Genomic DNA, 72,089 nt, shown 5'->3' on the forward strand with positions numbered 1-72,089 from the left:
CTAAATGTGATGATATGGTCCTAAATGTGAGTGAGTGATGTGAAATGTGTCATGGTTTAAAACCATCCTCAAAAAATAAAAAATAAAAAATTGAAAATCAAAACCGTGCGTGCTTTAAACGTCAAAATTTTTCTAGTGTAACTATCTATCTTTATTAGCTTGTTTATCTTCGTTTTCATGTGATATGTGAGTGGTTTGAATAGGTCTCCAAACAAGTGTACTCATGATTGCACCGATGCAGTTAAGGCCACTCCTAATGAAGGGATATTGCTTATATGCAGCTATTGCTTGATTTATACTTGATCCGCAAGACCTCATTTTCCTCTTTTATGTGCATGTAGCTCCAAGGGAGCATAATAACTTATAATAATAAAGATACAAATTCTCATTGACCACTTTCTTGGTTCAATTTATTTGTTTGTGTGCTCATATACTAACTGGCATTTTTTTAATAATCTAAAAAAAATATGTAAACGACTTAGGGTTAGGTATCAGTTAAATCGGTTTCGATAGAATATTTTTGCTTACCAAATCGGCTAAGTCCATTAAACTGCTTAAATTGGCTCTAGGCATTGCGATGGGATGGGCGTTCAGCCTGCAGTGGCGACAAATCACCCCCATAGGGCTTGCCGTGGTGTAGGTGCTTTGCTCGAGATGCGGTGATAAGATAGGAGCCTACTTGGGCATTATTGCAGGTGAGGGGCTTGAGGCACGGTGATGAGACAAGAAATTATTGATGGGGGTCAAGGTGTTAGGATTAGACGGGACTGATGGTCCGTGTTTTCCTTCATTATTAGCCCTGTCAGTAGCTAATGATCGTTGCTGTAGGGATGCAATGAGCTTAAGAGGTGCTAAGAGTGGTGACCTTCGCCTGATCAAGAGGCGATTCAAGGGGCCTTGATGGCGAGAGAGAGCTGGATACGATGGGCTGCCAAGGGGTCACGAGACGAGACTCGACCCTTGTTTTGTGCAAATAAAGGCCTTTTGTTGGCGAGTCTAGGTGGGCCGTAGCTTGAGAATGAGCATGTATTGGGATTATTATGTCCCAACAAAATGAATTGTTCTACCTAGCCTGCGATGTTGGGTCTCTCACTATCCCAATATCGTTTGTATCTCACTTTTATCAATCGCTATAATGAATTGTTCTACCCAACCTGCGATGTTGGATCCCTTACTATCTCAATATCATTTGTATCTCACTTTTATCCATCGCTATGCCCCCACTCCACCCAATCGCTTATGAGACTTCCATGTAGAGAAGGTCTGTCCAGAATCCAGATAGGTTAGGTGAGCTCTGTGTAACGCATCTTTGTTGAAAGATGCTAAATGCTCCTGCAACTGCAACACATCAAGTAACCATATGCTTAACAAAAATGTCTGAACAGGCATGTTGTTTTAACAAAATGTCCTTCTTGTGAAAGGAATGAGAAAACAAAAATGTCCTCTTTATTTATTGTTTATCCATACGACATCTACATTATTACTTTTTGATTCTCTGTGATGCAGTGATTGAACATGCATGATATTGATGGGAGAGGTGCAGACTGCCGACGATAAATACGACTAGAAGACGAAATGAAAGTAATCTGAAAATAGAATTATTTTATTATTTTACATTAAATTCATTCACCACCAAACCAACTTCTGACCAGCATTCATTTTTTTTTTTTTTGGTTTTCTATTAAATTAAATTTGTTTCCTTTAATCATCTGATTCCCTTCTTTAAATCTCAACCATCCAACATCCGATAATAATTAGCCCATAGGTAATAGTTAGAGTGAAATACTTAATTCTCTCATAAAATTTCATCATTTTATTTTTTGCTCTTTAGGATTTCATTTAGAACATAATAAGAACCTTTGATTTTGATAAAGATAAAAATGGTACTTCCATTAAAATTTCGTTCAAAACTTAACAGAACTTCACGTCAGTACCAATTAAATATCACCACGTGTCATGTAATTAATTTTTAATTTTTTTTTTAAAAAAAATTAAAAAATAAAAAATAAAATTGGGGGTGGCTCCTTGGCCATTTGGGGGTTGGCTGGGTGGCCACCCCCATCTGGCCGAGCCACCCCCATTTTGCCAAGGGGGTGGCTACGGCCAACCACAATTTTTTTTTAAAAAATATATTTTTTTTAAATCTTTTTAATTTTTTTTAAAAATAAAAAATTAATTACATGACACGTGATGACATTTGATTGGTACTGACCCGACGTTCCGTTAAGTTTTGAACGAAATTTTAATGGAGATACTATCTTTGTTTTTATCAAAATTACAGGTACCTCTTATAATTCAAATGAAATCTTAAGGGGCAAAAAATAAAGTTTTAATTAAAACAGATAAAGTTTTCCTCCAAAGAATTTCCTTCAACTTAGTATATAAAAATGACATATGTCCCTTAACATGTGAGATGTACATTTTTTTTTAATAGAAAGGACAAAGTTAGAATAAATTTTATTAAAAACTTATGTACATCTCACATGTTATTAAAAATAAGGATACATGTTATTTTTATAGACTAGGTTGAAAGAAATTTATCCAACCCAATTTAAAAGAAAACTTTGTCCAATTAAAACTCTATGGGAGAATTAGGTATTTAACCTTAATAGTTAACATTAGTTTTTCTCTTCAATAATACAGCTTACTGCTTACTGCCAATTATTTAGCTACAAATTGAAGCATTTATTTAGAGAATCTTTCAGGGTTAAAAAACCAAAAGAAATGATCTGGAAATTAATTGGCTTGGAGGGCTGGGTGGTGAGGTGGGCCAGACTCATTTAAAGACAATGAATACCATCCACTCAATAAAATACATAGTTGCTGATCTGGACAGCCCCTTCTCAATTTCGTTTTTGGACATTATTTGTGAATGAGACATGTTTGGTAACACACGCCGTTCTCTTTCTTTATACAATATTGTCTCTCCAATATTATGCTACCAATTCCAATGAACATGAAACTCTACCTTCGGGCCCCACCAGTTTTTTCATGCATGTCCATCAATCATGTACAATGTCTACTTAACAAAAACTATATAAAAAGTCGCCAACACTTTAGGCATTTCTACTGCATAAAAACTGTATGCACCCATAAACAGTTTTAATTTTTATGTCGTATCATAATACATTTTTTTTTAGTGTAAAAAAAAAAATTAAAAAAAAATAACAAATTAAGCCTTAATTCCTATATATATATATATATATATATATTAATCTATGTTATTGTCACAAAAATATGTGCCGTTGAAAAGTTTTTCATTTCTAACATTGTCAAGTATTCGTTTAGTGTAGCAATTTTAAAACGTGCGGTTTGAAAAAATAGTAATTTCAAAACATAATTAATGAAAACGCGATTTTTAAAAATATGATTAAATCAACCATTGAATTTAAGATGAATGTTAAATAGAATTATTGATAAAGTCAGGAATTACTATGCTTATTCACATTCCTGACAACTCCACGGTTAATAATTTCAACCTTCAGTTGTATGACTGAAAAATAATCCAATATCATCTAACTCTAAAGGAGTCACTAGCAATGGCTCTCAGCAACTATGTATTTTTCTTCCTTAATACTCCTGATAGACCCAGTTTGTTGGACAATTGATAGAAATACATTTAGATGATTGTACCTAAAAGATTTAATAAAAATAGTTCACCAGTTTAGTGCAATCGAATATGTTAAACCCGTGAACCTAACGTAAATATAAGTAGACCTTAGGTGGGTAAATTGCAATTTCTAAAATCACAAGTTAGCAAATAAAACTTGATACAATCCATGGGTGGATAAAGTGTAATTTTTCCTTTTTTTTCATATAGAAATATAGTTATTAGACTCTAAACAATGTGAATAGATATATATGCTGTTAGAAGAATATGAAAAGTTCATATCATGATATACATGGAAGACAAGTTTAAATAACACTTGGTGTAATTCTTTGTTACTATTATATTACTCAATAAACCCTTGGATTACATGTTATCCATAATGATTATGGAGGGACAATATATTCCAACAGGGGAATTAGTAGATTTTGCATCTCTTGGTCAGAAAACTATCGTTATGTAACCGACATTGTAGCGGTCACTGACACATGATTGGATAAGATCTGCTAAAAACTAAATCACAGAATTCAAGTCATTGCAGCAAAGTCCATAAAGGGAGCTAGTATTGAAAAGTTCCCAAGCAAATTTTTGGTTCAAAATTAGCCTTTTAAAGTACAGAATGAGGCAAATAGATTCAATAAGTCGGAAGAATGTTTAGAAAACTTTTTCAACACTCATGCAAATCTGTACTAACCATCCAAGCTAAGCCCTACATTGGTTCTTTACTAGGTGACATTGATCGAGCTTATAAGTGATTCTAGGAAGCTTTATTTTCATCTTGACTAGTCTTTTTGCAGTGACAATACAAATGTGAGTAGTGCTTTTCCTAAGCCATTACAAATAGTATCAAAGCAACCTAATAACACTATGTGGCGTTAAGACACTGAATAATATGAACCCTAATAAGGATGTCAGGGATTTGAGTGCGAGAAGTTGTAACACCCTAGAAAGTTAGTCCCCCATTGAGGATATTGATTGCCCACATGGAGTGGGTGAATTATAAAAGAGTTTATAAATGCTAAGCTTACATTGATTCCTAGTATCCCAAGTCAAGGGACTTTGCAACAAAACTTGGACATTCTAAGTTTAAAAAATAATAAAAAAAAATTGTTATGGAAGGAATTATTTTGAAGTAAAAATTGGAGGAAAGATACGAATAATCATAGCAGACTAAGTTAAACCTCCCCTGCCCACCAAAATTAAAAATTACTATCTTCACATCTTCCTCAAATCCAAGATTTTTCCTCACCTGCACTTCAAGGAAATGTTTCATACTCATTTCACATATTTTGTGCTGTAAAGCACACCTCTTCTCTGGATTTGTGTAATCTCCTTACGAAAAGGGGTGCATCAATAACATTACGAAATGGTGGCACTGAAAAATGAAAAGGAATATTTTAATACCAATTAGAATAAACATTCTACAACTTATTGGCCAAAAGAGCCGAGGCAGATATGCACACAGCTGTATAAAAAATAAAAATAAAAAGCTTCAAAGAAAGCTTCCAGAAATGTGCTTGAAACGAACATACTTAGGCTATAGCCCGGTAGACGGATTAGAAACTCACTATGCGCATAATCTTCAGCAATCTGCATAACTTTTTGTTAGATCATTTAGATTTGGCACTACAACATCAGTTATTTCCTATGCAAGATTAAATTAAAAAAATAATTGTTAGTTCTTGTGTTGGCTTAATTCAGTTCCAAAATGCAGATGCTACTGTTCATGGCTCAAACACTGATATAGAATGCTCAGAATCCAATCTCCACCGTTCATAATTTAGATTCATGTGTTATGAACGTCCCTGCAAAATTTCAGCTCAATCGGACCACAAACGCCCATCGATCGGAGCTGTTGATGAAGACTGGACAGGCCGGGTCCGGACCCCAATTCCCCGGGTCCGGACCTCATTTCCAGAAACTAAAATCTTGCTCCGCAAAGCCGTGTCCGGACCGCCCATTAACGGGTCCGGACCCCCCGTAAGTTTTAGGCCCAAAAACGTGTTTTTAAGTGGGTTAGGTCTAGGGTTTTGTCGGGGGTATATATACATCATTATAGAAGAGAGAGACACGAATTTTCACCCCCAGAGACTTCGTGTGAGGCTGTGCTTGAGTGATTATTTTGTTGTGAGCCAAATTGATTCCTCTTAGAGGATTTTTGTTAGTATTGATTGTGTGCTTAATTGAAGTCTATCGGAAGGGTCCGATAAAGGAGAATCACGTTGAAGAAGATTGTGAGCGAGGAGACAAGTTAGAGGCTTGTCGATCTTACAGAGTCAAGGTCTTGCAAAGGGTTGTAAGTGTTCCTAGTGTCTGTAATCTCTGGATAATCTTTTGATAGTGATTTCCTGGGTTTGGCTGCCCCGGAGAGGTTTTACTTTTAGAACGTTTTCTAAAAGGTTTCCTCTTCGTCACCAAAATCTTTGTGTGTGATTGTTCATATTTTGGTGAATGTTTGTTTTGATATATATCTGTTAATTCCGCATAAAATTGTGATATTTATCTGTTTAGAATTTTTCAATTGGTATCAGAGCGGGTTCACTCCGTGAAGGATTAAATTCCTGAGTGTGATCTTTGTTTCTTGTTTAAGATGTCTCAAACCCTTAACACTGTGCCTAATTTTGATGGATCAAATTATGGCTATTGGAAATCCCGTATGAGATTTTTCTTAAAATCTATAGACGTTTGGCATGTCATTGAATCTGGATTTAAAGCTCCAGATAAGCCGACGGCTGAGTGGTCTAATGTTGAAAAACAAACTCGTATGGCGAATGACAAAGCTATGAATGCTCTATGCTTGGCAATTTCACAAACTGAGTTCTCCAGAATTTCAAATTGTGATAGTGCCAAGGATGCATGGGAGATCCTAGAAACTACGTATGAAGGAACTAATCTTGTTAAAGCTTCAAAACTTCAAATGTTAGTTTCTCAGTTTGAGGATATTAAAATGTTAGAGGATGAGACATTCAATGAATTTTTTGGTAAACTTAGTGAAATTAGAAATTCCATGATAAATCTAGGAAAGAAAGTTTCTGACACTAAGCTTATTAGAAAAGTTATGAGATCCCTCCCTGAAAGATTCAGAATGAAGGTAACTGCTATTGAGTCATGCACTGATCTTAATACCATGAGGATAGAAGAGTTAGTTGGTGCTCTTCAAACTTATGAGTTTTCCTTGCCTCAACCTAGGAAAAATAAGGATATTGCCCTTAGAACTCTTAGGAAGAACTCTGATGAGTTATCTGATGAGGATTCACCAGATGATGAGGAACTTGCATTGATAGCTAGAAGGTATTTTAAGAATGAACATAGAATTTCCAAGAAATTTGGAAAACAAAAAGAGAGTACTCAGGGTAGAAATGAAAGAGACCCACGTGGTCCAAAATGTTATGAGTGTTCTGGCTATGGTCATGTGCAAAAGGATTGTGCTAACCTCAAGAGTAATAAGCCAAAAGGTCAAAAAGCTTTCAATATTACATTGAGTGACACTGATGAGGAAGAGACTCCTAATTATATGGCTTTTGGTGCATCTTATGATTCTGATGATTCTAATCAATCAGATGTTCAGTCTGCCCCTGATAATGAATCAAATAGGGTTAATGATCTTCAAAACTCCTTTAACAATTTAATGGAAAAGTTTTCTATGCTTAGAAATACTAACTTGAAAATTGTTAAGGATTTTAAGAATCTTGAGCTTGAAAGGGATAATTTGTTGAAATCTTTGAGTGATTCACATGTTGTTTGCAATACTCTCAAATCTGAAAATCATGTGTTAATTGCTAAAAATAAATCCCTTCAAAATGATCTGATTGCATCTAGAAATCACTTGAGTAAATTCTCTAGTGAAAAGCTTGATAAAATGTTGCATATTCAAAAGCAATCTAGCGACAGATCTGGCTTAGGATTTGATAAAACTGCTTCTTTGTCTTCTAACCGTGCTTCTACTTCAAAGACTGTTTTTGTTAAACCAGTGAAAGTAGAAGAATCTTCAAGTGAAGAAAAGCAAGTAGTTGCTCCGACTCCTCAAGGTAATAAAGGTAAGAAAATCTACATTGAGCCTCAAGCATCTTGCCCTACACCTAGAGTCATGCATCCTCCTAGGAAATTACCTTCACAAAGGTTTGTCCCTACATGTCATCACTGTGGCAAAGTGGGTCACATTCGACCTCACTGTTTTAATTTGAAACTTCATGTGCATATAAATAAAAATTCCTATTCTAGGAAAGAAAGTGAGGGTTTGGTCATAATGATGAGAGAAGTGCTATCTAGGCTAGATAAGTTTAAGCAAAGTCATAAGTCTAGACCTAAGATTTCTCAAGTTTGGGTTAGGAAGGATGATACCATTCACCCCTTGAGGGGGAGTGGTGATGATCTCACCTTATGTTAGGTGAGTCACCCACATGTCTAGGATTGTTTTTCATGCATATCTTTGCATATCCTAGAGCATGTTGTTTTTCGTTTTTCATTGCATTTTTGTTTTATTTTGTTTTGAAATTGTATTTTGTTTGTGTGCATTTCTTTTGTGAAAAATAACAAAAAGACAAAAATATTTTACTTTGGTTGTTTTTTTTCTTTTTTTTCTTTATTTTGTCTTATGCACCGAGATAGTTCATTAATTTCTCATGTTGCTTTTTATGAATTTAATTCCTTACGTCTTGGAATGTTCTTAATATGCATGAGATGAAAATTTGTGTCAATGAACTTGTTTTTGTGGTTACCTAAAGCCTGAGCTTATGTGGTACTTTTTGCCTATGCTTTATTTCTTGTGCACAGTTAAGCTTAAATTGAGGTTTTGTCTCACTTTATTTGTGAGGTCTGTTAGGTAGCCATATGAGGTTTTTGACTAGTCATATTTTTCAAATTGACCATATGCTAGTTGAACCTAGGGCTTAAAAATTCCTGCTTTCTCTGTTGTGATAAGCACCAAAAGTTTAAGGACACTTTCTCAAAGAGAAAAATAAACAAAATAGTGAAACAAATAAAATCAAAAGATCATATTCCAAAAGGAATTTATTTCACTGTGTCAAACTTGTGCAAAATATTTTACAAAGAGAATTGTATAGGATGAGAGTGGCTAGGCCTTAGTATGATAAGGTTTGACTTTTGATTTGATATACTTGTCAAAACCTCATGGTGGTGAAACTTTCTCCTCATTTTGTAAATTGAAAATTTTTCTCTTTGGATGGCTTACCCACACACCACATTGAATGGAACATTTTCTTGGCTTGGGTTAAGCAATATGAGTTTCTAGCCATTTCTAGTCTCATGTATATTTTGCATATTTGGAGCATGTTTGGATATTCATTGTGCAATACATGAGTCATTGATGTGTTATCATGTGTGTTCATTTAACTTTTAAGGGAGAGAAACATGCTTTGCATTTCCAGTTTCCTGTTGTTAATTGAGTCATACATTGAGGGGGAGTTTTGCTGATGTTTCTTTATAATCACGCATTCTACGTCATTTTTTTTATCATGAGTTTTATTTATGTCTTCTTGTTCTACATATGCCTTGATGTATTTTGTGAAGTGTTTCAAGAAACATGAAGACCTTTTGTCATTCTGTGACAAAAAGGGGGAGTAAATATGGGGAGATGATGGGATTGGCTCGACATTTTGGTTTTGTCACTGAATTGCCAAAGGGGGAGTTTGTTAGTTCTTGTGTTGGCTTAATTCAGTTCCAAAATGCAGATGCTACTGTTCATGGCTCAAACACTGATATAGAATGCTCAGAATCCAATCTCCACCGTTCATAATTTAGATTCATGTGTTATGAACGTCCCTGCCAAAATTTCAGCTCAATCGGACCACAAACGCCCATCGATCGGAGCTGTTGATGAAGACTGGACAGGCCGGGTCCGGACCCCAATTCCCCGGGTCCGGACCTCATTTCCAGAAACTAAAATCTTGCTCCGCAAAGCCGTGTCCGGACCGCCCATTAACGGGTCCGGACCCCCCGTAAGTTTTAGGCCCAAAAACGTGTTTTTAAGTGGGTTAGGTCTAGGGTTTTGTCGGGGGTATATATACATCATTATAGAAGAGAGAGACACGAATTTTCACCCCCAGAGACTTCGTGTGAGGCTGTGCTTGAGTGATTATTTTGTTGTGAGCCAAATTGATTCCTCTTAGAGGATTTTTGTTAGTATTGATTGTGTGCTTAATTGAAGTCTATCGGAAGGGTCCGATAAAGGAGAATCACGTTAAAGAAGATTGTGAGCGAGGAGACAAGTTAGAGGCTTGTCGATCTTACAGAGTCAAGGTCTTGCAAAGGGTTGTAAGTGTTCCTAGTGTCTGTAATCTCTGGATAATCTTTTGATAGTGATTTCCTGGGTTTGGCTGCCCCGAAGAGGTTTTACTTTTAGAACGTTTTCTAAAAGGTTTCCTCTTCGTCACCAAAATCTTTGTGTGTGATTGTTCATATTTTGGTGAATGTTTGTTTTGATATATATCTGTTAATTCCGCATAAAATTGTGATATTTATCTGTTTAGAATTTTTCAATAATATTAGTGTAATGTCAGTAAATATGTTACTTATATATGTATGTATGTATGTGTGTATCTATGAATGTATACGCACATACAATAAAATAATCAGGTCATAGGCACATCTGGTGAATGAAATTGGAGGTGAAGACATGATAAAAAAAAATTCCACATAAGACAGTTATTTCACTCTAGAAATCAACTAGTTTCAGAGAATGAACATATAGGAAAAGATGAATAAATTTCATATGACTGTAACATGAATCTTCTTAGAAGTGTACCAATCTCGAAGTTGATTCACATGTATGAGTCAATTACGCATTACACACTATCATTTTAATTTAATGTTATGTGAATGTAAATCTCCATAAGACTTCCAAACTAAATATAAAGTCTAATCATTACCCCTTTCTGTTTGGTGAATATACTTAAATTATTAAGGCTAAAAGGGCACAAGGATCATGAACAAGGCCCATTTCTAATGGAGCCAAGGATTTGATATTCTAGTGGGTATATATGTGGATTCCCCAAAGCTAATCGAAGCCAAGGGAAAAATGATCTCAATGTCCATATTGGAAAAATGAAAATCTAGTGAGCTTTGAATAAAATGCAGGGACAATGAAAAAATCTGCAAAGAATTATGAAAAAGCTTTAAACACAAATAAAAGCTCATAGTATTGCAAAAGGTTTAATATGTAAATATTCATTAAGATGTGCAAAGTGGCAAACCCAGTACATGGGGAAGTCTGAAGGAGAAACCTCAAAATTAAAAAAGAAAATACATAGATATCTAGATCTGATATTACAATTCAAAAAAATGCTTATACATAACCATGTTTCTATATATATTTGGGAGTAGTCTTGTCCTACACCTGCATCCATGCCAAAACTCCCTTTCCAAGTAGTTAGCATCTCAACCACCTTCTGATGCATTGAACTTAAGGACTCCAGACAACAACCAGGCTAGAGAACAAAACTCTAGCAGCAAAACAGTGAGACAACAAGTGACCTACTTGTCTTACCACAACTCAACACAAGCAAACACCAGTCAACAACTACCTGTTGTCTCAAACAAGGTGGTTTACTGCAATAAAAGAAACTTAAGCACGCCAAGTGCTCTTCCAAGGTAAAGAACTCCAGATTCCCTTATCCATAATAAGATTTAACCTCATACTTTTGATTCTTTGTCAAACTCCCCTATCTGTCTTCCCACACCATCAATCATTATTGAATATAGCAAATTCAAAAGAGCATTCACCAACATGAACTCCCAAACTTACAGCACTTCAGTAATAAAACTTCCCATTAATAAAACTTACACACACATACACTTTTCAAACTCCAGGTGAACTCTACCACCACTACCAGTCCAACATTAAGAACAATACTATTTTGGTAAGGAAAACAACTCTGAAATTCTACTTAGGATAGGGGATCATATGACCTGCCAATAACTAAGTGGTACTTAAACTCATCCCCGAACTCACCCAAAGGAAGTCCCTGCACTAATAATATGTCCCAAGAGACATAGCAAGGTAAAGATAGACATAAAGAAGGTGAGCTTAATAGAGAGCTCTTAGTTCAGCTCAACCTAAATACTCAGTCCCTCTCCTCTTACTAGTTAGTGTACTAAAATGGGTGTCTAGTTTTCCTTTGAGTCAAACTTGAAAGTTTTTGTAGAAAAATATATAACTTAATAAAAAGGTAAAGGTGGGATGCAGAAGAACAAAATATTGACAATAAAAAAATCTTATGATTGATCTAGAAGAGTCCCTTAATAAAATTTCTAAATACCAATCAATGTATAATATCTGTGAGCTTTGAACAACTTGTATGCATATTGATTGATGTGAACAGATTGAAGGTTACCTGCCAAAGATTGAACTATATATGGTGATATCCGGCAGCCATCACATTGTATAGATAAAATCCCAACTGCCCAGGTTTCACAAAAAGAAGAAGGTAAAAAAAAAAAAAAAAAAAAAAGGAAAATGAGGTTTTAAAGTAATAATGCAGGTGTTGAATTCATACTTTCATATTACTTTTCTTGACAAGTCCATGACTGTTGTATGCTTGAAACATACATGCACATCAGTCAATTTTCATTGTTGCCTCCCTAGAAAAAGTATCACAAGATCAACACCTTGCATCTGATTCTCATAAGAAATCTCAAAATGCCCACAAAAACCCTTTAGACCAAACATATAAAAAATTAATTATGACCCATTGTAAAAACTTGTCTTAAAGACATTAGAACAAATGATTTGACCAAACAATCTTGGTGATAATGCTGGGAAAGTACAGATATTTTCACACGAGAACAAATATATAATTGTTGTTGAACTTTCAATGCAAGTACCAAATACATCCATAAGTTTTTGGTGATGTATCACATAGATATATTCCAAAATAACTTTAATGTTCATCATAACTTTGTCAACATACCGCAATATATCACCCATATTCAAAACATTGGTCAGAAGTAATAAATAAATAAAAAGGCTCAATAACAACTTCAAAACTAAATTTGAAGATTACAAGCTTCTTCCAGAGTAAGGATTTAAACTTGGATTTTGTAAGAAAGATCATATGCGTAGAAGAATTTTAAAGTTGCTTATTAAAAGTTACAATCATAATAATGTCAGTGCAAAGAAGTCACCTGAAGTTAGTGACACATACAGAACCAATTCCAGCATCTGCAGCTGCTCGGCATGCAATACGAACAACATCGGAGACCTGCTATTAGAAAAGCTTTTTAGCATGAATGAAGGACATTTATATTGGTGGAAAGAAAACAGTCGCATTCCCACAACCAAAAAAAAAGGCATTGCTTTGATTCCTTATTTCATGCTGCAAAACTCTAGCCTCATAAATAAAAATCCTATACAGAAACATTTCAAGCATCAATTACCACTAAGTCAGCCTTGATGGAGTTCAGCCACTCAACTTCTGTTGATAAAATTGATGCCCGACATAGCACCACCATTTCAGAATACTTTGATTACCCAAAATGAGCCAAAAGAAACCAGTCAATCAGCACACAAGATCGAAAAGTTTAGAAACAGGGCCAGCAAAAGATAAAACAATCAATATCAATGGAAACATTATTAGTCCCAACTATCTACATAGGAATGATAATTGTGTTCCATAAATAATGACATTCACAACCTTTTCCAAGGAGGCAAGACGATCAACCGTCAAAGCATCTGCTTAATTGAACAGTCCCACAGAAAATGCCTCGTTATTACAATTGCAACAACACCATTCAGACAATTCCATACCACTGAACATAATAATGCAAATCGCCTACACATGCATTAAAACTTGATAAAGATTATGGTTAAATAATTCTTTTTTGCCTACACTTTCCTTATTTGATAGGGAGATATCATCCTAAACTAAGAGATCAGATTTTTTTTTTTATCAGATTGAGAGGATTACACCCTTTTTCTTGTGAAAGTAGCAGAATACACCTACTATTTGTAATTAAACAATTTGAATTTCTTTCACAAGTTTATAATACATGAAATCATAGTTTTTGCTTTTGTAACATCTGGAGGCTCAATTCAATAGTTGTATGATGAAAACGAAACAGACCCATCACGGTGAATGATACTGAAAAGAGGAATAAACAAATAAAATTTAAAAATATCATCATTTTCGAATTTCCCAATGCTTCAATCCAAGATAACTAACCTTCCGGATGAAGAGCCTTGGTGATTGTATTTCAAAAGTGAATACAAAGTCAGGAGCGCCTGAGACCACGTGGACATCATGCCCGGCTGGCTAGAATGAGATGCCGGACAACCTGTTTATCACATCATCAGAATCACATTAACACAAGTACTTGGTTGAACAGGAAGAACTTCAAAGGAGAATTTGGTTCACCCCCGGCCCCACGTTGAAGATTTGTTATCAAAGTGACACTTGTTTTCTACCCGCAGTAGGAAAGAAGAACACGAATTTAAATTTAAATGAAAAGTTATTTTATTGTCCAAATTCTATTTTGTTATATTTAATACTATGCATAATGTTATGTCATGTAAAATTTTTAAATTACGATGACAACATATTTCCTACGTCGCAATATATGCTATTGAATTTGTAAAATTTAATCTTAATCAAGAAATAATTCATTGTCATTTTCACTTGAAATTGGAAAGATTTTATTCTGTTTAGTTCCACTTTTCTACTTGCAAGGGGGTTGTCATTTGAAAGGTTTATTTAGATTTACCGTTTTAAAATGTATGATTTAAAAAATAGTAATTTTAAAATGTGCACATTTTAAAAACACACTTATTGGTAAAATAACAACTTACCTTTAAAACCACAATTTAACTTTGAAAGTGTCATTACCCCCATCTAATTAGTACACTTCAGATGCACCTCAGTCCTCAGTTACAAGTACTGGGACTGAGAGTTGGTAAATTGCTAAATAAAGAATAGATAATTAACATGCAGACACATGGAAGATTAATGACTCAATTAATGAGTCAAAAAAGAATGGCTAAAAAAATTGAAAGAAAAGAAAAGGTAGTACTAGTAGAAGAAACAAGCCTCGGCGACACGAGTGATTCGGCCGAATCCACGGCCACTAACATAGTATGCAAATACCAGATGCTGCTGATCATCATTGCCTTCTTCCATTGTCATCTTCCTCGATCGTTGAACAAATATTTTAGTCAGTTTTTAAAAGGTTGTTGTATTGGTATGTACTATAAATAGCCATTGTGTAGAAGAAATTAAGAGATCGAGTTGAATGTCTGTGCATTGACTGTGAAGTATACGGCACGTTGCTTACGACCTTTTTCAATTTTGGGATCAAGGTTCATGTCTATCACCGTTTCTTTCTTTAAAACGTCGGCTTCGTTCTTAAAATTTGTATCAAAATGAGAATGGTTGAAGACTAATCATAAAGAGTGGTTGGTCCAGTTCTTTTTTTTTTTTTTTTTTTAGGGGTAGGGTCATTTCTGGTTTGGATTTGGTTTTCGGCTGCCCCTATTTGGCTAAATGAGAGTGGTCGAGTTACTCTTTTGGCTAAATAAGAGTGGTCGAGCTACTCCCAATTTTTTTATATTTTAACCCTTTTTCTATTTTTATTTTTTTTAACGCTTTACTCTCCGGGCATTTTTTGGAGTTTAGGAACTAAAAAGTCACGTGTACACATGACCTAATTTCCATCCAAACATATGGAAAATCTTAAAGAATAGACTAAGAGCTTACTCTATACTTTATACTTTATACTTTGGGGGTAGAGGGGTAAAATGTCTTTTCCTCTATTTTAAAAGTAATAAATACTTGTGTAAAAAATCATAAGCATTTATTTTGAAAATAATCTCCTTGATTAAGCTCAGTTGACTGCTTTAAGTATTCATGAGTGCTAAGATCGAAATTATAATTTAAGGAAATTTACATGATAGAAGATTTTATAAAATTCTAAAATATCTTAATCCCAACATATGAAACTAGGCATCATTTGTTATTTCTTTTTGTAAATTCACCATTAACATTGATGAACAAGAAATGGGCAAAATATTGATATGGCCCGGAATAAAAGATTTTGAGGTTTATTGATATTTGGCAATGGAAAATGCTAGCCATCCTTCCATTTTACTCTCACCCACTTTATTCTCTAACGTGACATTGACAATCAGTCCCTCAAAATATAACATGGCATTGCCTTATTACTTAAAGAGTGCGTCTTCTATACGGTCGTGGATGTTTTTGCCCACCAATAAATGAGTGCCAACTCATATTATCACAAATTAGAAAATAAGTTTGGCTACACCAGATAATATTTTGCAAACATCAAACGAAAACAACAAAAAGCCTACAAAATTTTACAGAATGGTCTGAACCCAAAAACTTACAAGCTATGTTTGCCAAGAGTCGGGCCGGCACTGTTCCAGCTATAGTGCCATCTGACATGTACAGTGCCAAAAATTGACTTTGTAATATTAAAATTTTTTTTTTTTTTAAAAAAAAAGGAGGAGAAAGATGGGGTGGTTCCAGCCACCCCTTGGCCCAAAAAAAAAAAAAAAAAAGGGATCGAGTGCATTTAGGGGTGGCCGGACCACCCCCAAGGGGCAAGGGTAGTTTCGGCCACCCAATACGGCCGGTGTGGGGTGGCCGAAACCACCCCAGCCCGTTGGACCACCCCCAAATGCACCCGGTTTTTTTTTTTTTTTTTTTTTGGCCAAGGGGGTGGCCGGACCACCCCCTTGGCCATGGGGGTGGTTCGACCACCCCCAGATCGGCCAGGGGGTGGCTCCAGCCACCCTCTTGGCCAAAAATGGGGTGGTCCGGCCACCCCATTTTGGCCAAGGGGTGGCTGGAACCACCCCATCTTTCTCCTCATTTTTTTTTTTTTAATATTTTGCTTTAAAAAAAAAAAATTAATATGAAAAACTCAATTTTTGCTGCCACCTGTCAGTTGGCACTGTAGCTGGAACAATACCATTCCAGCTCCAGTGCCGGCCCGGCTCACGGCAAACATAGCTACAGAATCATACACCATTGGACCCAAACCTTCTCAGATAATTTCCCTCTCTCTCTCTCTCTCTCTCTCTCTCTCTGTGGTGTGGAGCTCAATTCGAATACTGAGTCACTGACGATTACTTAAAATATAATGCTTTCGTGCTCCTCAACCTCGTTGGACCTTGTAACTCTCTCTCTCTCTCTAGTATGGCATTGCGACATTGAGTGTCTCTTTGTTCATATTTTTCTTTCTTTGCGTGTTTGGTGCAGAGTTTTCACTTGGGTTTTCCCAATAACTGGAGTTTGGGAACTTTTAGAAGATCAAGATTTTGTCATTCTGAGGTGGGTTGGTTACTTTCCCTTTCAACTTTCAAGACAATTGCTTTCATAGTAAATTAGTAATGCATGCTTGGTTGCTGAGAAAACGGTTGAAAGAAAGGTTTACTTTTTGATACCCTTTTTCCTTTTCCTTATGTAAGTAATGATAAAAGAAAGGTCATTCTAATTAAACTTTCTGCTTATTGTTTAATGTCCTTTTAATGTCCACTTCCTTCTATTTTTTTGATTTTAATGTTCTGAAATGATATGAATTTCGTTCTTCTATTCGTTGTCTTGTTTGTTTGTGTTTGCTTTAATTGCGTCACACTCATTTTTCAATTTCTCTATGTTGTTTTCATTTCTTCTGCTATGCTTAAGATGGCAGCATTCGAGAGGATGGCAACCATCTATTGATCTTACATCACAATTTATGATAATGGCTCCAACTTTTTTGGATGTGACATTCAAGATGACGGATTTGTACCTTCAGCACATGTAAAATGAAAATGGGTCATTCAATTTGCATGGTACAAGAAAAGAGGCCCTGAATAGCTTTAGATCATAAGTTTTGGTTGATATCCCAATGGGTGAGCATCAAATATTTTATAGCTCATTTATCCATCGTCAATTGTAACCATCAAAAATTTGTGTATATCAAATTGAAGATTTAAATTAACATGTAATATAGCATTATAATGGGATACTTTTGAAAACAATTTCTAAGAATAAGTTTTAGAGAAATGCTAGGGGTACAAAACTTGTGAGATTACAAGAGGACTTTTTCTTTTTCCCTCTCTAAATCATACACATCCGGGTTATATTTTAATTTTACAGAAGTTGAACAGTTGATGTAGGCTTGAGGCAAAATCAGCATTTTATGTTGTAAAATCTATAAATTCCTTAATTGTTATCACAGTGGGAAAAGGGGGAAGAAAAATGAAGAGAGAAAAAAAAAAATTGTCTTACAATTCAATTCTTCTGTTTGATGGATCACAAGGTTCAGGAATGATGGTTCTGTTATATTTGAGGTTTGAAAAACTATCAAAACTTGAGGAGTTCATTAAAAGTGAACCGATAAAAGAATACTTTGCCATCTAATGGGTTTAAAAGTTCCTTCACTGCTTGCTGTTTATGTATCATAATGCCTAAATCTCTTACTTCTTGGCAATGTCATGCAGGAAAGAAGCATCATAAAGCCGGGGAATAAGCAGGAAAATGGCACTTTTGTAGTGCACAAGAAGTTCGTCACAAACGATGATCTTCTACTTTCCCATTTTCCAATAGCGTAGCAAGATAGCCCACCTCCTTTGGTTAGTGCATTGAAAGCTTCTGCCGAACAAAGCGTTGCCAGTTTTCACTTCCATGGGCATAACAGAGGACGCGCTGCTCCATCTTCATTAACTCAGCTAATTGGTTTAAGACCATTTGTTCATGATTTGTCTGAGCTTCTGGAGCTTGACAACCTCTTTTCTCCAGAGGGGCCTATTTTAGATGCACAAAGACAAGCAGCCAAACTCTTTGGATCATCAGAGACATGGTTTCTTGTTGGAGGTACCACTTGTGGAGTCCAAGCAGCAATAATGGCAACTTGTTCTCCTGGAGAATTTCTAATTCTTCCTCGGAATTCCCATATATCAGCTATATCTGCCATGGTATTATCAGGTGCACACCTAAGTACATCATTCCCCAGTATGATTTTGACTAGGACATTGCTGGTGGTGCGACTTCATCACAGGCAAGTATAAAATACTTGTTTTCATGTTCACAGCATTTGTTAACATGTTTTGTCTTTTAACCTTTAAAGGAAGTTTATTGCTGATAAGAAATTGGTATTGTAACCCTTGGATACAATAGTTAAAGCGGTCAAGAAGATGTAATTCTGAGAAGTTTAATTTAAAGAGACAAAAAAATATCATCATGGTGACCTTTTCTTTGTCTCTTTTATTTTAACAGTTTAACAGCCTTTTTTCTACTCAAACTATATATTATGAATCAAGATGGCCGTTTTTACAGGTAGAGCAAGCAATCAAGGAATTAGAGATGGAAGGTCGAGAAACAGCTATCACTTCCCCTACTTATCACGGTATATGCAGCAACTTGACTGAGATTTCCAAGCTTTGTCATTCTCATGGAATTCCTTTGATTGTTGATGAGGCTCATGGGGCACATCTAGGATTTCATCCCCAGCTGCCTAATTCAGCCCTCCAGCAAGGAGCTGATCTGGCTGTACAGTCCACTCATAAAGTTCTATGCTCTCTTACGCAGTCATCGATGCTACACATGTTAGGGAATATTGTAGATAGCGAAAGAATCGGTAGATGTCTCCAAACTCTTCAAAGCACTAGCCCTAGTTATTTGCTTTTAGCATCATTAGATGCTGCTAGAGCTCAATTAAGTGAAAACCCAGACACCATATTCAACAAAGCAATGCAATTGGCCTTTGAAGCAAAACATTTGATCAAAGAAATACCAGGCATATCAGTGTTTGACCTTGCAAGCTTTTCTAACTTTCCTGCCATTGATCCTTTGCGACCTACTATTGGTGTTTGGCAGCTTGGTTTGTCTGGTTATGAAGCGGATGAGATATTATGTAGAGATCATTTGTGAACTTGTTGGGATCATATTACTTTCGCAATTAACCTTGGAACTAGTAGAGATCATATTCAGAGGCTTGTATCAGGAATCAAACATCTAACAGAAACTCATGCACCAATACACGGAGGTAAAGGGAGATTGCAGCATAGTGGCTTTACACCCTATGCAGACATCAAAATGAGCATGATTCCCAGGGATGCCTTTTTTGCAAGTAAAAAGAAGGTGAGTATAGCAGAGTGCCTTGGGGAAGTGTGTGGGGAGCTTATATGTCCATATCCACCAGGAATACCAGTTCTGATCCCGGGTGAGATTATTACGGAGAAAGCTTTGGATTATCTACTGGATGTAAGAAACGAGGGTGCTGTTATTACTGGTGCTTCTGATCCTTTGCTCACTTCCATAGTAGTCTGCAATGTGTAGTATAGACGAATGGATTTTGGCATATATTCCAAAAACAGCAACAGCAATGCAAACCAAAGATGAATAGATTTTGGCATAGAGACAGGGAAATGATATTTTCGTGCTCCTGCATGCAAAGGGTAACATGAAAATGTAATCGAATATCTTGACGACTTGGCAATGTTGGCATTATCAAAAAGAGTAGTGTTATCTCACTATCACACTCTTTTGATATCACTATCACACTCTTTTGATATCACTATCAATCATCAACATATCTCTATCAATCATCAACATATCTCTAATCCATCTTTCAATTTTTGAAATCCCCATTAAAATCAACATCATTCATTTCCTTTCTATTCTGCTTTACTACATCAAACTTTAATCCTTCAAGTTCTGAAAGTATTGATGTTCTTTATTGGTGAGGCTTCTTCTCCAACCTTAGTTGGGAATTTAGCTCTACATCAAAATAAAACCTACATCTAAAGAAAACTTAAACTAAAAAGAGAAAAACTGTAGAATTTTGCTCTCTGAAATTCTATAACTTTTCTTGATTGCAAAGAGGTTTATTTATAGGCTTAGAAAAGTCCTAAAAGCCCTATTAGATCTAGATAATTCGAAGGTCTGTGTCCCAGTCAAAATAGAAGTGTGAAATCGGAATAAGATTCGTCCAAATTTGTGTTCTTTAATTGCGGGGCGATTTTGGCATAGTAACCGTCCGAATTAGGAAAATCCTATTTCACAATGAACTGTAATATTTTGAGTTAACTTTCCAATGCCGCTTGAATCACTTCAATCAAATATTTAAGTAGAAAGTTATGGTCAAAATACTGAGACATATGCAGAATTTGAATTTGAATCAAATCTGAAATTTTATCCAATTTGAACTTTAATCCAATCTGATCTTTAATCCGATTTAACCTTTTCTTGGATTTGGTTAGACTTAACCACATCATCTAGGTTTTCTCAAAGTATGCTTTCTTCCAAACTTTGCATTTTTCCCTTTAAAGCTGTAGTTTTTCTTTAATGACCTACAAAATATTAAAAACACAAAACTAACACAAAATATTAAATAACGACACAGTTAAAGGATTAACTAATGTAAATAAATGGGTCCAAATATGTAATATTTGGCACTTATCAAACACTCCCAAACTTACATTTTGCTAGTCCCTTAGCAAAACAAAACGAAAAATACAATGAAAGCAAGAAACATAAATCCTCTTTCGTGGGAGAGACAATTGCATTTAGCATATGCAACAAACCTTTTAAACCCCTAGGCGTCCCTAGTGGACGAGTGAAGTCTCGTGGGGGTCTTAACAGGAATGATATCCACAAACATTGTAGCACTATGTTGTTAACAAGAAAAAAATTTCTCATAAACCATGGTTCTTATTCTTGAACAAACTTTAAAAGACAAATACCATCATCAGTGTCAAAAGGAAATCCAAAATCAAATCACTCATAAATGGACAATTGAGACCTCATATGTGAAAAGTGTAAAGTGTAATTAGCATACAATCATGAAGCTTTCAGTTTAAACTCAAGACAAGTTCCATAAAATTTGTAAAATCTCTATCAAATGAAACAACTAAGGATATGCATTTTTTATTTTTTTTTACAGGCTTTGCAATGTCTAACTCCCTTAAGCTTTCGACTTGACCCATGTAACTAGTGTTAGGCCAATGACTCCCAAGCCAGGTGGCTTCAGGGCACTAGATATAAAACATCTCTAAGGGTTTATTAACTTAAGTCAAAAAGGTTACGAAGTCAGATTAGCCATATGATAAATCAACACTGAACTTCACACATTTTTACGGGATCACTCAATGCTTAATGAGGCAAAAGGTCCGGTTACTCAGCGGAAAACTCAACATGATCTTTCTTTTCTTTTTCCTTTTTTTTTTTTTTAATTTATTTTTTATTTTTTATCTCTTGCAAGCCAATGATTATTCATCAATAGGTCATCTAACAAATCTCAAAGAGAACAAACTTAAGCTCAAACATCATACCTCACAGAAAACATGCTAATGTGCTCATAAAAATTTATCTCAAAACAAGTGAAATCTCTTTTACCCAAAAATAAGTCAAAGGACTCAAACTCCTAATGACATAATGATGATGTTCAACCCTTTAAGCAAGCTAATAAAATGCAAATCATAGTTACTGTTTAACTCAAATTTAACAACAACATAGCACAATTTTGTTTTATTATTATTTTTCAAAATTTTTAACACAAAATGACAAATAAAAATAAACAAATAAGAACAAAAATAAATCAACAAAGTGTTTTTCCATACCCCCAAACTTGAATTACACATTGCCCTCAATGTGTAGTATAGAAATACATTACCGGAAGTAAGGAAATCTCATGATGTGAAAAAGGGGCAGGGCATCCTCCAAACTCAAACACCAAAACACCTGTCAATAAAAACTAACAGCAATATATATATATATTTTAGAAACAAAAATCAAAAGATTAATTGTTGTTAGAAACAAAAACAAATAAAAATAACATGTAATGAAAAAAGAAAGAAAGAATTTGTGGAGTGAAGTGCAAAAAATAAACTGGAGGAGAAAACTTTATAGCGCTTTCCCTGATCATGCGGATGTCCAACCAATCCCTTCCACCCCTTCTTCTTTAAAACTTCATACCCCTTTGGAAGGATGCTTCGCCATCTTATGTAGAATTTCTTATTTCGAAGGATCTTCTTAGGAAAGTGGTTCTTCGATTTGTGTGCTTGTGTGCACAAGTCCTTAAGTATCTTGACATAAGATGGCTCTTTGAGACATTCAGGCGATGAAGCTTTAGGCTCTTGATGTGTCTCAAGAGGGACAGTGATGCAGGCATGAGTTTTAGTACTCACTTCCATGTCACTAGGCAAATTAGGATCCGTTGGGGGCTCACTATTCTCATGGTACTCAACTTGCTCAAGGTGCTCAACTTGCTCATCTTTCTCTTCCTCCTCTTTGTTATCCACAATTTCCTCACTCTCAAGTGTGATGGTGACTTGGGCATGCTCATGATAAGAATTTTCAGAATCATCTTCATCAATCATGTAGTGCATTTCAGCCATCAGCTGACTTTGAAGCTCTTCTTCCTCTATTCTGTTTAAGTCAGCAACTAGATAACTGATTTGTCCTTCTATCTTGGTCATGGCTTGCTTAAGTTCTTGTATGTCTCTGTTGATAGCCTTGTTGGAATTCCTCATCTCCTGTACAGCTTGATTGGTGAAACCTTTTAGCTCTTGTATATCTTGGGGAATTTCTCATGGTAGTATTCTTCATATCTTGTATGTTCTTATCTATTGATTGCATGAATGCTTTCATCATGTCTTCAATGATGACTGTGGTGTAGGCTGTGGCACTTGAGTGATAGACTGATAAACAGGAGGTTGAGCTTGACGATCAAACTGCGGATATTCTGAATGGTGCAATTCATCAAATTGGTGAGCATAATTTCCTATAGCCTGAGCTGATCCTGAGAAATCAGATTGGTTGCTCCAGCCGGGTTATAACAATTGAAATTTGAATCAAACCCTGGACTGGAGAAACTGGTGTTCATTTGCTCATATGAAAAATTAGAAGCTTGTCCCCATGACGGACAATCACTATAATGATGATAAGGATTGGAGCAGTATGAACATGGCTCATGTGGATAAAATTTTTTAGGGTAGTTGGTAGGAGCTGGTTTGTTATAACTAGAAAAGGAAATAAAATCATTAAAATGAAAATTTATGCTTCCCCCTCACTTTTTAGCTTGCAAATGTCCCACATAAAACATTAACCTCTTTTTTTTTTTTTCTTTTTTTTTTTTTTTCAAATAAACTAAAAAAAAAATGACTAAAAAAATTAAAACTAAAATTTAAAAACTCACAAAAAGGACCAAAAATAAATTTTTGGCAAAAATTTATAGAACTGCTATAGTTGCTACCTTTGCTGTGAGTGCACTCAATCGCACTTGAGTGAAGATGCGGCAGTTAACGAGCGCAAGTGCGCTTGAGCTTGATGTCTTGGCAGAATTGTAAAACAAGTCAAAAACAAAACAAAAAAAACAAGAAAAATCTTTTTTTTTTTTTTAGTAACACGAATAAAACAAAACAAATTGCAGAAAAAAAAAATCCTAATTATAACTAGTAGAAGAATAAAACTAATTTAGAAATAAATTGGTTTAAAAAATTGAACAATTCCCCGGCAACGGCGCCAAGAACTTGTTGTGCAAATTTATTTAACTCGCAAGTGCACGAATCGTTTGTAGTTTAATGGATTGCAAGTGCGAGGTCGATCCCCCAGAAAATTGTATTTTTGAAAGAGCAATTTATATCTAAAATAATTAAATCCTAATCTAGTTCCAAAAGAGTTTTTATTTTTGATTTTTAAAATTAAAGGATAAACATAAACTGAATAAAATAAACTAAGAGATAAAATACTAAGGTTTGAGAATTCACTCACCGAATCACAACAACATACTTCCATATTTATCAATATTAATCTGAAGTTCTCACAATTAAAATCTTAGATATATTTTACTATACTTCAAACAATTAATCAAAACCATCCCATGTATCCATGCATTGCACAAATCACAAAAGGAATCCAATATCAATTAAATCATCAGATGTATCCGTAAATCACAAAAGATATCCAATCTTAATTGAAACACCAAATGTATCCGTAGAACAAATCACAAGGAATATCCAATTATTTAGACAAATAAAATCAAGCAATCAATTATGTGAAATTATCTAGATAAATCATCAAGCGTATCCTTGAATCACAACAAGATATTCAAGAATCATGCCACATATTGATGTTCTTCATCGGTGAGGCTTCATCCCCAACCTTAGTTGAGAATTTAGCTCCACATAAAAATAAAACCTACATCTAAAGAAAACCTAAACTAAAAAGAGAAAAACTGTAGAATTTTGCTTTTTGGAATTCTATATCTTTTCTTGAATACAAAGAGGTCTACTTATAGACTTAGAAAAGTCCTAAAAGCCCTTTTAAATCTAGATAATTCGAAGGTCTGTCTCCCAGTCAAAATAGAAGTGTGAAATCGGAATAAGATTCGTCCAGATTTGTGTCCTTTAATTGCGGGGCAATTTTGGCATAGTAACCGTCCGAATTAGGAAAATCTTACCTCACAATGAACTGTATTATTTTGAGTTGACTTTTCAATGCCACTTGAATCACTTCAATCCGATATTTAAACAAAAAGTTATGGTCAAAATACTGAGACGTGTGCAGAATCTGAATTTGAATCCAATCCGAAATTTTATCCAATTTGAACTTTAATTCAATCTGATCTTTAATTTGATTTAATCTTTTCTTGGATTTGGTTAGGCTTAACCACATCATCTAGGTCTTCTCAAAGTATGCTTTCTTCCAAACTTTGCATTTTTCCCTTTAAAGTTGTTATTTTTCTTTAATGACCTATAAAACATTAAAAACACAAAACTAACACAAAATATTAAATAATGACAGAGCTAAAGGATTAATTAATGTAAATAAAGGGGTCCAAATATGCAATATTTGGCACTTATCATAAAGGAATCATTTGGCTACCTGAGGGCCATGGTGGGAGGGGATGGCATCGGTTTGCAATTGAGTTGCGGAGGATGTTGGTTCCACAAGCCTTTGTGCACCCAGTTCCGGGGACGTAGCTCAAGCTTGGTTTGGGAGAATCCATCTCTGGATGTCATCCTGGGCGCTCCTTTGCAGAGGTTCTTCGACTGGCGTCTGGTTCTGAGGTGCTTTCCGTTGGGAGGAGGGTAAGATCTTTGCAACCTCTTGATCTTTTCCCGGTGAAGGCCTCTTTTGAGCCAGGGTACGAAGATTATGAGTCGCGGGTGATGGTGGATTATTTTGAGTTGGAGTCGCCGGAGCCAGCTAATTCTGTTACATGTTCTATCCTGGCGGCTGATCATACGAAGAAGAAGAAGACTAAGACGATACTAGGTCTTTTTCGTTCTGATTTGGGCCGAGTCCTAGCTAGGTTAATTAAAGGACTATTAGTTGGGCGGGCTGGGTGTATTACCTTTAAGGAAAAAACGATGGGTTTTTTTTTTTTTTTTTTTTAAAAGGCTTACAAGAGAGGGTTTGGGCCTTTCCTTAAGCCCAAACACGTTGGGTATCTTAAGTCAGGTTGGCGTAGGGGTATGAAGCGGCGTGTTAAGTGTTTGCCTAAGTCTCAATAGTGCGCGTCTGCCTCGCTGGGAGATGTTAATTCTCCGGCTGCTCGTAGGGAGACGTGTTTCTGAGGCATTTGCGCTGGTCGCCGTTGATCTCGCTGAGGTTTCCAACGATGATTTCGAGCTTGCGTTGGTGGGGCCATCATTGGCGTAGGTGCATCTAGAGTTACCTCAACAGGGCTGTACGTCGGTGTATGTGTCTCATGCTACGGTGGCAGCCTCTGTCTCTTCGACAGAGGTTGCTCTGCTGCCGGAGAATACCCAAAACTGGTTGTCGACTTTGGTGAGTACCATGCCTAGTATTGGAGATCTTTTTATTTCTTCTGTTGATAAGACGGAGGTCCCTGTCTCTTCACTGTCTCCGGCAGTGGTCTTTGTCCATCCGGTGGGAGTTGGTGTTGTTCCGGCAAAGGCGGTTGATCCTATTAAGACTACTTCGACGAAAGGGTTGCTACGTTGGGGGGTTTTTAGGGTCTAGAAATGCTTCTTTTTTTTCTCTGATTGGGATGAAGGAGGCTTCATCGTTGACAAAGGGTTCTAAGGTTGTAGTTGAAGATTCATAAATCTGTTCTTCTTCGAAGAAGCACGCGGCTGAGCTGGGTTTGAGAATAAGCGAACTTTTTCCTCGCATGTCGGAGAGTGGTGCTCTAGTTTACTCCTGTTTCTAAATCTCAAATAGGGTATGCCCGGAGGGTGAAGGAGAAGATTGCTAAGCAGCTGCATAAGAACAAGGAGCTGTTTGCCAAGGTTGTAGCGGAACCTTCGGAGAAGGGGGTGGAGAAATATTCAGAGGTGGTGCTAGATGCAGTGAAAGTCGCCTCCAGTGTGGGACTGTTTAATGGTGAAGAAGGTGATGAGAAAAGTCTTTTGAATCTCTTTTCGAAAATTGAAGAGGAGCGGAAGCCCTATATATGACGTCCCACATCGCTTGGGTATGGAGATGAGGATGTGCTTAAATGTATACTACACCTTTAATGACAACAACGCGTTTTAAAGCTGTGATGGTTATGATCCTATCAGAACTCCGCAGTTAAGCGTGCTTCTGCTGGAGTAGTACGAGGATGGGTGACCTCTTAGGAAGTCTGGTTTGGGGGAGCCAAAAGCGAACAATATTGTGTGTCATTGAGGTGGGGTGTTACACTATACCTCTAAGGTAAAAAGAAAGAGGGAACTCAAGAATTTAGAATGCTCCATCAATTAGGAGGCTAGAGAGAGACCTTCTCCGGAGAGGTGCCTTCGCCGGTGGGGTTGTGTTGGGACGAAAAATGCATTTTTCTTTCCTCTAGAGGTGCATTAAGGGCTTTGTGTTTTTTAGGGCTGGTGGTGGGCCATTGTGGGTTTTAGTCTTTGGGTTTTTTGGGTTCTTTCTTTGGTTTACCGTTTGGTTGTGGTTACTAGTTAGGTTTTTGGGTTGGGTCTTCTTGGGTTTTGTCTTTAGGTTTAAATTGGGCTACCTATGTATACTATGTTGTGTACTTAGAGGCGCGTTGCGCTTTCTTTTGATATATATTGTTAGAAGAACATATTAGGGTTTGAGGGTATTTTAGTCTTTGTCATAATTATTTCAGCTTATATAATAATATGTTTGAGGTAGGGTACGTAACATAAGATACGAGCCTCCTCTTCTTCTCTAACTTTTTCAATGCAAACCTATTGACATGGTATCAAAGCCTAGGGTTTATACCTAGGGTTTATACCTTTGCTTGATAGTGTTATTTAGAGTAATGATACAGGTTACGCGGCGTGCGTGAACAGTAACGCACGCCGCTGACGTGGCATGTGCCACGTCATAACCCCTATTTTATTAAAAAAAAAAAAAAAAAAAATTTCAAAACCAATCGTCAAAACCAATCCCCGCGATACCCATTTTTCATTTCCCCCCATTTTCTCCCCCCAACCGGCACATTGGTTCTCCCCCACCGGCGCCGGCGTGACTCCTCCCTCCCACCGTGCGTCTCCCCACCGTCACCGCCGCCAACAAACCCGTCTATTAACTCCCGCCGGTTCTAGTTCTCCCCCACAAGACTTTTCTTCCCAAACCCGTTTTCTCCTCTACCGGTACCGTGCGCCCCTTCTCTCCACCGCCCAGTTCCCCAGCTTCCACCGTATGCTCTGATTTGCAACAGATCTAGAACAGGGTGAGAAATACATGTGGAAGGCCTCTGGGTTTGCCCCAATCTGCATGGCCTTCACCGCACGTTCAGCAACAAAATCAACTCCCACATCACAATACAGAATACTCTAGTTCTGAAGCACCAACTTTTCTCGGTGGATTTGGCAGGAAAAGTTGGTGCTTCAGAACTAGAGTATTCTTGCCTCGCAACACAACAATAATGCTCTGGAATGTTGCAAGAAAATAGGTACATTGAAATAGGTTTTGGGGATCTTTCGGGTGTTTCAAATTTTGACAAAATTTTTTTTTTTTCTTTGGAGTTTAGCTGGGCTGTTCGTGATGTGAGGGTGGTGAGCTCCACTAGCGGGGCCACGCAGGCGTCCCCGAAGACGTTGCTGCAGAGCTGGATGAAACAGATAAGGCGAGGATTCATAAAACTATACATGGATTTTTGTTTGTATGTTTTTCTCCCAAATGTTGCTTTAGTTTCAATGTCTGGGTTAACCTTAATCTATGGCTTGGTAGGGCAAAATCCCTCTTGCTAACACAAAAACTTCATGACTATTGAGAATGGTTTTGGGTTTAGTAATATCTGATTTTGTTGTTTCTATGTGATTATAAGAATGCTGTTTTTTTTTTATTATGCGACTGAATTTGTTGTTGTCCTAAACTGTGAAAAACTGAAAAATCCCTAGATTGTTGATGGTTGGAGATGATGTAATCACTGTATTTTTGGGTTATGACATTACCATTGAAATTTATAGACCATAGGATGAATCCATCAGAAAAATTCTTCAATTCTTGATGAAGATGGCAAATTTGGTGTAAATACTGAAAACCTGTAGATGAAAATTAGCAACAAGAAATCAAGATAGAAAGAAATAAAAGCAAGATGATATAAAATGGACGAGGTCAAAAGTTAAAGAGAACAATCTTGTGGCAAACTGAACAAAATCTAAAAGACTCAGTTGACCACATTGAATCAATGTCATTCAACAATTTATCTCAAGTCACATCTCTAAATGATGTATTTCAAACACTTCCTACTTCACGTCCCTTTTCCTTAATCCATATAAAACTCTTCCCTATTTGCTAGACATCTCATTTTTCTTGAAGAAATATGTCTTGCTGCCTATCTCTGGAATTTTTATGAATTGTTTTATTCTATAGTTTAGAACATTGGTCTTGTAAATGGAAGAAGTTAGAACCAGTGTGCAGAACCATTGTGTATTTTACTAGTAATTCTTTGCAACACATAAATATGAACAAATGCATTATATTCATTGTACTTTTTATATTTTCTTTCCAAGTTCCATCATATATATCTCAATCTTTGGCTGGCAACTATGACAATGAAGCTGTAGCTATATTTGCTTTGATCTTTACTTTTTACCTCTATATAAAGGTTAGTTTTTGTTAAATTCCAGTATGCTCTTTTAGATTTTTGTGGTGTTGTATTTACTTCTAAAAAGAAGCTGTCTCTTTAAAAAAATAATAAGGCATAGTTTTCCAATTAATAGTTTTGCCATTCTGATTTGTTTTACAGAAAAACAAAAAAAAAAAAAAGTTTTTTTTTTTTTAAATGGTAGGGTATACTTGGCTGGTTAATGTTTTCCCATTGATGTTTTGTTGGAGTTTCTACATGGATTGTTGCTGACTACAAATATGTTCTTCAAGACACTGAATACGGGATCCCTCTTCTATGCCACTTTGAATGCCATAGCATACTTTTACATGGTAAGCGGTTCACCCTAATGCTATTTGAGTCATTCTCTATGTTCACCATATTTATTTTTGTTTGCAAAAATGTTGTTTCTTTCAGGTTTGCTCTTGTTTAAAGGCTAGTTTTTGTTAAATTCCAGTTTGCTCTTTTAGATCTTTGTCGTGTTGTATTTACTTCTAAAAATAAGTTGTCTCTTTAAAAAATAATAAGGGAAAAGATCAAACAGATTAGTACTGTGCTTTGATTTTAATATTTTTAGCCCGTGCAGCTGCAAGTGGACTTGACTTTTCTTCTGTTGAGATAGTTTCCGTAAAGTTACCTAGTATTAGAATTATGTTTTGTTTGGGGTTAGTGATGGTTTACTTCATTGTACCTTGCTTTGGATGCTCAAAATCATTAAAGAATACGCAAACAAAAACAAAAAAAGATGGTAGAAAATTTTGAACGTTTGTGTATTGTTAATGCTTACTAAAACATGCAGCACTTCTAAATATGATACTTGATTCAATAGAAATGTGGTGTGTCATGTACAGTCCATCATGTACAGAAATAAGCTTCTTTTTTTTGGAGCCTAGATGAAAATGTTTCTAGTGGGTACCATACGACTGAATTGGGGCCAAATCCCGACTTATGTGGTGTTCAGACGTAATATTTCTAAGTTTGTTTTTGCAGAATCTATGCATGTTTGTAATGGTTATGTATATTTTGCATAATAGTACTGAAGATGAACTGAGATTCTAGTATTGTGCTAGTTGGTGTTTTTTAATTAGCTTGTACATATGAATAGATTATGTCTGCATTATCAAATAGCAAAAATTACATTTGTGTGGGCATTGATCTCTAATTGTTTGATGCGTATAATCAGGAGGCATACCGAGATGTTGAAGCAATTCAGAGTGTGGCCATACAAGGAAGGACTATTGCTGCTCTTTTAATTTTTCACTTAAATTTGATTGTATCATTGTTCGTTAGTGAAAGAATCCGTTCACCCCTCTTTGATGTAATTGCTTATTTTGAGAAGAATATACAATCGTCTTCCAAAAGTTGTTGAGGGTAAATTAGAAACAATAGTATGCAATTCTAAAGTTTATTGGCCATAAATAGTATATTATTTTATGAAAATAGTATGCATTTCTTTAAAGGGAAAAAGGGGTGGTTTTTCGATCTTAGTTATGAGTTCATGTTGCACAAAGAAAGTGAATTTTTTCTTGTGTGCATGCAGAAATTTTAATTTTCATGACTTAACATGACTAGAAGGCAATCTCTTAGCACAATATTGTCAATACATATTGGGTGATGGAAAGATTGTGGAATGAGAAGAATGTTTCATCAAGTAAATTCACGCTCCAGGAGCTCTTGCTTCCTAGAAACTGAAGCACAACTCACTTGTTGGATACATTTCAAACAAAGTAATGCCTACCCATATTCAATGTATTTCCAAAGCAAAACCTAAATTGTAATTTTGACAATATATCGTGTACTTGAATTTGACAGTAGAACTTTTGACAATATTCTGTTGAGATGCCACTAGTAAAAAAATTCACTAGCTAGAACTTTTCTTAATACAAAAGACTAGTCTAGGTACTAATACAAAACATTTACCCCAATCACATACACATATATACAAAGAGTATTACACAACGAAACTGCTTTCGATTAAAAAGAAAACTTTGTTGTGTGCTTCTAGGCTACATGAAAAGGCGGAATGCCGACAGCTCAAACTCTCCAAGAAGCTTGTTGTCAGCAGCCATTCCACGCTCGCCCTGTAGTACCTTGATCCTCACCTGAGTTTGGTTGTCAGCTGTCGTGGAGAAAACCTACAATAATAGAAGCATTATTCAAGAACTTAGCATCCTCAATAATAAAAATATGTAAAGTAGATCGTTAAAAAAGAAAATCCGCAAAACGAAAATTGTTCAGTAAAACTAAAGGCCAACCAAAATTAAGAGCTTTATCACAACCAGGCCAACCATGGCTTCAACGAATGGATTCCCTTATGAGGATTTAAGAAGTAACTAAGATGAGACTCAATTTGCAATCTAACATCTCCCCTTCTAATGCATAATCATATCAACACGACAACTCTAAACACTGTCAATTAATGAAGTAAATCATCCAGTGCATAGTAGTCTTGCTTAACTAAAATCATAGGAAAAAAAAACACTAGATCAAGCCACACACTACGTGCTCTATCTCTTCGACTTAATACAGTTACGCAATGCAACAAAAGCTGGTCAAAGATGTAGTTTTATCTAAAAAGATTAAAAAGCTCATACTATGAAATACAATTACCTCTGGCAGTTGAAATCATAAACATTGACACAGCAGATCACACAAATACAGGATTCCTAATAGAATTCCAAAGAATACACAAGCATGCCCTCCTAAATCTGAATTTTGCAATATCAAGGATTTGCATAACAAACAAGAATAATAACCCCTCACTAAAGTCAGAAACTATCTAAAAAAACATTATTATAATTTGTGGCTGTTAAGGCGACACGATGACTTAAAATGAGCATTCCCACACAATTTAGTTCTCTCTCTGAGCAGATTCTGCAACCCTCTTCACTTCTTCAAGTAAATTATAATCTACACAGAATATTCCAAAATAGAAAAGTATTTGTATAAACATGTAAGAAAAGTAGCAATCTTCATCAATCAAGTTATAACATACTCACTAAGATTTTAAGAAAATAACAAAGAATTATTTCAACCTGTTTAGAGACAAAATAATGAGCTTCTCCAAGCAAATTATAAGCCACCCATGAAAATGTATCCAAGCCTATAAAAAAGGTATTGAATCTGACACTAAAGGAGCAATAGTGCCAACCAAAGTGCCAATCCTTCCATTGTAGCTCTCCTATAGGACGCAAACAAACTGATTCTGCATAATGTCGAAACTAAAAATAAATTTGATTAAAGGCGTCAACAAGGAAAATCAAAATAAGTAAAGCATCATCACCATGCTTTCCGTCACAAACATAGATTATGAATAAATAAAAAAAAAAAAAAAAAAATCAGAATACAAGAACCCAAGTACATGTTGATTTACATTTTAAATATATCAAATACTGAAAATTAACACCAAACCAATTAAACAAAGCCCCCAAAATAAAAAATCTCATTCTCTTTTCATTCACCGAATCCATTGTTCCACCCCTTTTTATTTTACATATGAACTTGAATCATGGCTTTCCAAGCTTAAAAAAAAAAAAAGAAAAAAAAGAGAGAGGATGCAACCAAACAATAAAAACAGCCAAAACCCAATAACAACCACCTACATCAACCCCCAATTTAAGAAAACTAGATAACTAAAACCTAATAAATCCAAAACACCATCCCAAGAAGAACTGAACAAACAAGAACCTTCAAACACAGAAGAACATAACACAAAACCGACGAACAACATTTAAAAAATAAAATAAAAGGCCAAACAAATAGCTTAATTACAAATGACAATCTACATATGCAAAAAATATAACACAAGACCCAAAAGCAACAAGAAGAAAAACCCTCCAAATATTAACCAGAATAACAAATGCGGCCGAGTCCCCTGCACCACTAAACACCATAGGTATTTAGCAAGAGCATTTTAAAACATAAATTGAAATTCATATCTCAAAAATGTCGGTTAGGCATTTTGCCGAACACAAGGTGTGCATAGCAGGCAAGAGAGTAGAGTTCATTACTAAAACAAAGATTTGAGCTAAAAACACACAAAAAATGGAAAACCCAAAGATTGTGGTGTTGGGTGCAGAGAGAAGCTGGGCTATAAATTCATGTTTTGTGCAAAGAAAAACATACAAACAAAAATCCATGTATAGTTTTATGAATCCTCGCCTTATCTGTTTCATCCAGCTCTGCAGCGACGTCTTCGGGGACGCCTGCGTGGCCCCGCTAGTGGAGCTCACCACCCTCACGTCACGAACAGCCCAGCTAAACTCCAAAGAAAAAAAAAAATTTGTCAAAATTTGGAACACCCGAAAGATCCCCAAAACCTATTTCAATGTACCTATTTTCTTGCAACATTCTAGAGCATTATTGTTGTGTTGCGAGGCAAGAATACTCTAGTTCTGAAGCACCAACTTTTCATGCCAAATCCACCGAGAAAAACAGCTTGGGTGCCCAAACCATTGTGTGATGTGGGAGTTGATTTTGTTGCTGAACGTGCGGTGAAGGCCATGCAGATTGGGGCAAACCCAGAGGCCTTCCACATGTATTTCTCACCCTGTTCTAGATCTGTTGCAAATCAGAGCATACGGTGGAAGCTGGGGAACTGGGCGGTGGAGAGAAGGGGCGCATGGTACCGGTAGAGGAGAAAACGGGTTTGGGAAGAAAAGTCTTGTGGGGGAGAACTAGAACCGGCGGGAGCTAATAGACGGGTTCGTTGGCGGCGGTGACGGTGGGGAGACGCACGGTGGGAGGGAGGAGTCACGCCGGCGCCGGTGGGGGAGAACCAATGTGCCGGTTGGGGGGAGAAAATGAGGGGAAATGAAAAATGGGTATCGCGGGGATTGGTTTTGACGATTGGTTTTGAAATTTTTTTTTTTTTTTTTTTTAATAAAATAGGGGTTATGACGTGGCACATGCCACGTCAGCGGCGTGCGTGAACAGTAACGCACGCCGCGTAACCTGTATCATTACTCGTGTTATTTATCTCCGTTCATTTTTTTTTTCTCTCTCGCCCCATTCCTCCTACTACTGATCGAAAGAGTTTTTTGGCTTACATGCCCGTGGAAGGAGATGGTGCCAAGTTCACCGTCGTCAATGGTGTGATCTCGCCGTCATCTCCATGGTAAGATCTGGGTTTGTGGTAACCAGCGGAATTACACTTATGACTACTGGGTTTTAAGTGGGCGTCGTCGTCATCGTTGGTGGTTGGTTGGTGTAGTAGATTGGTTTGGTCTGTGGCGGCTAATACGCTTTGTGGTGACTGGAGATTGGGTTTAGGATCCACGGTAGATCTATTCGTCGAAGTCGGAGCAGTCTGGGTGTCGCCAGCAAAGTTTGAGTGTCGCCGGAGCTGTTTGGGTCTTGATGGCATGGTCTAAGTGCCGCCGGCAACCTTCTGGCAACTTTGTGGAGAAGACGATGGGTGTTTGGTTACTGGTGTTTGCTGTTCTCTATTCGAGATAAGGATATCCCAACTTGAAATCGGGATAAGGTTATCCTTGGTTTGGATTAGACCGGTTCAGGCCATTTTGTAGCCGGTTCAGGCCATTTTGCAGCCGGTTCAGGTCATTTTGGAGTCGGTTCAGCCCTATTCCGACCATTTCACTTCTTGTTTAGCCCTGTTCAGGTTCTTTTGCAGTGGGTTCAGGTTGGTTTTTTGCCCTTTTCTATCGGTTCTGCCTTGGTTTGAGTTTTTTAGGGCTGGTGTTGCTTCAGTTTAGGGCTGTTTTCTAAGTTTTTGCATCTATATACGTTGCATTTCGTTCTTTGGTGGGATCTTATAGTTTGGTTTTGGTATTGATTAGCACTGTCACCACATTATGGCTCCTAACCTAGATTTAATTACTTCTACTTCAATGTGTCCTACTCCTATGACACATGTGAAACTAAATGGAAAGAATTATGGTTATTGGTCACAATCTGTGGAATTATACTTAAGAGGAAAAGGTCTATATTCTCATTTGCAATCAAGGAAACCCCTGGCAAATCCGAAAAATAGCTCCACAAACCTTTGGGACCAAGCCGACAATCAAATTATATCTCTTATGTTGAATAGTATTGAGCCTCACATTGGATCCTCCTATCTATATCTTCCTACTACTAAAGCAATTTGGGATCATCTCGAGCACATGTATTCTGGTACTGGAACATCACTCGGATTTATGAGGTGTGTAAACAATACTTTGGGCTTGAGCAAAGTACCCAAACTATCGATGAGTACTACAATCAGGTTATGGCCATTTGTTAGGAAAGAGACATGTATCAACCGCTCTTTACTAACTTGAAAAAAATGGAAAAGCAACGTCAAGATGTGGATGTGGTTCAGTTCCATCTCGACTTGAAACCTGAGTATGAGTTTGTTTGTGCCCAGATTTTGGGTGGTTCTGACCTCCCATCACTTTCTGAGGTTTTCTCTCGGCTTCAGCGTGCAACTATTACTGATCATGGTTCTCTGTTGAGCATTGAACGTAATGGTGATCGTGTTGCTTTTATTGCTACCCGTGGTAGTTATGGTAGTTCCCGTGAGGGACATGGCAGTCGTGGTGGTCGTGGTTTTCATGGTGATCGTGATTATCGGGGTGGTGGTCGCATTGGAGGTCGTGGGCCTCGCAAATGCACTCATTGTGGTCGTACTAATCATTCTGTGGATTTTTATTGGGATTTACATGGCACACCATCTGAGTTTGCCAATCAGGTTGCTTCTCACGATGATTCTCCAGTCCCATCTGAAACACTTGTTGGCTCGAGCTCCAATTTCGAGAATGATCTGATCTCCATTCCGAAATATGAGTATGCTCAGTTCTTAGCCCATAAGCGGGTTTCTACCTCTTCCACAGCTACTCTTGCTCAGTTAGGTACTGCATCTCACTGTCTTTTATCCTCCACTAGCGACTCGTGGGTTATCAATTCTGGCGCCAATGACCATATGACTGGTTCGTCTACTTCCCTCTCTAATTATCATCCTGTTGCTACCCCTAAAAGTGTCACCCTAGCTAATGGTTCCCTCTCCAAAGTGGTCGGCTCAGGCACTACCCATCTGAGTCCTGATATTGAGTTGTTGTCTGTTCTCCATGTTCCTAGTTTTCCTTTTAATTTGTTATCTATTAGTAAAATTACAAAAACCTTTAGTTGTTCCGTTAGTTTTTACCCTTCTTTGTGTATTTTTTAGGATCTCAAGACGAGGAGGATGATTGGTATGGGGCATGAAGTCGATGGATTATATGATCTGGCACCTACACCGCCCTCTCGTGCTTTGTAGTCATCAGCCTCCGCTCTTCAATGGCATTGTCGCCTTGGTCATCCTTCCCTCTCTACGTTGAAGCATCAAGCCTCGAGTCTTCGTTATCAATTGTCTGTGTCTTGCGAAGCTTGTCAACTTAGTAAGCATCATCGTGCCTCGTTTCTATCACGAGTTGTTCCTAGAGTTTCTAGTCCTTTTGAGTTAGTTCATTCTGATGTATGAGGTCCCATTACTACAGTGTCCAATAAATTCCCCTATTTTGTTACTTTTGTAGATTATTTTCCCGTATGACACGGTTATTTTTAATGAAAAATCATTTCGAGTTATTTTCTACTTTCTAAATCTTTCGCAATATGATTCAGACTCAATTTGGTCAGAAAATTCGTATCTTGCGTTCGGATAATGCTAAAGAATATATGTCTCATTCATTTGCCTTTTATTTGTCTAATAAAGGCATTATCCATCAAACCTCGTGTACTCACACTCCACAACAAAATGGTGTGGTTGAACGCAAGAATCGCCATTTATTGGATGTCGCATGTTGTCTCTTGTCTCATATGCATGTTCCCAAACATTTTTGGACTGAGGCTGTTCTCACTGCTTGTTATTTAGTTAATAGGATGCCTTCCTCGATCTTAGAAGGGGCCTCTCCTCATTCTCTTTTATATCCTTCTTCATCCCCGTTCTCCTTGCCATTGAAGGTTTTTGGGTGTGTTTGCTATGTTCATAATTTAGGCCCTGGTTTTGATACACTTGACCCTCGTGCTACTAAATGTGTCTTTCTTGGGTATTCCACAACCCAGAAGAGCTACCGTTGCTATAGTCCGGTTCTTTAACGCGACTTCACGTGCGTTGATGTTACCTTTGATGAGTCTCTCCCTTATTTTCCTGTTATTCCTTCTTTGAGCGACTCTTCCCTTGTACTTGATGTTGCGTCTCTTCCGCTGCCTGTCCCCCTTGCCTTGCGTCCCCACTCACATGCTCCATTCTAGGTTTATCAGCGTCGGCCTCGACCATCTGCTCGTGCTCCGCCACCATCATCCTTATCGTCTACAGATCCGGTGCTTCCACCTCCATCCGATCACTTGCCTATTGCAATACGGAAAGGTACACGTTCTTGTACTACCCAACATCCTATTAGTCAATTTGTATCCACTAGTTCTTTATCTCCTTCATTGTCTTGTTTTCTTTCCCATCTCTCTAGTATTTCCATTCCAAAGACAGCGCAGGCTGCATTATTTGACTCTGGTTGGAGGCAAGCTATGGAATTGGAAATGAAGGCCTTGCATCATAATGGAACATGGGAGCTGGTTCCCTTACCACCTAATAAGAAGATTGTTGGTTGTAAATGGGTCTACACAGTTAACTTTCATCCTGATGGGTCGGTTGAACGATTGAAAGCTCGGCTGGTTGCTAAGGGTTATACGCAGACATATGGTATTGATTACGATGACACATTTTCTTCAGTAGCTAAAATTTCTTCTGTTCGTGTTCTTATTTCCTTGGCTACTAATCTTGATTGGCCATTGTTTCAATTGGATGTCAAAAATGCTTTCTTACATGGCGACTTGTGTGAGGAAGTTTATATGAAGCAACCACCTGGGTTTGTTGCTCAGGGGGAGTCTCAGGGCTATGTTTACAAATTAAGAAAGGCATTGTATGGTCTCAAGCAATCACCGCGGGCATGGTTTGGAAAGTTCTCTGAAGCGGTATTGAAGTTTAGTCTTCAGAGATGTCAGACGAATCATTCAGTATTTCACTTGCATACTAGTGCAGGCTATATCCTTCTTGTGGTATATGTAGATGATATCGTTATTATTGGAGATGATTCAGGAGGCATTGCTCGATTAAAGCAATTTCTACAAGAACAATTTCATACAAAGGATTTGGGCAAACTTCGATATTTTCTAGGTATTGAAGTTGCTAGATCTCGAACAGGTATCAACTTATCTCAGAGAAAGTATGCACTTGATTTATTAGAAGAAACAGGTCTTTTGGGTTCTCGATCTATTGATGTTCCAATGGATCCAAATAAGAAATTACTGAAGGATGAAGGTGAATTATTTGAAGATCCTAGCAGGTACCGTCGTCTAGTTGGGAAGTTGAACTATCTTACTATCACCAGGCCGGATATTTCATATGCAGTTAGTGTTGTCAGTCAGTTCTTAGAGGCTCCTTGGGTTTCACATTGGGAAGCTGTTACTCACATAATTCGGTATTTGAAGAGACAACCTGGTCTAAGGATATTGTATAGACCGAATGGACATCTTAGGGTTGAAGGTTTTATTGATGCAAATTGGGCAGGTTTCCTTTTAGATAGGCGGTCTAGTACAGGATATTGCACATTCTTCGACAGTAATCTTGTAACTTGGAAGAGTAAGAAACAGACAGTGTTGACAAGATCTAGTGCTGAAGCAGAGTATAGGGCAATGGCTCATATAGCTACTGAGTTGACATGGTTACAACACTTTCTTCAGGAGATTGGTTTCTCAGCTCCTACTCCTATCCTGTTATCTTGTGATAACCAGGCTGCTATACATATTGCATCTAACCCAGTGTTTCATGAGAGGACTAAACATATTGAGGTCGATTGTCATTATGTCTGAAACAAAATACTCAATTGAGATATATCTACAAGATTCGTGAAGTCTGGAGATCAGCTAACTGATATGTTTACAAAATCTTTGTGTTGTAACCGGTTAAAATTTATTTGTTCCAAGCTGGCTCTATATGATATATATGCTCCAACTTGAGGGAGAATGTTAAAAGAATATATTAGGGTTTGAGGGTATTTTAGTCTTTGTCATAATTATTTCAGTTTATATAATAATATGTTTGAGGTAAGCTACGTAACATAAGATACGAGCCTTCTCTTCTTCTAACTTTTTCCATGCAAACTGACATATATAATTTACTTAAAAAAAAAAAAAAAAAAGTATGCAAACATTTTAAATTTTAAGAATGAAAAGCAGCTGCTGTTTCTGAAACATGACAAATCATAGGCTTTTAGAATGGTTTATTACCGTGTTGTCCCTCAATGCTAGGAGCACACACGCACGCATGACGCATATGTAAGGATGTAAAGTCACTAGGTCTGTAGATTAGGAGTCCTACAATGTATTTTCTGTAACAAGTAGTTTTAAGTCCAATTTATTGGAGAATGGAATTTTAGGGTTGTTAGCTTTTCTTTAGGCTTTCAATTTTGAGGCTTACTTGTGGAGTTTAAGCCAACCATACTCCACAAAATGTCGGGTCTATAACTTTAGGTATTTGATAAAAGTGATTTTGAGAATAGGGTCCCAGGATCTCCAGTTAACTGATGCCATGAATTTCTTACTACGAAGTTGTAGCAAAATTGATTGCACAGCTGATAATAGAAGAGCCTTTAGCAAACTGTATTATCAAAATAACTCTGCTAAAGATGTACATCACTTCGGTGTCTTTTTAATTGCTTTTGTTCGGCACTTGAGGATGATGGAGTATGTCTGTCTTTAAGCATGTCTGTCTGGTTATTGTCTTGTATATCTCTCCTTCATTTTCAGTGTAATCTAACTCAGGTTCTTTTCATTTTCAGCATCATTCAAAGAACAAGAAACGTTTTGTTTGCAACAATGATGGTAAATTTGGAATTTTCAATACAGCTCATGAAATACACAAAAAATGTCTGCGGAGGGTAAATAATGATCTGTAAGTGATCTTTATTGAAAGGAATGGGAAAAGGTAGGCTGGTGGCTTTTACAAAAATAAAGCTTTGGATTATAATTTACTTTGATAAGACGATGGGGTTAAAAGTAAGAAGCAATGCCCATGTTTTATCAAAGTGGAAGCCAGTTTTAAATAAACATTTCGTAAGTCTGTGTTAGCCAATAGACCCTACAAGAGTCAAGACCAACCTTAGTATGTCAGTGCCCACAAGCCAATTTTCGTTCAGTTTCCATCATTCCAATTCATCATTCACATGTCAAAATAAAGAACTTTTCTTTGTCTGTCAATGTATGCTTTCTTTCTCTATTTAGAATTGTAGGTAGAAGACCTCAGATTAAGTGAACCACTACCATGAGAGGTGTCCCTAAGAAAATGCATCCGTCATTCATCTAGAGAATTACAGTTCACCAAAATAAAACCAACTCCCTCAAGCTGCAAACTATTCTAGCATAATTTTGTAGATCTTGTTATCCCTAAAACCAAATGGATACATCACAACCGTTAGAAGAAGATAACATTACACTGAATCAGAATATTGAGCTAAAAAATTTTAAGAAATTAAGGTATCAGATTTTAACATATAAGAAATGTTTTGTGCACTTTTGGAATAATAACATTGCACTTTTAAAGTTAATATATCTTAAATCACATAGATTTGTGGACCTACATTAAATTAACCGGGGTGCACTTGCGGAAAACTCCTTGCCGAGGGCCTGTGTACCCTCAGGATTAGTGGAAGCGAAGTTCCGGATTCCCCGTGCCAAATCAAAAAAAAGATTTGTGGACGGTGACATAACCTCCTAATAAAATGAGTTTAGTACGGAAAAGCAGCACTTATAAATAACAAAAAACAACAGCACAATAATCATGTAGTACTATAGGAAATGCAAAAGAAAATGCTACCCAGTCATGACTGGCTGATGACTCCCAGTAGCGAACCTCATAAATTAAGGAAGCTGCCCTCCTAAAACTTTTGGATGTCACCCTACCTCCTATCACAAAAATCAATGCAAAAAGCCTCCCAATAAGACTATTTACATACAAGTGGTGCTCAAACTAAAATTGACTACAGCGCACAGACTTCATTATTATTATTATTATTATTATTTCTGTAAAGTTAGAGTGGCAACAAGCCAAGAAAGAAACCAACCCAATATATGGACCCCAACTAGAATATATCCCAATTAATTTCAAAGCAATTTACCACAACCAAGTACATTTGAACCTACAAAAAGGGCATAGGCTGCTGTAAACTGAATGCAAAAAAATTCCACGGCCTCAGTACAAAGGCATTTAGCTGAAGATTTAAACAATGCCACTGCAATGCAGTTTAGCAAACATGATCACTCTGCCTATCTCCATTACCTTGGCGGCTTGGCCCCTTCCTTATTACATGAAAAAATAGTTAACTAACATGAAAAGAGTTACATTCAATCTTCTTGAGTATAAAATCACTCAAAATTCTATCAGAATGGACAACTTATGATGATGAGTCACCAACTGCTTATTGATGACTGCACTACTGACTTGCAAAAGACTTTATATGTTCAATTTTAAACTGTAAAGAGTAACAATATATGAAGTTCTGTAAACTGATAGTGATAATGCCTGCTCTACGTATCACTAACTGCTGAAACTCGCAATCTTTGCAACCAATAGCAATGAGTTCTCATATAGAAATTTTACCTCACTCTCAGCGGGTAAATATTCGAACATGATGCTGCTCAAAACGATTGGCAATTAACTGGCCTCTAGCAGCTAGCCAAGGTGCGAGGGCCATTGAGATTCCCACCACCTGAAAAAGCAAAGATGACAGCTGAGAAGACATTATACCCTTGCAGAAAGGACGACGGAAATAGGATTTCCACTAGCAAAGATGTCATTTTTTTACTGAAAGATTGTATAAGTGATAATCATGAAGGTGACAACAATCTATATTTTATCTCAGCTAGTTAATTCAGCAGAATGAGTATGGTCCAGCATGCTCAGAAGTCTGTTAATTCTGCAGAATGAGTTGGCCAGTTCCAAATCATTGAGTTCTCTTATTGCAGAAGTTTGGAAACATGAGTTGGCCTGAAGTCTTTTAATTTATCTTTTTGGATCAATTGCTGGAGCTGCGAAGATCAAATAAGAACATGATGGAACCCCAGACCATTGAGAAATCTTGTGTTGGAATATCATCTATAAGGGTCTTTTATTGGAAAGATCAACACTTGAAAAGCCTTGATATACATTTCGGATATCACTTCAATTCCAAAGCTCAAAATCTATTCAGTTTTATGCTATGTATAGCACTATCGAAATGGAAAGCTATATTATTCCACTACTCTATTCTCAAATTAGGGCTCCATTCCATCTCCTCTGTTTAACAAACACCATATCTTGTTCGTAACTAACCCCAAAACATAAGTCATTCGTTCGTTCCTCATTTGATAAAAACTCAACAAAGTAATTAGATTTATTAAAGTAACATTTACTTATCAATTTTTTTATTTTTTTATTTTATTAAAGTAACACTGGGAAATTCTTTTGGCACATCAAAGAAATTCCCAAGTTATCCAGCCAAACAGGTATAATCTCATTTTCTTTCTGCATCATTTATTTACAGGCTAGAGATGCTTAAATACTAATAGGCTCAGAATGCTTAAATGCTCAAGGCAATAAATTTTTTTCAAAAACATGTGATAATGTAAAAACTGGATTAGACCATTTTAAGCTCCACACAACATCTGATCAGTTCTATACCGAGCATATGAACTCCAATCAACTCAACAAATACTTACCACCCACAAACTCAAAGTAGATTTTCCGCCCAGATTTCAAGCCGTTGAGGGAGTCGGACTCACTGTCGGAGGACCCAAGAAGAGGAGCCTCCTGACTCGGCCAGAGAACCCGAACCCATTTCCATCCGCACCTCGAGTGATTAGAGAGAGAGAGAGATTTGTTTTAGGGGAAGTATTTCCGACGAACGGTGGTTCTGAACTTGTGGTGTAGCCTTTGGTCGACGGAGAGGAGGAGAATTTTGGGGGGAAATTGGGGAGGGCTCCTGCTTTTTATTTTATTTATCGCACGTGGCATGGGCCCTTCATTTATAAAAATAAAAAGGGTTAAATAAAAAGGACCACCCCTAATTTTTTTCCTTTTTTCTTTCTTTTTTTTTTTTTTTTTAATACATTTTTAAATTTTTTTTTTTAAAAAAAATTAAATAGGTGCCACGTGTCAACATATAATTGGTCCACGTGTCAGTCTTAACGGTCAACTAACGGATGGACTAAGTTGATTCTTTATCAAAACCCCAGGAGGATCCTATGATAAAAATGAAATTACAGGGAAGTAAAAATAAAGTTCCTAAACCCCGGGGGTATTAGGTATTTAACCCAAATAAAAAATAAAAATAAGTTGGAACGAACTGGACCGAGTAAGCCCAGTAATTCCTTCAAGCCCATCAAGATTTGGAAGAAAGGAGTTATAGTGCCGGCGGGGCCACGCAAGCCCATTACACTGCGGGTTGTGGAGACCCGCTTTCCTTTGCCTCGATTAGGGGATTCCCGGAGTCTTTTTTTGGCCAATTTGGGGGATTCCCAAATTGCCCCTAAAAAAAATAAATAACATAAAAAAAATATTTAAAAAATAATAATAAATAGATAAAAACTGGGGGTAGCTACGGCCACCCCTTAGGCCATTTGACGGTGGCCACCCCCATCTGGTCGGATTGGGGGTGGCGAGCCATCCCCATGGCTGGATGGGGGTGGCTCAGCCACCACCAATGAGCCAAAGGGGGTGGCCGAAACCCCCCCAAACCCATTGCGACCCCCAGCTCTATTGTTTTATTTATTATTATTTTTAATTGTTTTTAGGGGCAATTTGGGGAGAATAAGATTAAAAATAGCACATGCGTCTCACATGGTGGACTTTTCGTCTTCTTAGACGGCAGTGACTAACAGATGGTTCGAATTAAAAAATTTTGAAACTTTAGGAGAGTACATTGCAAATTTTTAAACATTGGAGTTCACATTGAAAAAGATGTCAAACTTCATGAGAGTAAAATGCATTTTCCCCTTTTGTTCATAACACCAATAGCCATTTTGTTCCAGTCAATATCCAAAAACACAACACAACCGAGAACGAGGCTCGAGTTTAGTGCGCGGTTGGAGTACTAAAACAAAACAGGCAGAACCCAAGACACAAAGATGGTAATATGGGGGGACAATGCCAAACAACCTTTCGTTGTTTCTCAAGTTGACACGAAATAAAATCAAAAGAACTATTGGACACTAAACCTAACAACCCCTTTGAAGCTAATAGTTGTACTCGAGATGAAGATGCATGACCAAGACGTGAATGCCAAAGTGCAAGAGAGATTGGTGACGAAGAGGCACTAGTAGAGACGCTAGAGCCGGGGAGGTGTGAGGATGAGAGTTTGAACATGCGCCAAACTCTACGCCTGATCCTAAGGGTCTAGCTGGTACGAGGATCCTGCACATGCACACCAGAGAAGTCAAAGAAAAGTCTATATCCAAGTTCACATAGTTTCCCAACAATAAGAAGATTATAGAACAATTCAGGCACATGAAAAACTTCAGGAACAAAAAGGAAAGGTGTATCGATATTGTCTATATTTTTAACAATCATAGTGGAGCCATCAGTTATGCAAATGAATGAGGAATGGGGTGAAGGTGTCATGTGATTGCAACAAGCGGAATCGAAAAGCCAAGAGGAAGAGTTACCTGGCAAAACTGAGAGGACAGAGGAAGATGCATTACCAAAACGAGATAGGACTTTATTAGCTATTGCCTCGAATTTAGTTGCAAATAAGGTGATAGTGGAACCTGATAACTCACCATAGGTAGCAACTGAAGATGGAACAGTTGGAATGAAACAGCTACAGAGGAAGCGCTCTCAGGATGAGCAACTTCTATAGTGTGAATATTAAATCTTCCCTTACGCCAACACTTGTCAATAGTGTGCCCTCGACGTCTACAATAGCGACAATCATTGTTGTCGCGAGGCTTATCAGAATGTTCTGGCTAAGCAGAAGATGAACCATATAATGGAGCAGCCAACACTGTATGGCTGTGTTGAGAGTGCATGGTCGGCAATCTAGTCTCTACATGGACAAGTTCAAAGATGGCCTTGTCCAAAGTAGGAAGAGGAGAGCAATGTAAAAGTTGCACACCAACATGCTCAAAATCATCACATAAGGCCATAAGAAATTGATGAAGATGATGTGATCCCTGCGTTCAGCATACATTTGAGCCTCGCAAGAATCACGATAAATAGGATGAGAAAGATCAACTTGGTCCCATAAAAGTTGCATGCTGGCAAGAAAATCATTGATACGTTGGCCAAATTTCTGCATCAGATGAAAAAGCTCAAACAGAAGTTAGTACTCTCAAGCACCATCAACAATGGAATAGCGAGAAGCAAGAGCGCCCTTAGCTTCATCAAAACTACCAAATATGATGGAAATATATGAAATAGTGGTGTTACAGAACCATGTAAGAATCTAATGTTGATTGCTATCCCAATCAATGAGAGGAGTGAGGAAGGCGTCATCAGTTTAGTAGCACCTTTAACGAGCTTTTTGGCAATCTCAATCACATAAAACCAAAGCTTGCTGCCTTTGAGAAAACTACGCATAAATTGGGATGAGACAATGTAGTTTGTGCCATCCAATATAGTTTAAATATGATGAAGAATCTTGTTTTGTGCCATCTACAAATGCCAAATGCAAAAATAAACCACAAATATAAGATTAAGAGGAAAAAATTGAATAGGAAGCACATGGTCAACTATGGCATAAGTCAATGGTCAACAACCATAGTCAACGGTCAACTCAAGACCTGCCCACACGCTAATGTGGCACCAGGGTTGGCTTGGCACACTCTATGGGTGACACTTGGCTGCACCAAAGATGGAAGTGCTCCTAGTGCATGTGTGACACGCATTGTACCGTGGTGGCACTTTCGCGTGTGAATCCCACACGCACAATGACAGGTGGCTCGTGGGGGCGTGTGGCTGGTCCAATGGCGCATTTTTGGATAGCTACTGAATGGTCGGTGATGGATCTGTAGAATGGCAGATTCAACTAGAATATTTCTGCTACTACAAAGTTTCTAAGACTTCTTTTTTAATATTTTTCAGATTCAACCAATGATCAGACTTAGACTAAAACATTTCTTAGAGTGTTATGTCATAAAGCAAGAAAGATTGCTTGCTTTGTGACATAACACTCTAAGAAAGATATGTTATAAAGAAAGATTTCTTAGAGTGTTTACACAAAGCAGAAAGAGAAAGGGCGAGACAGGGTTGCAAGAAAGAAATAGCACAAAAGAGAACGGATTTGAGAATATTATATTCAAAGAAGATATTAGAGAGTGTTAGCCAGCTTGGAACAACTAGATTCTTTAAAGGTGACTAGCTAGAAGACTACTCTTAGCTTCAGTCTAGAAGTAAGTAAATCTTCTACCTCTTCTAAAGTTATTTCATGTCATGCCATTTATACATTTTATATCAAATTGTGAATAATTATTTTATTTACATACTATGAAGTTATGTCACATGCATGAAATATTTTTAAATGGCTTTTGGATGAACATTTATTGATGTAAAAGATTTATTTATAAAGCTTCTATTTAAAAAAAAAAAAAATGCTTTCTAAATAAAGCAAGTTGATATTTTGGAACAATTTTCAAAATGAGAAAAGAAGTTTTGAGAAAATGATGATTATAAGAAGGGTAAATATATCATAAAACCCTGAGTCAACGCGCCAAAATTAAATAGTTCCTAACTTCTTTTTTTTTTTTTTTCGAAAATTTACTCCCTGGGCCAATTAAAATACCAGAAAAATTTCTGCCGTCAGACTTTTGTAACTGCCGTTACTCCATTCTAAACGGTGCATTTTACGAATGCCAGATTGACAAAAAATGTTGATCCCACGTGTCCATGTTTACACGTAGGACCAAAACTCACATTTTGGTCACATCCAAAACGGTGAGTTTTGGAAACTTGGGGGTTTCAAATAAAACCCCCAAGTCATATCTCTTCCCCAACGAAACGAACCACCGACAGACATACCCACCGACGCATTCAATCCCAAGCATACCCACGGACCCACGCAGCGGCTGAACGGAGACCCATCGACGCACCCACCAACGGCTGAACAGAGACCCACCGGCGCGATAGAATCCACTGTCGAGTCTAGCAGTCCGGCGTCCACCCATTTTCTAACCTAGAACCGAGACCCACTGGCCGGCAACCCATCCAAGGTAATTTCCCATACTCTTTTGTGGTCTGTGCTGGTCTAACAGTGTGGAACAGTTTTCTTCTAGTTTTATTTTGCTTTTTGTTCTATTGTCAGATGTTTGTCGAAACCCCCATCACCAAATTTTTTGTTGAATCTGTGTTGGATTTATATATACAATATATAATGTGTTGGAATCTTACAAAACATACTTTATTGCGTTGTTGGCATCGGGTGTGGTCCATATTGGTTGTGGTTAGAATGAAATTTGACTTTATTCCATTGTTGTTGTAGACTTTTGGGCTGTAATTGCTTTGTCCATAGTAGCCTATGTTTGTCGTGTTTTGTCCTTTGACAACTGATTGTGGGTCATAGAGAGGTTTGAGAGTAATTACAACTTGGCTAGGGTGGTAGTTTCGTATTTGTGGTTAAAGAAAGACATAGTCCTTCCCTTGGATAAAAGAATAAACATATATGAGGGCATGGACCATCTTAAAGAGAGCATGGACCACACACTAAAGAGTACGTATTGCATGGAATGAAAAAATGTTGCATGTTCTCAATCTTATGTAAGCTGCTTTACATGCATATGTATAGAAAACACTTAGCAAAATATTTTTTGCTTATTGTGGGACAATTTTGTCATAGTAACCGTCCGAATTAGGAAAATCCTATTTTATAACGAATTGTAATATTTTGAGTTAGCTCTCCAATGCCACTTGAATTACTTCAATCCGATATTTGACCAGAAAGTTATGATGAAATTAATGAGTCATGTGCAGAATCTGAATTTCAATCAAATCCGAAATTTTATCCAATCTGAACTTTAATCCAATCTGATCTTTAATTTGATTTAACCATTTCTTGGATTTGGTTAAACTTAACCACATCATCTAGATCTTCTCAAAGTATGCATTCTTCCAAACTTTGCATTTTTTCCTTTAAAGCTGTAGTTTTTCTTCAATGACCTACAAAACACTAAAAACACAAAACTAACACAAAATATTAAATAACAACGATTAACTAATGTAAATAAAGGGGTCCAAATTTGCAATATTTGGCACTTATCAATATGCATATAATCATAAGTAACAGTAATTGTTCAACCGTATGATCTACTCAAGATATTACCCATTCTTAGCGGGATTAGCGCTGTCCTGAGGGACCTGTAGTACAACACCAGTGTCCCGGATATTGCACACTACCATACATAACATTAGTGGCACGACTGAGTCCGACCTTGGGTGGCCCATACCACTAATGATGTCCGTCCTATAGTGACTATCCATTAGGGAATGGCTGCGCCTTGGTCACGAAGCCATTGGATCCAAAGCCCCCCCCACACACACATATTTGACCATAAAGTTAACATATATAGTAAGTTCATGATCGTTATTCCGCACGTACCGGTGTACCATATCATACGATGCAATTAATCTTATCAGTCTTTTACATGTATAGTTTTACAAGCCTCATTATTATCTTATTAATCAACACACGTTTTTACAAAAGAGAGTTCACAGTAGTTCTAAAATATATTTCATGAGAGTTGCAAAATACGCATGTTTGATATATATAAAATAGACGTGCAATGCGGGAAAAGTAACAACAAGCAATGTGAGTTTGTACTCACCTAGGTCGTAAGGTTCCTTCGTAAAATTTTCTTGAGGCTCCATAGCCTCGAATACTGAGAAAAAACCTATCATTAGTTCTAAATCCAACTAAAATGAACCTAGAACATGAAAACAGAGGCTATCGAATGACTTGGTCAAAACATCATTTCCCCTTAAATGCTTCTGACCGTACGTCTGGGCTCAAGGCCATACGTCCGCCCAGAAAGTTTCAAGTAGAACCTTGTTCGTTCCAAACGTCCACCTATCCTCCCAAACTGCTTCTAAACCCATCTAAATGGATTTCTAAGACCTCCTATCTCCAAATAAGGTCTCCATGCAATATAAAACACAATGGAATGCTAAGCCCAACTCTAAACAAAATCAATGGTATAACATGTCTAAAGTTTCAGACCAACGTCTAAGCTACTCTAGAAAGCATTAAAAGAGCATAACGACTTAGAAAGAAAAGTTAAGCGAATAGGGTTACCTCCTAGAAGAAACCTTCAAGAAAACACATTTCCTTCTCCACAAAACACACAAAATCCTCACAAAACACTCACACATGTGTATCAGAAAGTCTGGGGGCGAGAATGGGTGTATGAGAATAAGGGGGTATTTATAGTAGAGGGTGCGACCAACTTCTCTGAAAAGTAACGGACGTCTGGTACTATTCGGGCATACGTGCAGTACTATTTACACAGCAGTCCAAAGGCTGTATCGTATGTCCAGGTATTAACCAAAAGGTATTCCAAAAGTAGCGTATGTCCGTGTGGTCCCCAGCGTACGTCCGTGTACTATTGGTAGAGTACGGCGTACTATTGTCAGCGTACATACGATGGTCCCCCGGCACACGTTCTCTACTACAAACAAGAGTGTACGTCAGGCAACCCTAGCGTTCGTCCTCTACTACAGACAATAGCATACATCCAGTAACCCTAGTGTACGTCCGGTCTGAAAGTCCAAATCCCCAAAATGCCCTTCTAGTTGTCCCTAGTGACCCAAAGTCCAAATTAACCCTCTAACTAAGCTACCTAAGCTTAGTTAATTATTTTGGTCACTACACTTAGATAAGAAGAGAGTTTTCTTTGTCAATTTTTTCTCACTTTTGTGTGAGAGTGAAATTTTGGTGTTTTGGGGCTTTGGGTTTTGAGTGATTTTCTCCCCATTATCTTTGTACTCCATCTTTTGATAGTGAATTTCCTCCGAATCGTCTCTGTCAGTGGATGTAAGCTTGTTAAGCCGAACTATTTAAATCTTGGTGTCGTGTGTGATTGATCTATCTTCTATTCTACTCTTTTCTGCTTCTTTGGGATCTTGTATTTTGATTATGTGCACAACAAGTGGTATCAGAGCCTGGGTTCTTTATTTTGCGAGATGGCTTCTGTAAAATTTGAAGTAGAAAAGTTTGATGGTTAGAATAGTTTCAGTCTTTGGCGTATCAAGACACGTTCTTTAATGCAACAACAAGGTTTGGTGAAGATTTTGGATGGCAATGTGCCATCATTAAGGGAGGAGCGTCTCATGTCGCATCTATATTATTTTAGTGCGTTTGGGAGCATCATGTATGCTATGGAGTGCATTCGTCCAAATGTTTCACATGCAATCAGTGTTGTTAATCCTGGCATGGTTTAGTGGCCGGCAGTGAATTTGATATTCCATTATTTACGGGCTGCTACAGATGTTGGCTCAGTCTTTGACAGAGATAGTGGTATCGGTTCCAGTGTCATTAGGTTTGTCGATTCAGATTATGCTGGTGATCTGGATTTGACACGAGGAGATATCATATTGAAGAACATTGTCACTGAGGAAAATCCAGTGGATATATATGTTGACTAAACCAGTTCCAGTTCGCAAATTCAAGAGTTGCTTGGATTTGATTGTTGTGATTGCTTGTGTGGGTGTTGGAGGAGACGTCATGAGGAGATTTCGTTGAGGACTTGATAGAATTCAAGTTAAGGTGGAGTTTGTTGTGTTGTGCCTTGAATTTCTCAAGTCATGTGTGGGGCCCAGCCGTGACTTTGGCTTTTTAGTATTCCAGCCTTAATTGGTTCTCCTTTTACAAGTTTAGTTTGGAGTTCTTGCCGACATGGAGTGTACTACTCCAACAAGGATTACAACTATTTTGGCCAGCTTTCTTCTTCTATAAAAGAGGAGTATGTTGCATAGTCACTCTGGGAGAAAAATTTAGAAGTAGCATCTCATTAGGGTTTTCTCACTTTGTTGTGCCTTATGACACTTAGAGAGGAAGAGACTTTTCTTTGTCATTTTTTTTTTTTTTTTTTTTTTTTTTTTTTCTGTTTTGTATTTTTCTCTTTTGTGTGAGAGTAAGATTTGGGTATATTGGGGTTTCGGATTTTGAGTGATTTTCTTCCAGTTATCTTTGTACTCCATCTTTTGATAATAAATTTCCCCCGGGTCGTCTCTGCTAGTGAATGTAAGCTTGTTAAGCCAAACCACTTAAATCTTAGTGTCGGGTGTGATTGATCTATTTTCTATTCTAATATTTTTTGCTTTTTTGGGATCCTGTATTTTAACAACGTGCACAATAGATCAAGAGTCATTGAATCATCCTTTGTCACAAATGACAAAGATGTTACAAAAGGATTGTTTTCCATTCTATTTAAAGATTGAGTGAAATGGATAAAAACTCTTTAACTATTTACAATTACAATTTAATAGGAAAGGTAAAATTTACAAAAACTGTCATGATAACTTACAAACTCTAGAATTCATGATCACTCGGGATAAATCTTCATCTCTAGTCTTGATCATCTGCAAGAATACTGAATATCCTTAATTTGGAGCTAAACTTCACTTGTATTGCTGCTCAAGACACTTGCTGCTTCTTTAAACTTATTTACTCATTTAAATGGTTTGATTATAGGCATCAGAAAATTCAGAAAAAAAGAAAAAGAAAAAAGAAAATAATCATGATCATTGTGTTTATTATTTAATATCATAGAGCTAGAGAGAGAGAGAGTGAGAGAGAGAGAGAGATTTACATACCAGAACTTTCTGGAAACTCAGATTGAAGAGATGATCAGGGATATCGTTTTCCATTCGAAACTTGTCAAGCAAACAGTTCTTGTTTGTATCTCAATTTCGTAGCCTGTCCGACCTTGAGTTTTGTTTGGAATTACTTGTTTGTCATTAATTATCATGGGATTGGGTGAACGAACATTCTTAAAAACAACATCCTATTTCTTGGAAACTTTTTATGGAATTACAGACACCAAAAACAACAATCCAAAGAACTAGACAATACATAATTATATATGATGGAATTGTCAGTCGGACCAAATATTGCAATCATCTGCAAATTACAGAAAAAGGGTAAAAAGGAAACGAGATGGATCAAAACAAACACTACCTTATTGGGGGTAAAATATAAATGCTCTTATAACGACAAAACCTTAAATTATTGACATTGAGCATATATGCATAGGTAATCGCTCAATGTGCCAAATAGTCAATGTTGACACACATTCATGAAAAAGTTTGGTGTAGCTAATATGAGTATAGAGGGAATCTTGTGCTGTGTGTGTATTTTTCATGTACATTAATATTCTAGTGGAAGAAACCAATAATTTTTTTAAGAAAATCATAGAAAAAGAAAATGTACGTCAAAGGCAAATTTTCTTGAGATTGAAGGAGATCAGAGCAAGAGGGAGAGAGTCAAGGTCGAACAGACAACGAGATCAAGATGACCTGCAAGATACCGTTCAATTGACAAGGTTAGCATGGAAACCACTCACCAAATGAATATCAAAGATGCATAAACGAACCACTCAAAAGCTGACACCCAAATGGATTTCTGCACAAGAAAATGACCATCTCTTTGTTGGGCTACCACACCAGCTTTTATAGGCGCTAGACAGTAAGCCATTTATCAAAGCATGCAGCAGCATTGACTTGCAGATATGCAAGAGAGGGAGAGAGAGAGCGAGAGAGCGAGAGAGGGGGTGATGGAATTAGGAAATGTGAGAGGGTAGTTGGGATTGCGAACGTTGAAGAGTAAATATGCATGGAAGTATGGTTTTGGAGAGCAATCTCAATCCCCATCTACCCTCCAGCTCCTTGCCTCCTCCCCACCAATTATATCCGACTTTCCCACGTGTGATTGCTTCTGGTGGAATTTCCGATTGGACCAGCAAGTGTTCTATTCTAACTCTTACCAAAACCCGAAAAGTGCCAAATTGGAGAGAAAAATGAGTAATCCTATATATGCTGGACAAATATCAATTTTCAATCCTCTAAAATCTGATATAATGTGGTCCTCCCACTGTCTTTGGTGAATGAAATTAAATAGGGGTCGGAGGACCACGCCACATCATCTTTAGTAGATGGAAAATTGATAATTAAATATATAATATTAATTATTTGAAGAAAAAAAAAATACAATTGAGTAAGGAACGCATAATTAAAATAAATAATTCAGCTCGTAATTATACCACACCAATATTCAACCACAATTCTACTATGCGGATATATATATATATATATATATATATATATACATTATTGTTATTATAAGTTCAAACTTCTATAAAGTAATTGATTAATTCATAGACTTATATAGTGAAATAGATGTGACTGGGTGACCGACCGACCTGTAGCTTGATTTGTCTAAAACCAGACATAAAAAAAAGGAAAGAAATTAAACAAAAGGCCGTCTTTCCCAACCACAATGTAATGAAAATATTGCTATAATAAAGTCGGAAAGTGACAAAGTATTGTATCATATGATGAGCGTAGAAATTCATACGTATTTAATTTTGTAAAATTTAATTGCTTTCCACCAACAAAAGAAAGGAAGGCAAGAGATGAGATTGAGATTATGAAAGTAATTTGCCAATGGGTGAGCTAGGGCTGTTGGCCTCAATGACAACTTCAAAATTCCCTAGCTTCCAAACTTTCAAGATTGATAAAGGATTGCAGGTTGAGGGAAACAGCTATATATGTCAGCGCTTCACCAGTATTGGGGTCACAAGGGGCCATAGACTTGATAAAAAGGACAAATGGCTGTCTGCATTGAGAAGTCCTCTCCAATTGCTGTATCAAAATTCAAATTGAAAACATTTCCAATTTTAAAACTTCTTTCACACCCACATGGGCAGAGATGAAGAGCCATCCACAGGAAGGCCATGCTTTGTTAAACATTTAATATGATAAGCAAAGAAATATATTATATTTAAATTTTGTCTCCATTATTCATCTTTTTCTACCAATATAAATGGTTTTCGTCAAAATTTTACACGAAAATTAAAATACAAAGACCTATTTATTAATTTTGCTTACAATGCAAAATTTCAATAACTTTTTATATCCATATTGTTTATTGGGGCTTGTTGCTTTTTTTTTTTTTATTTAAAAAAAAAAATTGAATATAATGATTTGCTATTATTAAAAGAAGACTGCTGAATTGTGGATAGAGACTTGAGTCAGTCGAACAAATAATTAGCAAAGACAATAAAGTGGTCCCCCTATATTAAAATATCTTGTACAAGGTTGTGCCTTACTGTCTAAAGGTTGTGTTGGCAAGTTGACATTCCTCTTTAGGTGCAAACAACTGGAATTAATTAAATTAAGGATATAAATTTTCTAAAACTAGGTTTTAGAAAGTTAGCCAACTTAGTATGTACATTTGGTATACCAAACACCTATTTTATTAATAAATAAATAAAAAAAGCTTTTATTAGATATGAATGGAGGATAGTAAAATATAATAGCCTTAGTGTTAAGGTAAATGATAAAAATCTAATATTTGAATAAGGAGATCGAATGGGTTGCAGATTGGGAGAATGGGGAAGGTGCTTGAGGATGAGGATTTTGGTACAACAAACAAAAAATGTAAATGCATTCACAGTATCTTCACCCCTCTTCTTTTGACCCTCTCCCGTCCTTCCCCCCCACCCTCCCTTTTTTTTTTTTTTGACTGTTTTTCTACTCCAATTACTCTTTGGTCCAAATGTGACCACTCAAAGCCCCAGGACTTGATGAATTTGCAATTTGTTTTGGCCAAAAACACTGGACACCGGTGTAATGCCCCAAATTTTGAAGTATTATTTATCCTAAAATCAACCATTACACTTGAGCCTAAAAAACTCTTTTTGTAAACCCTAAGAGTGTGCCTTAACCCTAAACCAAGCCTTCACTTGAAATTAGTCCTAAAAACCCAATTCAAACTCTCTCGCCGAACGTTCGGCAAGGGACCACACCGAAAATTTGACCATGTCCTTAGTGTGAACGTTCGCCAATGGGACCACAGAGAATGTTCGTTGACCAAAGTTTGATCCACTGAGTATTGATTGAACGTTCCACAAGCAACCCTAGAACCACTGTGTAATAGTATACCAAATGTTCCCCATAGTACAGAACATTCGATGACAGTATGAAAAGCATTTTTAACCTATTCTCCACCCTTGCAGAGGAGAGCCTCACCCCCTATAAACACCCTAACCCTAAAGTGAGAGGAGAGTTTCTTGAGAGGAAGAAGAAGGTTTTGGATTTTTGCTATTTTCAAAGTAACTCTTGAACTTTCATTAGAATTTTATGTTATCTTGCTATTATTCTTGCTTTCTTCAAGCTTTTAAAGATGCCATAACTTGTGTGTCATTTTTCCCTGTGAGGAAAATAGTGATGTTCAAACGTTTTAGAAATGCTCATTATTTCTTTGGTTTTCTTGTATGTCCTTCACTATGTTTTATGAACAACTTTAGAGCCTAGGATGTGGTTTTTACCATTGTGACTTCAAAATAGAAGCCTAGACACTGCATTAAGACTATGCTCGAACTTTCTCTACCCATTATGAGTGAATGTTTGCCCCTTTGACACAACGTTCGACGAGATCCCAAAATGCATAAAAGTAGGGTTTTGAACCCTTTTACCTAGGTGTATTCAATTAGGACCTTTTGTGTCTTTAGCAAACCCTTTGGCTCTACGTATAATGATAGCCATGTTTCATTATATCAGGGATTCGGAATGCCGGATGACTCAAGCGAGCGTACGAGGTAAGTAAACACTTACGACTGCTTTCCTTAAAAACGTACGATATGTCAGCTTACTGGTTGTGGTGTCCCACATCACCTGGGTATGGAGATGGAAATGTGCTTATATGCATGCTTACACTCTTCATAACAACGTTTTTTAAAGCCGTGATGGTCATAATCCCATCAGAATTTCGCAATTAAGCAAGCTTATGCGAAAGTAGTACAAGGATGGGTGACCTCCTGGGAAGTTTAGTTTATGGGAACCAAAAGCAGACAATATTGTGTGTCAATGGGGTGGGGTGTTACACTGAGCACGTGTATGATATGAGCATGTTTACTCTTTTACGTAACTTGGTAACTGTATTAATAATCGAATTAATAAGATGCATCGTATGAAATGGTACACCGATACATGCAGTATAATGGCAATGAGCTTTATATATACTTGATTCTATGGTAAAATGTGTAAGGATGTGTTATATGGGCTTTTGATTCATTATTAGTAGTGTGGGCCACTCGAGGTCGGACTCGGTCAAACTGCTAGTATATGAATGGTAGCATACAATGACTGGGGCACCAACATTATATTACAGGTCCCTCGGGATAGTGCCAACTCTGTTGAGAATGATTAATATCTTGGGTAGAGCGTACATGATAGTTATGACCTCTTAAAGTATTACTTTTCTGCATTAAAACTCTTAGGCAATTGCCATTGGAATTATGTTGTGCCAAATACTACCTAAATTAATAGATAATAATTGATACGTTTTACTCGCAAGTGCACAAGATCAAATGATAGTATAGTGCAGTAAGTACGAGATCGTTTCCACGAGGATTGTTGATTTTGCTTAGAATTGATTAAAATATCAAGTTGTCACTAAATTGATATTATGAAAAAGAAATAAAGATAAATGAAAAAGATAGCTTAAATATTCACCACTAATCATGCTCAAATAATATAATAATATGCCAATGTTCCAATCAAATTATGAATACCTAAAGTTTGCCAACCTAAGGGCATGAGTGTCTACTCCTTAAGCTATTGATCTCCCTAAGCAATGAATTAGGCATGAGTGTCCACTCTAATTCTTTTCTTTATTAAAGGATTTAGCATGGGTGTCTACTAAGTTGTTCTTTAAGGAAGTATAAATCTGTGAAAATTGACAAACACATGGAACCTAGGGCATGGGTGTCTACTCCCGGTTTTCCATATTGATTAACTCAAGAACCCATGAGAAGATTCTTTTCTTACTATATTAAGCCCAGGACTTGATCATACAAATTGACTTAAATAACTAATCCATACCACATGCATATAATGGACAATTACACACATATGAGGAATTCGATAAAACATGAATTAATCAAGTTAAGCATCACAATATGATTATCACAAAGGTGCGAATATTGATATATTAAAGAAATATAATTAGAGCTTCAATCTAATCCTATTAAAGTATTTCGTTACACATAATTAAAATAAAGGGAAAAGAAAGAACCAAAAACCGCTTTTAGAAGTGGCATTCAAATTCTCCTCTCCGGAAACGCTTTCTTTTCTTCCATGACCTACAAAAACACAGAAAACACAAAAATGAAATAAAATAGCACAACATAACAAGACTAAGAAATTAACAAGTGTAAATTAAGGGCTAAAATATGAATATTTTGGCACTTATCATACTCCTAAACTTACATATTGCTAGCCTCTTAGGAATACGAAACTAAAAACCAAATGAAAAGCAGAAAACAAAAAGATAAATCCATCTTTCGTGGGATGTACGATTGCATTTACCATATACAACAAGCCTTTTAAATCTCTAGGCATTGCTTAGAGGACGAGTGAAGTGTCGTGAGGATTTTTCAAGAATGTTACCCATAAACATTATGCAAAAGTTCATATTATCCAAAAATTGAAATGTCACTCAAAATCAAGATTTTCATTCATTAGCAAGCTTAAAAAGATAAACTCTATATTCTCACTGAAATTGAATTTTAAAGTCTAATCACTTACAAAAGGAAGGCTTTAAGCATCACAAGTTCGAAACAGTGTAAAATGAATTAGCACAAAAATATGAAGATTCCAAGTAATTCCAAGGTGCATTGTCTCAATATCTCAAAGTTCACTGAAATTCTCACCAGAATGAACAACAATGGCATATTTTCTTTTTTTTTTTTCTTTTTTTTTTTCTTTTTTTAATTTTATTTTATTTTTTATTCTTTTATCAGGCTTTGCAATGTTTAGTTCCCTTAAACTTTCTAATTGACCCATGTTGCGAGTGTTAAGTCAATGACTCCCAAACGAGATGGTTTTAAGGCATTAGGTGTAAAGGCACCTCTAAGGAATTACTAACTCGAGTAAACAAGGCGACGAAACTAAGCTAGCCATAAATTTAACCAAATCAAAATTTTCACCTTTTGACGTGAACACTCAATACTTACTGAGACAAGAGGTCCAGTTACTTAGTAAGAAAAACTTATCAAGGATCAAGGATCAATTATTATTATTTTTTTTTCAATTATATGTAATATGCCAAAGTGTCCATCTAACAAGTCATCCAGCTTCACCCAAGATAGAGAAACATACACATTAAACTCACATGTCATACCCCACAAATTATGTGCTAATGTGTACTTGTGTCAGATCAGATCAAACATGTGAATTCTCAAATGCCTAACGTAAGTAACCAAACTTAAAAACTCTATTATCAAATCATGTGTTCACAATTTTAAGCTTACCAATGAAAATCAAATCACAATTTTTCCAGATCGACCAAAATTTTAAGATAAACATGAACATGCAAGTGTCCCCCATACCCCCAAAATGTGTGTAAGTGTCCCCCATACCCCCAAAATTAAATTACACATTATCCCCAATGTGTGTATAGCATAGAAAGATCTTACCCGGGAAATGGCCGAAACTGGCTGGATAGGCATGGCTCATAGCACACCCCCAAACTTTAACGCAAGCACACTTGTCCATGAAAAACAAAACACTAAAGTAACAATGGAAAACAAAAACAAAATAAAATGAAAATAAAATTTTTTTTAAAAAAAAGAAGAAAGAAATAAAAAGGATATGCTATAGGGTGCCTCCTATGAGCACTAAGTTTAACGTCTTTAGCCAGACTATTGTACTCTTCTCCCTGCTGTCCCAAAGAAGATGCAAGCACACTTTTCCCATGAGGTGACTGGCTTGAATAACCTTTTCAAGCCACGACTTTTGAATTCTTCGACTTTCCATTGAGTGGCTTCAAAATTTGTGAAGTCATCAAAGTCTCCAAAATGAGCTCCCTCTGTTGAAAAGTGGGTCGGGATGAAGTGGCCTTGGCCTTGGAAGCTTGAGATGATGACGTCTGATTTCTAGGTATCTTGTAGGTTGGTTCAGGACTTTCATCAAACACTTAGTGTGCAGCTTCCAAAATGAGTGATGCCAAACCACTGTAAAATAAAAGCTCAATCCCCTGCCAAAATAACAAATCCAACACATAAGACAAAGCAAAATCCATGGCTACAGGTTGTGTTTATCAAAAACAGAGGAAAAAAAAAAAAAAAGGCCGGTGGTAGTGTGTATCACTTCGCATAAGAGAAAGTGAAGGGGGAAGGGAAGGTGCTGCACTCATGCGTGCAGGGGTGCACGGCGGTAATGTGCTCGAGCGCACAACTGGGTGCGCTCGATCGCACTTGCAGAACAGAAACAACAACTCAACAGGTGAGGAAAACAACAGACTAAATAAAAATAAAATTCAACTAATAACTAAAGGAAAACATAAAACAACTAAAAGTTAACAACACTGTAAAATTAAACAGATAAATGATACTCCAACGAAATATCAATCAAGTGTAACACATTACTGTAAAAATATAATCAAAGAATGAACATGAAACAACAATGGAAAATATAAAACCTAGATGGAGATCATGAACCTCGGCCTGAAAAAGGATTCAAGTGCATAGGGCCTGTGCTCTAACTTGTGGAGCTCACTCATTTAGTCAAAATATGGGGGATCTGCCAAGCCAACGGAATCCTCATCATTGAAGCGCTCAGTGCTTTTTGACCTTTAAGTTTAAACTTGAAGCACCAGTCTTTTCTTTTCTTGGACCAAAGAGAATGAATTTTTCCTACAGAAAGGTAATTCCAATTTTTTGTAGATCGGGGTGGACTACTCTGAGTTTTCTCAAACAGTTTCTCATCTGAAAGGGAATCATGAACTGGAATAAAATAAGAAGAATACACAGGGAGCTTTTCTATCTTGATGTCCTCAATTTGCTCATTTGATGGCTCTAATAGAGTTCTCTCCTGGACTCTTGGTACTTCGGGAATAAAAGTTGATGTTGAAGAATTCTCAATGCTTTCTTCTTTTTCACGATGTGGTTCTTGTGGAACCTCAATTTGCTCCTCCTTCCTCTCTTCCTCTTTACTTTCAACCACTTCTTCGCTCCTAAATGTGACAGCTTGCTCATGATAGTAGGTACACTCATCCTCCATGTAGTGCCCTTTAGGATTGGTCACCAACTGACTTTGGCACTCTTTTTCTTGATATTGTTGAGGCCAATCAATTAGAGATAGCTCATCTTCATGAGCTACTATCTTGAAAATGGATTGCCCCAGATTAAGACAAAGATAGGAATATGATTGACCATAGATTTGTGGAGATGGCTCCTCCTCATGATAGGAAATACTCTCTTCCTCCATATAATGTCCATGAAGAGTGGTCACCGACTGATTTTGGCACTCTTTTTCTTCTTCTTGGAGGATATCAGCTTCTTCTTTGGGGTGAGCCTTCATTATCTCAATTATTTGCCGTGTACTATTGGTCAACACTCTGATCTTATCTAATAACTCTTTAGAGATCTCAGGAGGAGGTGGCTCGGCCTAATACTACTATTGCTCTTGGTATTGTTAAGGCCAATTGATGGGAGATGGCTCTTCTTGGTGAGCTTCTATGAATTGCAACAATTGCCTCTTGGTTGTACTATCGCTTAGCCATGAATATGATTCACCATAGAACTGTGGAAATGATTGATGGTGCAGTTCATGAAATTATGGGGCATGATTTTCAAGAGCTTGAACTGGCCACGAGAGATTAGACTATTGGCTCCATGACGGGTTATAGGAGTCAAAATAGCTGTCTTCCGCCGGTCTAAAGAATGATGTGTTCATATGCCTATAAGAATAGTTAGAAAATTGTCTTGTTGAAGGATAATCTATAACATGGTGATAAGGATTATGGCAATATGAACATGGTCCATGGGGCGTCGGAATGTCTCCCCACATGTGTGGAAACAAAAATAAAATAAGAAAAGAAGTTAAAATTAAAAGGGAGATAAAAACAAAATTAAAAATAAAACTTACGAAGATGCAAACTCGAATGACCCTGCATGAAAAGAAAAAAAAATTAGATCCTTAATTAAAACAGTCTCTGTGCTGCTGTCCGGATGTGCGATTGATCGCACTTGTTAGTGTGCTCGATCGCCCTGGTTGGGCGCTTGAGCACACCTCCGGAGAACAGAACACAAACTGTGAAACTAGAAATAAAAAGAATTAAAACAAAAATAAAATTAACTAAGGAAAATAATTCTAAACAAAATTAAACAATCCCCGACAACAGCGCCAAAAACTTGTTGTACCAAATACTACCTAAATTAATAGATAATAATTGATACGTTTTACTCGCACGTGCACAAGATCAAACGATACTATAGTGCAACAAGTACGAGATCGTTCCCACGAGGATTGTTGATTTTTCTTAGAATTGATTAAAATATCAAGATTGTCACTAAATTGATATTATGAAAAAGAAATAAAGATAAATGAAAAGGAGGGTTTTGATATCCACCACTAATCATGCTCAAATAATATAACAATATGCCAATGCTCCAATCATATTATGAATACCTAAAGTTTGCCAACCTAAGGGCATAAGTGTCTACTCCTTAAGCTATTGATCTTCCTAGGCAACGAATCATACATGGGTATCTACTCTAATTCTTTTCTTTCCTAAAGGATTTAGTATGGGTGTCTACTAAGTTATTCTTTAAGAAAGCATAAATTTGTGAAAATTGACAAACACATGGAACCTAGGGCATGGGTGTCTACTCCCGATTTTCAAAGTTAATTAACCCAAGAGCCCGTGAGGAAATTCTTTTGTTACTCTATTAAGCACAGGACTCGATCATCCAAATTAACTTAAATAACTAATCCATACCACATGCATATAATGGCCAATCACACACATAAGGAATTCGATAAAACAGGAATTAATCAAATTAAGCATCACAATATGATTATCACAAAGGCAACAATATTGATATATTAAAGAAACATAATTAGGGCTTCAATCTAGCCCTACTAAAGTATTTAGTTACACATAATTAAAATAAAAGGAAAAGAAAGAACCGAAAACCGCTCCTAAAAGTAGTCTCCAAATTCTACTCTCCCATGTTGTCTCTAATTGTGAGCCTTAGAGGTCCATTTATAGGGCTTAGGAGAGTCCTAGAAGCCCTAGTAATCCTAGGAAATTCAGAGTCCAACCTCCTAGTCCAATTAGGAAGTAATCCTAGTACAAATCAGAATAAGATTCGTCCAAATTTGCGTTCTTTTATTTCGAGACAATTTTGGCATAGCAGAATTCCAAATTAGGAAAATGCTATTTCACAATGATTTGCATAATTTTGAGTTAGCTTTCCAATGCTGCTAGAATCACCTCCATAGAATACTTGAGCTGAAAGTTATGGGCAAAATACTGAGACATGTGCAGAATCCAAATTTGAATACAATCCGATTTTGACTCTAATTAGAGAAATTCCGATTTAATCATTTTCTTTATTTGATTAAACTTAACCATATCATAAAGGTCCTCTATTATGATTGGTTAAGCTTAACAATATCTTCTAGGTCTTCCCAATTTGCCCTTTAAGCTTGGAACTTTTCTGGAAACGCTTTCTTTTCTTCCATGACCTACAAAAACACAGAAAACACAAAAAGAAAATAAAATAGCACAACATAACAAGACGAAGAAATTAACAAGTGTAAATTAAGGGCAAAAATATGAATATTTTGGCACTTATCAAATTACACCTCTTTATTTCAAATAAAACGATACTATTATGGTGTATTAACAAAGACAATACCTCTTTTAAATTCTTATCGAAGCTGCATGTTTATTTATGTTCATTAATAACTGGCTCATTTTATACCCAATTGTGAGGTTTACTTACTAAGTCTTTAGACTTACACAGTTATTACATCTTGTAGGAAACCCCTTTCTAAGGAGAGGATAGTGATGAAATTGCCACTTCAAGTTATTGAGTTAAGACAAAGACCGACCCTGTGTAAACAGGTTTGATTAGCATAATCATCATTTCAATTAGTAGCTCCATGTCTATGATTGAGGATAATGCATGTTGTCATTATGATTTATAGATTCCCTAGATTTATTTCACATTCTTACGCATTTATGTTGATTATGTTAAGATGAGTGGTTTTCCAGTTAGTTACCAGTTAGTTGAATTGGGGTAATTGCCAGTAATCCTACCAGACTGGTTAAGGCCAGATTTGGGGAAGTCACAACCGGCGGGAGATGAGGTGTGTCAAGATGTTCTTGGTTTTCTAAATTCTTGTGTTCTTGTTGCCTCTATAAATTCTACTAATATAGCTCTCATCCTAAAAATAAAATTTTAAAAATCCCTCAAAAGTGACTGAATATTGGCCTATTAGCTCATGCTATGTTTTATATAAATTGAAAAAATGCTATGCAGGTGTATATTACACAATATGTCGAATTAACAGATAACAATCTAGAACCAATCAATCACCAAAATAAACCAAACAGTAAATCAATCAGACACAATGATTTTGGTGATGAAGAGGAAACCTTTTAGAAATCGATCTAAAGTAAAACCTCTTTAAGGTAGCAAAACCCAGGAAATCACTATAAGAAAATTATCTAGAGATTACAGACACAGGGACACTTACAACCCTTTGCAAGACCTTGGCTCTGTAAGATTGACAAGCCTCCAACTTGGCTCCTTACTCACAATCTTCTTCACACGTGATTCTCCTCTATTAGATCATTTCGATTGACTTCTTAGTGAAGCACACAAATCAAACTAACAAATACTCTAAGAGGGACGATTTATCTCACAACCTAAACTCTCTCTTAGCACAGCCTCTCACGAATTCTCTGGTGAAAATTTGCACCTATAGAGATCTATATATAAAGCTTAAAGACCCCTAGTCTAGGTAGAACTCAATTACAATCTAAAATAGACCTAGAAGGTATGGGCAGTCCGAACGGTAAGTGGGCTCATCTGGATGGGGCGTGTAAAACACAGGAAACTAAGTTCTCATACGTCTGGACGGGGCTTAGGGCAACATCGCTTTGACATCGATTCTTCATGTTTCTTGGTGCAGCGCATCCGGATGGCTTGCAGATGAGGTTGCAGACGAGGCTCTCGAATTTTCTTGTTCATTTATCTCATCCGGACGCCATGCAGACGGGCTTGCAGACGAAGCTCTCGAGTTGAAGAACAACTTTACGGCACTGATGTCCGTCCGGACGGTTATGAATCCCGTCCGGACGCCCATGTGGAATTTGCACTTTGAGCACCATTTTGATCACCGAATATTTAGCCAACAATTAAAACTAACATAAATTAATTGCAAAAGTCCTAACAAATAGGTTGAAGAAAATATTGCCATGTATTATCTCAGAAAATGAGAATGCTTTCATTCATGGGAGACTGATCACAGACATTATTATGGTGGCTTATGAGGTGCTCCACACAATGCATTCTAGAATGAAGGGAAGGGGAAGATAGGATATATGGCTTTGAAGCTTGATATATATGAGTAAATTCTATGATAGAGTGGAATGAGACTTTTTGGAAGCATTGTTGTACAAGATTGGTTTTGTAGAGAGGTGGACAAATTTAATCATGACTTGTTTAATGGTAACTTATTCAGTTCTTATCAATGGACGACTTATGAGATGTATGATTCTGTCTAGAGGTCTCATAAACTACACCACAAAAGCAACATGCCCAACTCTTTTACCTCAAAGGATGGAAGCTTTTTCACTTTGAACTCCAAACCTCAAGGAAATGTCCCTCTTTTATTCTCTCTCACATTGGTCCTCACTCTAGGGCTAGTCATAGCGAGCAAAATGGCATGTATTTGGGTTTCTTGGGGTTTTATACATGTTTTTCCTTTACTTTCTAAGTTCTGGACATATTATTGCCGCATGCACACTGAGACTATTCAGATGGTTATCCAAATCATAGGACGACTTTCCTAGAATCTTGTTACCTTCTTCATGGAATCATTCGGATGTTTCCAAGAATGCCGTTCAAGCAATTTTCATAGAATTTGAATTTCAATGTATTTTCACGCCCAAAATTGTTTATGTCCTAATTGGAGTGTTTTTTAAATCGTTAAAACTACTTCATGTTTTTTAGAAAATCAACCACATTAATCTATTGGGTTTTTTATTGGTTTTGTTTATTAGTAAATTATATATATATATTGGCACATGTTTTGGGTAGGGTATTTCATTTCTCTCTCCTTATAAAAATTTCGTCTCCAAAATTTCGACATTACCGGAATACGATGGTTTTCTTTTGGAATGTAGCTTAAAATTTTAAAACAACCTCATACAAATCAAGGAAATGCGTAGATACTTTAAAATGATTTCAATTAATAATAAACCACGTCATTTGATCAAATTAATCAAAACATCTAGTAAAGTAGTGTAATTTCAAAATAAGCCATACATTAGAAAAAACAAAAAAAACAAAAAAACTGAAAGTAGCCACAACCATATCCAATAAAAGTAGTGTATCAGTGAACATCCAAAATCTTGTAAAGATAAAAGGAGGAAATAGTCAAGTCCTAAAAAACATTTCCGAGACAATGGCAGTCTCTGAGGTCAAAATATGTGCTAAAAAAAATAACTAGAAGTCATCTATGCATTGTCACCACCATAGTCCTTCCCTAGTCAACAACCTCTATCTCCTCTCGTAGGCGGTCCTCCCTTAGCCTCCTCTACTTCACAACAAATGCGGCGGCCAATTAGCTCACTTGACTCCTTAGCTAGTCATGGCGGGTGTCCATCTAATCGAGGCACCTGCCCATCTCCTATAGTAGCTGGTTTACCCCATGTGCAATTCGTTCAATCTATGGCAACACCTCTAGATTGGAAGGGAAAGCTTGATGATGATGCAGCCTCGAGGTCTATTGGCTGGGTGGTTATCGCATCTCTCTGGGTGCCTGCAGCTGGTGGGGCAAGTCATTGACGTTGCGGTGCCTGAGACCCGACTTTCCTTGTGTGGAAATCATCTAAAAATCATCCAATCCAAGCTCTTCCCCACTTTATCTCATGTACATATAACAAGCATACAAGTAACATATACACTTGTAATACCCCGAAATAATGATATAAATTATAATGTGTTTAATCTTGATCAAGTTATATAGAAATAACACTTGCAATTTAAAATGTCATAAACAATTTTTCCAAAAATTCCAAAACAATTTAAATATTTTTAATCCTCGGTCGAACTTTCGAACTTATCTTGGAATGTTTGAAGTAAACCCTAGACTTGAAGATTTCATTCTTCTTTGGAGTGGTCGAGTAAAACCCTACATTTGTTGGTTTCAATAATGGGATAGTGTGCTTAACTTGTGATTAGGGTTTTACGTGCATAAGTTCGCTAACATGAAGGCGCCAAGCGAATGAATCGCATTATCAGGTCTAGATAGTTACTCACTAATGTCCTTGGAATATTGTTGGACATTTTGCGTCTAAAATTGATGATAAATAATTACAATTTTAGTAACCTTAGATCATGTGCTTTCACTTTTTGCATATTTTTACTCTATTTTTTTTTTTTAAATGGCGATACTATCAGCCAGTTACGAGTTAATTGGTCTGAGGGTATTGTTAGTAACCCCTCCAAGATGAATCGAATTAATCCATTTAATTTTGGGGGCGTTACAACACCAAACAACCTTATTATAATAATCGAATAATATAAATTTTTTACCTTCAAATGACGACAAAATGATCCCTCTATACACCCGATTTTGTTCCAACTTATTCTAAAACTCCAGCCAAAAAAGTATCAATTACACCAAAAAGTATTAGAAAATCATATCAAATAACATTGTTAATTCAGTTTAAGAAGATTTACCTTCCAATCATCTTTTCATATCATATATTATGTGTGTCCGCCATATTTTCAAGGACATTGACCTTTGCCAAGGTTGGATTATGGTCGTATATTTGGAAAATTTTCTTGAAAAGGTCATGACGAATCGAGATATAGCTATTTGCCAATGAGTTCCACTCAAAACTTTAGCATTATATGTAGTAAATAATATATCCTCAAACAATATAATCCAACAAAATACAATTTCTTAAATTTTGTGGATGTTCTGCTAAGAAGTTGCACCAAGGATTATGATAAAACATGACTTGACTACGAAGGATGTAGGTCACTCCTCCTAGTAAATACTGTAAAGAATAACTCTTATAAGGTCTTGCACAAAGTAAGACTTTTGTGCCCTCCAATGAGAGGGTGACACCTCATCCTATATCAAGAAAAAAAAAAATGTTAGCAAAACAGTAGATCTAACCCATTTATCCCTCATCTACGAGAAAGACGTCTCTTTGAATCTGACTCTTTGAGACAAAAATTGCACATTCTGTTTGAACAAGTGGCTCATATTCTCTCGGGCATAGAGAGCAATATTGAAATTACTAGCCCATTGAGTGTAATTAGTTTATGTGGGCCTGAGGACAAATAAGTTGTGAGGGTTATTTTGGGGTTTTTCAAATTACTTACAATTAGGGTTTTCCTATAAATATTTTATGTTATAACCCTAAATCATTGAATAGTAAAATATAGCCACACTCTTATGTGGATGTAGGCACATTGTTGAACCACGTAAATTCGTGTCTCGACTTGTTGTTACAAATATCTACCTAAATTTAAGCAAATAATTGTATGTTTTACCCGCAAGTGCACGAGGTCTACATAGTAGTATAGGGTGCAAGTACAGGGTCATTCCCATGATGATTGCTAAATTTTGTCAAAAATAAATTTCAAAAGTAAAATAAAACAAAGATTAAATTTGAGCTGATAATAATAAAAAGGTAGGGCTTTGATATCCACCACTAATTATATTTAGATAATATATCAATATGCCAATGCTTTGATCATGTTATGTATATCTAATATTTGTCAACCTAAAGGCATGGGTGTCTACTCCTTAAGTTGTTCTTTAAGAAAGCATAATTCTGTGAAAATCGACAAACACATAAGGCCTAAGACATGGGTGTCTACTCCCGATTCTCTATGTTGATTAACCCAAGAACCCGGTGTGGATTTCTTTTGTTACTTTTGTTAAACCCAGGACTCGGTTATTCAAATTGATTTAACTAACTAGTCAATACCACGTGCATACGTTGATTAGGCATACACATATGAGGAATTCATGAAAACAGAAATTAATCATGTTAAATACCACAACGTGATCATCACAAAGGCGCCAACATTGAATATTAACTAAACATAACTAGGGCTTCAATCTAGCCCTACTAAGTAAATTAGTTACACATAAGTTTGATGTTAAACATCTTCATAAAATAAAATAAAAGAAAGGAAAAGAATAAACCCAAAACTTGAACTTGAAGAGCTCAAATTCTTCTCCTTGGAAAGTATGTCTATTCTAGAGGCTTAAGAGTCTATTTATAGGCCTTAAGAATACTCTAGAAACCCTAAAAATTGTAAGGTTTGAACCCTAGTTCGCACAAAGTTACAAAACCCTAAAAATTGCACTTTCCATATCAAGGCTGGCGGTTGACTTGGCCATCACGCACGGATACGCTCGATTGCAGCCCATGTGCGATCGATCATCTTTGTGTTGACATTCGATCGCGGTTGCCTTGCGTGTTGTGGTCCTCGCCTGTAGTGCGCTCGATCGCAGCTCCCCTGCGATTGATCACACTACCAAAGCCTTTCAATTTCCAAAATAGCTCTTTTTAAGTCCAAAACTTCTGTGATTGCTTATTTTTCTTCCAATGACCTACAAAATTAAGGAAAACACATAAAAGAGCTAAAATGACATAAATTAACTAAAACTAAAGGATTAAAACATGTAAGTTAAGGGCTAAAAATATGAATATTTTAGCACTTAACACACCCCCAAACTTACATATTGCTAGTCCCTTAGCAATACAAAACTAAAAACTAAATGGAAAAACAGAAAACAAAAAGATAAATCCATCTTTTGCGGGATATACGATTGTATTTAGCGTATGCAATAAGCCTTTTAAACCTCTAGGAATTCCCTAGAGGACGAGTGAAGTTTCGTGAGGGTTTTCTAGAAATGTTACCCACAAATATCATGCACAGTTCATGCTATTCCAAAAATTAAAGCATCACTTCAAGATCATGATTTTCATTCATTAACAAGCTTAAAAAGATGAACTCCATCTTTATAATGAATTGGAATCTCAAAATGCAATTACTTACAAAGGAGATGCTAAAACATCACAAGTTTGAAAATAGTGTAAGGTGAACTAGCACAAAATTATGAGGCTTCCAAATATTTCCAATGTGTAATATCTCCATATCTCAAAATTCACTGAAATTCCTATTAGAATGAACAACAATGACATTTTTTTTTTTTTTTTCTTTAGTCAGGTTGTGCAATGTTTGGTTCCCTTAAGCTTACTAATTGACCCATGTAACGAGTGTTAAGTCAATGACTCCCAAACCATATGGTTTTAAGGCATTAGGTGTAGAGACACCCCTAAGGACTTACTAACTCGAGTCAAAAAGGCTGTAAAACCAAACTAACCGTGACATCAATCAAATCAAAATTTTTCACTTTTTGACGTGAACACTCAATGCTTTAAGGCAAGAGGTCCAATTACTCAGTGAAAAGCTTATCAATGATCATTTATTTATTTATTTATTTATTTATTTTTTGAATATATACGCCAAAGTGTTCATCTAATAAGTCATCCAATTTACCCAAGATACAGAACCACACACATCAGACCTTATGTCATACCTCAAAAATTATGTGCTAGTGTGATCAAATGAAACATGTGATTTTTCATTTGTCCTAAACAAGTAATCAAACTAACAAATTCTCTCATCAGATCATGTGTTCAAAATTTTTAGCTCATTGATGAATTCAAGCCACAATTCATTTAGATTAACTGAAATTTTTGGGCAAACATAAGCATGCATAATTTTTTTTTTTTTTTTTTTCAAACGAACAAAACAAATAACATGAAGTTTGGGACAAAGTGTGTGTAAACAACACATGTTTCCATACCCCCAAACCTAAATGACACATTGTCCCCAATGTGTCTAAATTAAGGAAGGAGTGTATCGGGGAGATGGATGACATCATCTTGGAAAGCATGGCTCATAGCACTCCTCCAAACTTGAATTGAAGCACACTTGTCCCTACAAAATAAGAAAAATGAAGACAAGTAAAAAGAACAAAGCATTAAAGATAAATAAAAAGATTAACTGAAAACACACTTAAACAAAAAAGATAAACTATGGGGTGCCTCCCATGAGCACTAAGTTTAACGTCTTCAGCCAGACTGTTATTCCCCTCTTATTGCTGTCCCGAAGAAGATGCCTTTGATGGTGGTGCTACATATTGGATAGATTGGAGTGCCAAATCTTGATCTCTTGTTGCAAAGTTCATTTCAATGTAGGGCTTTAATTTGTGTCCATTGACCTTGAATGACTGATTTGTCTGGGGGTTGTGAACCTCCAAAGCTCCATGAGGGAATACTTGTGTAACAATGCAAGGTCCAGACCGTCTTGACTTAAGCTTCCCAAGGAAAAGTTTCAATCTTGAATTATAGATCAATACCTTCTATCCTACTTGAAACTCCTTCCTGACCAGTTGCTTGTCATGGTATGCTTTGGTTCTGTCCTTGCAGAGTTTGGCATTCTCATATGCATCACACCTCAATTCCTCTAGTTCATTTAGTTGGAGCTTCCTTTTGTCACCAGCTTGTTTCATATCAAAGTTAAACTTCTTGATGGCCCAGTACGCTTTGTGTTCCAATTCCACTAGTAGATGACATGCTTTCCCAAAAACCAAACGATATGGAGACATACCGATAGGTGTCTTGTAAGCAGTCCTATAAGACCATAGTGCATCATTCAAGCGTACTGACTAATCCTTCCTACTGGGATTCACAGTCCTTTCAACGATACCTTTGATCTCTCTGTTGCTGATCTCCACTTGACCACTGGTTTGGGGGTGGTATGGAGTTCCAACTTCATGAATGATGCCGTACTTCTTTATCACAGAGGCAAAGGCATAGTTGTTGAAGTAGCTCCCCCCATCACTAATGATTGCCCTTGGTGTCTCAAATCTAGCAAAGATGTTTTCCTGCAAAAACTTTACAACCATTTTGTGATCATTAGTTTTTGAAGGGACAGCCTCGACCCATTTAGACACATAATCCACACCCACAAGAATATATAAATAACCGAATGAGTTAGGAAATGGTCCCATGAAGTCAATACCCTAGACATCGAAGAGCTCTACCACTTGAATATTTTGTAGCGGCATTTGATTTCTGGATGAGATGTTACCTATCCTTTGGCATCTATCACAAGAGCTGCAAAATAATAAAGCATCTTTAAACACATTAGGCCAATATAAACCAGA

The 72,089-nt window shown here is 36.7% G+C and overlaps 3 long non-coding RNA genes and 1 pseudogene across 5 annotated transcripts; 1 reads left to right on the forward strand and 3 right to left on the reverse strand.

The window, feature by feature from the left end:
* Positions 1-4,774: 4,774 nt before the first annotated feature.
* Positions 4,775-13,997, reverse strand: LOC132184991 (uncharacterized). 2 transcript variants are annotated; one of them, XR_009440601.2, is made up of 6 exons: positions 13,001-13,069; positions 12,749-12,825; positions 12,121-12,205; positions 11,959-12,024; positions 5,140-5,197; positions 4,775-4,982 (listed from the first exon to the last, which is right to left on the reverse strand). It is a non-coding gene; the product is annotated as an uncharacterized LOC132184991 (long non-coding RNA). The 2 variants fall into 2 exon arrangements; XR_015912908.1 differs by lacking the exons at positions 11,959-12,024; positions 12,121-12,205; positions 12,749-12,825; positions 13,001-13,069 and adding an exon at positions 13,786-13,997.
* A 2,662-nt stretch (positions 13,998-16,659) lies between these two features.
* LOC132185374 (uncharacterized) lies at positions 16,660-20,060 on the forward strand (annotated as a pseudogene). The gene is made up of 4 exons (XR_015912789.1): positions 16,660-16,750; positions 16,837-16,908; positions 18,063-18,619; positions 18,898-20,060. The product of XR_015912789.1 is annotated as an uncharacterized LOC132185374 (transcript).
* A 21,093-nt stretch (positions 20,061-41,153) lies between these two features.
* Positions 41,154-43,561, reverse strand: LOC132184658 (uncharacterized). Its single transcript, XR_015912790.1, has 4 exons — positions 43,313-43,561; positions 42,216-42,324; positions 41,433-41,521; positions 41,154-41,329 (listed from the first exon to the last, which is right to left on the reverse strand). It is a non-coding gene; the product is annotated as an uncharacterized LOC132184658 (long non-coding RNA).
* Positions 43,562-51,942: 8,381 nt separating this feature from the next.
* On the reverse strand, positions 51,943-53,202 carry LOC132185006 (uncharacterized). The gene is made up of 2 exons (XR_009440603.2): positions 52,392-53,202; positions 51,943-52,157 (listed from the first exon to the last, which is right to left on the reverse strand). It is a non-coding gene; the product is annotated as an uncharacterized LOC132185006 (long non-coding RNA).
* Positions 53,203-72,089: the final 18,887 nt, after the last annotated feature.

Source organism: Corylus avellana, chromosome 7, assembly GCF_965113065.1.
Source record: "Corylus avellana chromosome 7, dhCorAvel1.hap1.2, whole genome shotgun sequence".
Lineage (NCBI taxonomy): Eukaryota > Viridiplantae > Streptophyta > Magnoliopsida > Fagales > Betulaceae > Corylus > Corylus avellana.